This window comes from Helianthus annuus, chromosome 3 (genome assembly GCF_002127325.2).
Source record: "Helianthus annuus cultivar XRQ/B chromosome 3, HanXRQr2.0-SUNRISE, whole genome shotgun sequence".
Taxonomy (NCBI): domain Eukaryota; kingdom Viridiplantae; phylum Streptophyta; class Magnoliopsida; order Asterales; family Asteraceae; genus Helianthus; species Helianthus annuus.
The window spans coordinates 7,476,189-7,540,815 of NC_035435.2; the positions used below are offsets into that span (position 1 = coordinate 7,476,189).

Sequence of the window (64,627 nt, forward strand, 5' to 3'; positions counted from 1 at the left end):
CGCCATTGTTTCCCAGCGAATGTTGTTTTCAAACCCTTTGATCCTACTGCTCTGAGTGATTTTGTTTCGGACACTTGGGTGGCCTTTCCTGCTACTCCTTTCCTCATCGGGTATTCATATCCTTTTCCGACATTTACCCAATCTTTCTTTTCTCTTACCGGCATCTCATTTATCCAAGCTATGCCGATGATCTGGAGGGTTCTATATACCTTTGAGAGGATCATCGAGCAAGAAGGGATTGATTTGGGGATGTCAGAGTTAGCTGAGCTCTATGATCTCACCACCTTTGGTTCTCACCGGTACTTGTTGAAACGGAAATCTGGGGAGGATCACCCTATCTTCAAAGTTACCAAGAATGATAAAAACTGGAAACGTCGGTTTTTCTTTGTTAAGAGGGATTCCATCCCGGATGGGAAGGATCTGCCCGAGGAATGGGTCACTCATGGTAGGGTAGAGGATCCTTGAAGGATCATTATCAGTCCTGTCTCGTATGATGAGGATCACTGATGTCTTTTCTTTTTTGCAGCTATCTCTGTTGCTCACTTAAAGTTGACCCCTGCTGCCAAAGAAAGAGTGTTAGCCTTCAAGAAGCTTAACCCTGAAGTCAGAAGCTTCCAAATCATTATCCAAGATTCTCAAGAGATATCCTCTGCATCTGCCACAATGTCAAGTAAGTATCCTCATAGAAAATAAGTTTTATGTGAAAGTATTTAATTTAACAAGGGAACTTATCTTGTTTTTGAATGGTGTAGGTGCCGGAAAGTCTGCCAGGTCCGTTAAGTCTGCCTCCAAGTTTGGGATCAGTGACCTTGCTAACGTCACTTCCTCAAAGAAGAAAGCTCCCGCTGCTAGCCCTTCAGTCTCAGCTCCTAAAGCGTCCATTCGGGGCAAAGGAAAAAAGAGGAAAGCTTCTGATGAACTCCAAGGATTCCCTCTCCTTCGCCAGCAGTTTCTTGATTACGTGAATGAGGTAAGGATCACTGCCCCTGTAGGTTATCCGCCTATCATATTTTATGTATCCTGCTTTTCTTGAGGATCACCTGAGTCTGAGCTTGTCTTTATTCTCTTGTTTGCAGAAACTTGCTGAGATCGAAACTTATCTTGGCAATGTTGAGGACCAGGAGAGCCAGATTGCTGATCTTCAACAAATGGGCGTGCTTAAGGATCTCAAGATAGGAGATCTTGAGAAGGAGCTCCGGGTCATGAAGGCTGAGGCTGCTCAGAGGTTGATTGATATGGATAACGAGAAGCAGGAGATCACCCAAGATGCTAAGGTCTCCGCGGCAATTGCTATGTATAAGATCCAACTTCAGATGGCCGAGGAAGCTCAGGATCCTACCTTTGACAAAGGCTCGTGGGATGTTGAAGGTTGGAAGGCAAGGCTGGCAGACCTGGAGGACGAGGATGAGGCTGAGGAGATCCCCATGCTGGAAGGTGGTGATGCTGGCAAGGATCAGGGTGAAGTGAGTGGAGCTGGTGGTGATGGTGCAGCGAAGGTTTGAGCTGCAAGATTGGGCAATGATGGAAACTTCTAGACATAGCCGGAGCCCAATTTTTTTTTGTTTAGTGGTTGTGATGTTTTTAAAACAATGATGGTCTGTATTTGAACAATAGTTTAGGGTTGAGGATCCTGGATCCTTTGAACAATAGGTAGGATTACAAAAGGTGGAGGGATCCTCTGTTTGGGGGATGAAGCCTTTGTGATCCTGCCGCTTCTACTTTCCTGCAAAAATGCTAAGACCGCATAGACAATGGACACCCTTTGCCAACCCATGTGGACGGGCCACGTTTTGCTGGTAGAAATGTGGGTTGGCAATTTTGACAACTTTTTTGAAAGGGTTAATGATCCTTTGGTTTAATAATATAACTCTAATCTTTCTGGCTTATCTTGTGTCGTTATCCTTTTTGATTTTCAATTGTTTTGACACATGTTTGTTTGAAAAGTTTGAGCAAATTATGTTTAAGAAATTTAGGATATGATCCTGGATCAAATATCCTATAATCGAAAGTTTCCAAGATAGTTTATTTTAAGGATCATAGGTTCAGTTGTCAAGGTCTAAAGGTTATTCAAATGAATAATGAAATTAAAAGTAGTTGAGGATCATACCTGAGGATCCAAGTTTGGATCCTAGCCTTTAATTGGAACAACCGTAGGTAAAACTTTAATGGATAATAAGGATTAAGGATCCTTAATCGTTTAACTTCGAAAACCTGAAAAAATGGAATATAACTTGGGACTAAGCCAATATAAAAGATAAGTCAGTAACTGGGGACAAGCCCAAAGGATAACTGAGAATGATCCCGGAGGATCACTGGGGACAAGCCCAAAGGATAACTGAGAATGATCCCGGAGGATCACTGGGGACAAGCCCAAAGGATAACTGGGGACAAGCCCAAAGGATAACTGGGGACAAGCCCAAAGGATCGTATGTAAACTGGAGTATGGCCCTTTCTGGCAACTATCCAAACTTAGTGACATGAAAATGTCAAAACCTTAGCTAACGTGAAAACGTTAGAAACCTTAGGAACGGATGTATGGTGCGTCCACCATTATACGTAGGACCCCAAGTATAGCCAGTACGATGAGGTCGCCAGCCCCGAAAATGGGTACTGATCCCAAAGACATGAACTATATCAGGATCATCGTGCGCTGCTGGCGGAAACTGGGGATAATCCCAAGGATAACTGGGGTTGGACCCGAGGATCTGTGATGCTTTTGAAGATCTTTGATGATATGCTGAAGATACCTGAACTATCATAACTCAAATGGTTTGTGAGTAGAGGATGAAGGATACATGATCCTTATCCTTAGGCAAAAAGTAAGAAAATGCAATAGTTTTAGGATAAGTATGTTACCTGAGTAAGGATCACCGATATCTCCAGGATCCTTCAAGGATATTTCAATGTAAGGATCACATGCAGGAAGGATCATGTTCACATGAAATATTTCTTTAAGTGAACAGCATTCCAGGCTCTTGGTAACAAGTTTCCTTCCATGGTTAGCAACCTGTATGCCCCCTTTCCTGCTTCAGCTTCAATCAAGTAGGGACCTTCCCATTTTGGTGCTAGCTTCCCGTCAGCAGGATTGATGGTGTTTTGAAATGCTTTTCTCAACACCATATCTCCGACTTGGAACTTCCTTATCCTGACATTCTTGTTGTAGGCACCAGCCATCCTTTGTTGGTAGCTTGCCATCCTTATCCTAGCTAGATCCCTGTTTTCCTCAATAGTATCCAAATCCTGAGCTAGGATTGTAGCATTTTCTTCAGGATCACGAGCACTTGTTCTAGCAGTTGGGATCACCATTTCTGTTGGGATCACTGCTTCTGCCCCAAATACTAAAGAGAAAGGTGTTTGACCAGTGGCGTTTTTGGGAGTTGTCCTATCAGCCCATAGCACATAAGGCAATTCTTCTGCCCATTTCCCTTTCTTGGATCCTAGCTTTTTCTTCAGATTGTTGATGATGATCTTATTGGATGATTCTGCTTGACCATTGGCTTGTGGATGAACTGGTGTTGATGTTATCATCTTGATTCCCCAACTGTCACAAAAGTTAGTGGTTCTCCTTCCAATGAATTGAGAACCATTATCACATATAATTTCAGAGGGGATGCCAAATCTGGTTATAATGTTTCTTTTAATGAAGGATATGACTTCCTTTTCTCTGACTTGAGCGAAGGCTTCAGCTTCTATCCACTTGGAAAAATAGTCAGTCATGGCAAGCATAAATACTTTTCCACCAGGTGCTTTAGGGAGCTTGCCAACTATATCCATTCCCCATCTCATGAATGGCCAAGAGGATGGTATGGGGTGTAGTAATTCAGCTGGTTGGTGAAGGATATTGCTATGTCTTTGGCAAGGATCACATTTCTTAGCATACTCTACAGCATCCCTTTTCATGGTTGGCCAGTAGTATCCTGTTCTAAGGATCCTTGAGAATAATGCCCTGCCCCCAGTGTGGTTTCCACAATCTCCTTCGTGGAAGTCTCTCAATACTTCTTCGATTTCAGGATCTTCAATACATCTTAAATATGGTCCTGCAAGGGATCGTTTATATAGCATATTATTTAGGATTGTAAATTGAGATACCTTGATCCTGAAAGCTCTAGGATTTTCTCCCATTGGGATCTCTCCGTTTTGCAAGTATTTCATGATTGGTGGGATCCATGATCCTGAATAAGATCGAGCTTCTTCACTAGGGATTACTGCAGTATCCTCTTCTATTTCCATGGCTACTTGGTTTTCAATAGCAGGAGCCAGGATGTGGATGATAGGGATACTTATATTTTCTGGAATTTTTAAGGATGATCCTAGGTTGGCCAATGCATCAGCTTCCGTGTTATCCTCCCTTGGTGCCTGTGTTAAGCTAAAAGAAACAAAAGAGAGTGCCAATTTTTTGACTATCTCTAAATATTTGGTTAGTTTTTCACCTTTAACAGCATAGGATCCATTAAAGTGATTGGTGATCAATAATGAATCTACATATACTTCGAGATACTTTACCCCCATATCCTTAGCAATTTGTAAGCCAGCAATTAAGGCTTCATACTCAGCCTCATTGTTAGTTGCCTGGAACTCACAAGCTATGGAGTGGGGTATTATGTCCCCCTGTGGCGATTTTAGTAGGATCCCTAGCCCTGTGCCTTTGATATTTGAGGATCCGTCGGTGTGTAGTATCCAAGGATCCTTGGTCTCATCCAGCTGCTGGACCTCCAATTCTGCTTCCTTTTGTAGATCACTACTGAAATCAGCCACAAAGTCCGCTAGTGCTTGAGATTTAATGGCTGTTCTTGGTTCGTATCTTATATCATGGGCACTAAGCTTCACTGCCCACTTAGCCATTCTCCCTGACATATCCGGTTTCCTGAGGACATTCTTAATTGGAAAATTAGTTTTAACAATAATAGTATGAGTTTCAAAATAATGCCTTAACTTCGTGGATGCCACGGTGAGCGCCAAACTGTTTTGGTCAAAAATCACACAAGGATAATGTAACCAAACTTTATGTAAATGGATGAGTTTTTCGAGGTGTGAGTACCTGGATTCGGCATCAAGTAAACTTTTACTTACATAGTAGATAGGATATTGTGTACCTTCGTGATCCTTAACAAGGACAGCACTTACAGCGGTTGAGGATACCGCCAGATATAAGGATAACACATCTCCTTTTTCCGGTTTTGCTAATGCTGGTGCTGAGGACATATACTCTTTTAGGGCTTGTAAAGCATTTTCATGCTTCTCAGTCCATTCGAACTTCTTATTCTTCCTTAGGATATCGTAGAATTCTTTGCACTTTTCTGAGGATTTCGATATGAACCTGTTCAAAGCTGCTATCCTGCCTGTTAGTCTTTGAACATCCTTGGCATTGGCAGGAGACTTGATATTTATTAATGCTTTGATTTGTTCCGGGCTTGCTTCAATGCCCCTCTGGGTTACCATGTATCCTAAGAACTTTCCTGCCTTAACACCAAAATGGCATTTTGAAGGATTAAGTTTCATGTTGTAACTATCAAGGATATCGAATGCTTCTTCCAAGTCCCTTAGGTGATCCTCAGCTTTCTTTGACTTGACCACCATATCATCTATGTACACCTCCATAGTTTTTCCAATTTGATCTTTGAACATCATATTTACCAGCCTTTGATATGTTGCACCTGCATTTCTTAGTCCAAAAGGCATGGCAATATAACAATATAAACCGGTTGGGGTCATAAAGGCTGTATCCTCTTGGTCAGATGGTTCCATCTGGATTTGTTGGAATCCGGATGATGCATCCATAAAAGTTAACAGTTCATGCCCCGCTGTTGCATCCACCATGGAGTCAATGTGGGGTAATGGGAAAGGATCCTTGGGACATGCCTTATTCAAATCAGTGAAATCGACACATACCCTCCACTTTCCGTTTTTCTTTTGGACAACAACCACATTGGCTAACCATTTAGGATACTTTACCTCTCTGATCATACCTGCTCGAAGTAGTCTCTCTACTTCTTCTTGGATAATGGCATTCCTTTCTGGTGCAAACTTCCTCCTTTTCTGATGGATTGGCTTGATAGACCTGTCAATGCCAAGTTTGTGAGTAATAATATCCTTGGATATACCTGTCATATCTTCATGTTTCCAAGCAAAGGTAGATTTTCTTCTTTTGAGGAAGGATATCATGTCTTCTTTCATCTTGCCAAGGATCCCTGATCCGATATAGATTTTTGATTCAGGATCACTAGGGTCCAAGAGGATTTCTTCTACATCTTGCTCCCTTGCCTCCAAGACATTCCTCGGAGGATACTGTAATTGCTATTGCTCCCTTGGCTTCGAGGTTGGCTTCATGGATGAGGTATAGCAATCCTTAGCCTCTTGCTGATCGCTGTCGATCTTGATTATCCCCCATGGGCTAGGGAGCTTTACACATTGATGGTAGGTAGATGGAACTGCTTTCATGTCATGTATCCAAGGCCTGCCAAGGATAACGTTGCAACAAGATAAACAGTCAATAACACAAAATTTTTGATAATTATGTAATCCTTCCACGTAGATTGGGAGTTTGATGTCCCCCAGAGTTTTCTTCGTTTCTCCACTGAATCCTACAAGCACGGAGGATCTTGGTGTGATGTCTGATACTGGGATTCCCATCTTCTTCAAGACATCAAGCTGGATTATGTTCACTGAGCTCCCTCCATCGATAAGGATCCTGCGGACAAAATGGTTAGAAATAAAGAGAGTAATAACTAAACTATCATGATGAGGATCCTGGATGTTGATGCGATCATCCTCATCAAAGGTTATCGTTTTCCCTTCTGAAGCACTTGATGTTCTAATAGGCCTTTCTCCATTGTCCATTTTTGATTCTTTTGCATGTCTTTTGGCCGCTGAAAAGGATGTACCACAAATGTCTGATCCTCCGGATATGAAGTTGATCACTTGTGCATTTGCCGGAGGTGCTGGGGCTTTTTCGGGGATCCTTTCAGGATCCTGGGTCCTTTGCTTTTTTCTCCCCAGCAATTCTTTTAGATGTCCCTTGCTTAGCAGGTATCCAATTTCCTTTCTTAAGGCTATGCAATCTTCAGTTAGATGCCCGAAATCCTCATGGTATGCACACCATTTGGACTTGTCTTTAGTCCCGGATGGTTTGTCATTCTTCCTGGGCCACCTAGCCTTTTCACCTAGATTCTGCATTGCAAGGATTAGTTCATGATTATCAACGGAAAAACAATATTCTGAGATTGGAGGATATTCTTCATCATCCTCCTCTTGGTCGACAGCATGCACATTCTCGTTTCTATGATAGGATTTGAACTTGTTGTTTTTGAAGGAGGATCCTTGCTTATCTGGTTTTGAGGATCCCACTTGTCTCTCCTGGATCCTCTTGTCATCCTCTAGCCGGATAAACCTGAGTGCTCGTGTTCTTACTTCATCTAAATTCCTGCAAGGTGTCATAACAAGATCATCATAGAATAATGAATCCTTAAGAAGTCCCATTTTGAAGGCTTCAACAGCTGTAGCCATATCCAAGTTGGGAATATCCAAGGATTCTTTACTAAATTTAGTTACATAATCCCTTAATGTTTCATTATTATTTTGAGTTATCCTGTACAAATCACTAGTTAATTTTTCAAATTTTCTACTACAAGAAAATTGGTTATTGAATAAATTAACTAAATTAGCAAATGAAGTAATAGAGTAAGGGGGAAGACTTAGCAGCCATTTGAGGGCTGATCCAGTAAGAGTAGATCCAAATCCTTTACATAGGCATGCTTCCTTCAATTTTTCCGGGATTGGATTGATCTCCATCCTTTCCCTGTATTGTGCTATATGCTCCTCTGGATCCGTTGTGCCGTCATACAACTTCATGGTAGGGATATGGAACCTTTTGGGTACCTCTGCATCACAGATTGGTGGTGCAAAGCGAGATACCTTGTGGCTCCCATCTGCAATCTCTGGGATAGGCTTGACTACCCCTGGAACACTTGAGATCATGTCCTTTAGTTTCTGTAGTTCCCTGACCATAACATGATTGGTACCTGTATCCTGCATGAATCCAAGGTTAGTAGTAGGATAATTATTTAAAGTGTTACCTCCCATTGGGTTCTGGTTAGGGAATCCATATTGCTGGGATTCTGGAACAACGGAGGGACCAGTGGAAGCAATAGTCTGCATTGGAATGAAGTCCCCTTGATGGACATCTAGACTCCCTGTTTGCAAACTTTTTAGGGATCCTGGCATCTGTAAGGATCCTGGTATCTGGGATGATCCTGGGACGAAGGAGAATCCTTGAACCTGGGATGATCCTGGAACAAAGGAGGATCCTTGGCTCTGGAATGATCCTGGAATAAAGTAGGATCCTTGAAACTGCTGTGCCCCCGGATAGGCTCCCGGATTCATGAAGGATCCCATATACTGAGGATAGGATCCTGCTGGCTGAAAATACGAGCCCGATGTCTGAGTCATTGCTGCTGACTTGAGGTGTAATCCTCTCGTCTCCCCTGTGATCTGTACGTCTGGGATCCCTGATGGTTGAGAGGTGACCATTGGAGTCTCAAAACTCAAAGATTTTGGCATCAGTGGGGAATGATCCTCTGCCGCTTTCTTTTGTCTTTTGAGATCTCCAATCTCCCTGAGGATCCTGTCATTAGTTTCATCCTGCCGCTGCATACGATCCTTCATCTGCAAAATTAAAGCAAACACATCACTAGTACTGGGAATAGAAGAATTCATAGCAGAAGAAGATGGAGGTTTAGAGAAAGAAGGGGTTGGTCTCTTCTCAGCATTTCTCTGGGATCCTGCCGGTGGAGGAGGTAGAGTGGTTTGTGCTGAGGTGACTGCAGACATCGCCGTGGAGGTGTTCTTCAATGGTGAAGCCATGTAACTCTTTGAAATGATTTCGAACAAAAGATTTTCTTTATGAATGAAGCACCAATTGCCCCACGGTGGTCGCCAAACTGTTTTGGTCAAAAATCACACAAGGATAATGTAACCAAACTATATGTAAACGGGGTATGATGCTTGGTTAGCTATGAAAGTAAAGGATCACTTCTGTGATGAATATGCAAAGACACAACGATTTATACGAGGAAAAAGCCCTTGATCAATGTATGATCTCCGGCATAAAAAACCTCGGGTGATGGCAACTACCGATCACCAACTTCAATATAATAAAAATGTAGTTACAACTTCGGATGATAATGAGCTGAGTACAAGGATCACTGAGTGTCTAAGTGTTGAGAGTTGTGTCGTATGTTGTGTGTGTTCTTCCGAATGAGGAAGATGGGTATTTATACATGTGTAGGTAACTTATTTTAGGTAGATAGACCACTAATCAGCTCATTACCCCTTTAGAAATAAAGATAATCTAGCCTAAATTGCTGCCCTTAGATCAAGCCATGTTTCCATATCCGGCACAACGTTCATCTTCAATTCAGCTCTTGCCATATTTGTAAAAGCGCGTCCCTGGATCATGATATGTAGGGCATATCCTGCTAGATATTCCTGCAAAATAATATTGTAGTAATCGAAAATGACCGTTAGTATAAGGATCACCATATCGTCCCATGATCCTGATCCTGAAGTCTGGCTGAGGATCACTATCTGCCAAAGAAACAAGGATCACTTGTCAGGATCACGTATAAGGATCATTTATAGTAAAATCCAGCCCCAACAATCCCCCAGCCATAGATCAAACCACGATCCGTGTGCATTCACATCGGATCGAGACAACTTGACGTTGGATCAAAAAACTTAACGGAAGAAGATATAACCGCTACGGCGTTAGCATCTTCCGTCATCTTTTCAATAACAGGTTTTCCCTCCCAAACTCCCGGTTATAAATACGAGAACTGTTCAGGTATAAACTCAGATCACACTCACTTCTCAAATACTTTCTCTTCTCCATTACCAACACTTATTCTCACACCGGAGTCGGGTCAAGGAGAGAACCCTCTTCTCCCCTTGGCGAGGCTAACGGTGCTCTTTTTTGCAGAATCACCGGAGAAGAAGTTCGGCAGCAACTGAATCAACCGAGAGAGAGCTAACCCTTTTATGCGGATTCAAACCCCCTAGATATTTCGGTTCCGGCCATTTATCTAGTGTTTCTTCAATACCCTTCATTTAAATGAGGGAAACGACAAAAAGGGAAGAGGTTAACAAAATTTTCTAACCCAGTTTGACATTTGGATGAAAATGACAACAAAAATGAAACCTAAGGGACGCTGATACAAAAGGTTTCATTTTTTTATTGGAGTTACAGAAGTAGGCTAACTCAGGGACCATGTTGGCATTTTACTCTAATTTAAATTAGTTGAGTATCTTATGCCAAAAATTAAAAACTTAAAAGAGAAATTAACAAAAGATTTTATAATTAAAATGTAAATATTTTCTATACAATTGTATTTTTTTGTTGTAAAAACGTACATTTAAAGTATTCATATACGAAAAAAATATAAAGTTAAAGAAAATCAGGTTAAACAGATTGTATTCCTGTTAACCCATAAACATTCGTGCCATGTAAGGTTATGTTAATATGTTTAATACGATTTTCAAATTCAGTAAATGATCGTGTTAGACCCCAATATCCGGAGATGTAGTCGTTGAGATGCAGAGGTCTATGGGTTGCAAGAAGCAAAAAGCGAGCCATATGAGATTTGAGGTTGACACTAGGCGAAGGCCTTCCAAAAAGGGCACTTGGGCTTTATTTTCTGTTCAAGGCTTTTTTGTGTGTTGGGCTTCCATTTTCTTTTGTGGGTTTAGGGGCCAGGAGAAGGAGAAAAAAGTATACCATGGTATTGTGATTATGGTTTGTTGGAGCATATGGAAGGGTAGGAACGGTCTTTTTTTCGGGAAAACAAGTAAAGATTGAAGACTTATTCAGCGATATCAAGTCGATAGGGTACCTTTGGTTTAAGAATAGGTCGAAAAGTAAGCAGATTTCTTGGGATAATTGGTGTAAATTTACAATTATGTAAACATGGTTGTGTGCGCATCTCGGTTTTTGGATAGATGTGGTTTTAATGAAGTTTTTCGTTAAAAAAGGTAGTATTAATGTAGTAGACAGCATTACTAAGTTATATGCCGTGCAAAATGCAGCCGTTAATTGCTTTCTGTTTACAAGATATTCTCGACGCATATAAGAGTCTTGGAGGCTCGGCTAAGAAAAGGAAAGCATTTCATGCGGTTTGTTTAGTGACGTTGTGGAGCATTTGGAATCGGAGGAACGAACAAATGTTTGCTGGTAATACAAAGACAGTCTCGGCGGTGGTGGAGGAGATTAAGCTGAAAACCTTTGGTTGGGTGAAACACCGCTCGAAGGAAATGTCGATGACTTGGGAGCAATGGAGAAATTTTGATGTATTTTGATTTTATGTTCCCTTAGATTGTTTGCTTTGGCTGTATGTGGCTTTTATTGGTGGATGCTTTTGGTGTATGTAATTTTGGAGTTAGCCACTGGCTAAATGGAATAAAAAGTTTATGTTGGCCGTTCAAAAAAAAAAAAAGAAAAGAAAAAAAAAGGTTATATTATATATTTTAGCAGGACGAGTTTTAATTTTTTTTAATTTTAAATATTAGGTTTTTTAATGGCAACGTTTGTTCTACTTTATTCATCAATAGTTCTAAATTATTCACCCTTAGTTCGATGATATTCATTGGGTTAAAGCCATAAGCTTGGTTGTATTTTGTTTTGACTCTAACTACAATACTGTTGCATTAGATATAACAGGGGAAAACACTTGATAATCTTGGTTCATATAAGTAAATGTAAAGAATACTTTAAACTGAAACAAGCCAGATTTCTCCACACAATGCAGCGGGAATTTGACTGGTATTGGTTGGACTCATGACGGTCTTTGTATAGTACCGACACTTGGTTTAAAATCATGATTATGCGTACAATAATGCGTTTTACATTAAAAACCATAAAAAACAAATACCGGTACTGGTTTCGTTAATAATAACACCCAGTGGCGGAACTAGCCTAAAAAGTTAGGGGTATCCTAATTTGTTTTTTAGGATCAGGGGTATCCTTTATATAACAGAAACGGAGTTGAGGGTTATTTTTACACTACGGAAATAGAGTTAAAGGGTATTTTTACACTATGGAGATTAGGTTGAGAGGTAGCCCGTGCTACCCCTAATAATACTATAAGTCCGCCTCTGATAACACCGGTACCCGATGTTGATAAAACAAACCATAAAAACGAATACCGCTACCGGCTCCGACAATAACGATACCGGTACCAATGTCGGTATCGATTCCGTTTATCACGGTACTATTTTGTATAAAACTCTTTTTCAACAAAATTTATATAGGAAAGTCAAGAAAAAACATACGAAGCACAGTCGTGTATTCAGGTTTTCAAAACAAGATAAAGAACACAAGTAATTGGAGAAAAACTCAAATTAAATAAAAGCTTAATAGTTTAAAAGTGTATATCATGTTAACCATAAGGGGTGCCATTAGAACATAAAATCTTTTTAAATATTGACATAAAAAGTTTATGTTACCATTTATCAGAGTCTAAGTAGGCTGTTCATTTTTATCCAAAACCTGAAATCCGACCCGAATTCAAAGCCATTCGAAATTCCAAACCCAAATTAGCCTATAACCGAATAACCCGAACACGAGAAACCCAAACCCGAACTTTAAATGGTTCGGTTATCGGGTCACTTTTTCCTGGCAAAAAACCCGACCCGAAAAACCCGAAACATGAAACCCAAAAAAAACCCCGAACATTTATTGTTTTTTTCTTATAGAATTGTTTAGATTTGGAGTCTTTAATAGATGGAACTATAAGTTTTGAGACTCTCTTAACATCTTAATCGCAACCGCTAGTTGTTACATAAATCTGTTACAAGTTGGCATTCTTGAGTTCTTGAACAGGAATCATCGTGGTGGTTAGTGGTGGGGGTTCTAGAGAGAAGCTAGAGAAGGAAGAGAGAGAAGGGTGTGAAAAAATTATAAGTCATTTTTTCTTTATAACGAAGGATGAGAAAAGACTGAAACGCCTCTCATGTGAGGGGCACGTAACCAAGTTTTAACAGAGAAAATGAATGATGTTTCGGGTGGGGAGTGAACTAGAGATAGGTTATATAGATAAGCGAGTAAAATAGCTATTTTTAAAGGATTGAAGGAAAACCTTTAAAACAACCAAAGTACATGAAGCAAAACGAAAGTTTACTCAAATATAAATATACATAAAAGGATAAAGATTTTCTCCTAAATGTCAAAAAAAAAGAAAAACTGAATTTACTAGATTTACAACAAGTAGGATGTTTCATACATACATTCATTCTTTCTTATCATCAGAATCTGCAATTAAAATCTCCCAAATCTCTGCAAAAACATCAAAAATCACCTTATGATGTTCTTCAGAATTCAATGAAACAAAACACTCAACCAACTTTTCAAGTTCTTCAACTCCAAATATCTCATTCTCCACAATCATATCCACCATGGAAGCCTTAAAATCTTCATACGGATCATCCGAATCCTTCGCAACCACAACCACATTTTCACGAATCGATTCGTCGAAATCTAAAGAATTCGATCGCCGCGAAAACAGAGTAGTCTTTGACTTTTGATCATCTTCATCGCTACTCCACCAATTGTAGTAATGATTATCTGTAATTGATGAGAAACTTGCACTGTTTCTTCTTCTCCGGTGATGGGTTTTCTTTTTTCGGTCGATTTTCGATGGGTTTTCGGGAACAGGGGAAACAGAGTGTGAGCTCCGGCGAACGTAATTCGCCGGAAAAGGGGTGTTTCCGAGGCTGGAAAGATGGTGTTTTTGTTTTTTCGGTCGATTTGAAGTGGATGATGGTTGTGGTTGAGGTATAGGAGAGAAAAGGTCGATGAGACGACGGTTGTTCCGGTGGTTGGAGACGTCGGAGATGGTGTTTGGCCGGCAGGAATTGAAGGTGGATTGCAAGAGTTTAGAGATTTGTGATTTGAAGCGTTTTTTCATTTTTGAGGAGTTTGTAAAGATGGAGAAACTGGATGTGTGATTTGAATTATGTAGTTTTTAAACTTTTAAATACATATATATTTTTTTTAATAATAAAAATATAAAAAGAAATAGAGCTTTTATTTGGGTACTGAAAAACGGAGAAAAGCGGTACCGGTATCGAATACACCGGTTCGGTACAGATATTTACAGGTGTTTTACCCATAAGTACCGGTACCGGTACCGGTACCGAGAATATGAGAAAATGGGTACCGATACCGAATATACCGGATCGATTCAGTACCGGTACGGACAGTGGCGGAACTAGCCCAAAAATTCAGGGGTATCCCATTTTTTTTACCGTACATTCATGATAGTAACTTATTTCAAACTGTAAAATGAAACCATAAAAGAACACATATTTACTTTGCGTAACTTAAAAACATAATAAATTATGGTTACCATTAAAAAACGAAACTTAAAAGTTAAAACAAAAATTCATAAATCTTGAAAATTGATATATTAACTGTACATTTATAAAGTGAAAAAAATATATTTAAATTAAAGTTGAGGTTGTAGTGAAAAAAATGCATTAAAATTAACGCTGGGCTTTTAGCAAGGGTTTTGTTTTCAAAGAAAGCCCATATAGCCTTTGTTTAAATATATTAACAAAACCCTATCTTCTTCTCTTCCTATTAACAAACCCCTATTTTCTTCTTCTATGTTCTTTCTCCCAGGAGCTGAACAACTTCTCAGGAATCGCAGCGCCACTACTAGCCGTCGTTTCTCTACCATAATTTATTTAGGGGTATCCTGATATTTGTTTAAAGGTATCCTATACATAAAACGACAAAAAACACACTTCGGAATGCACTACCGGTAAAAAGTTGAGCTGTAGCCCATGCTACGGCTCGTTGCTAGCCAGGTCCGCCCCTGGGTACGGTACCGGTTCAGTACCGGTACACGGTACCAAATACTCATCCCTATTTGTGATATGTCTCCGCTGGGTAACAATTAACGGTATTAAAAGAGTTAATTACGGTTTTCGTCCCTGAGGTTTGCAAAAAATAACGGTTTCAGTCCATTAGTTTAAAAATTGCTATTTCAGTCCATTAGTTTCATTTTCGTAACCATTTCAGTCCACTTTTCAAACGACGTTTGTTTTATGTTTTTAACGGAAGCACGTGCTTCTCACGTGATGGGCACTTTCGTCATTTCCAAGCCAATTCTCACAGACCAGTTGTATTAAACACCACCTACCATTCATTCAAACCCTCCAAACCCTGACCCCCAATTCAAAACCTTTTCACCCCTCTTTTTCCCAATCCATTAATCGAAGATTCAAGATCATCAACCACAAGAGGTTCGTAACAAGAGTTAGTCGTTTTCACAATGGATTGGGCATTTCAACTTTGGAATGAACGCTTGGCAGGCGACGATTTTGACCCAGATTCAGCATACAGTAAGTTACTAACTTAGTTAGTTTTTTAATGCATCTTTTAGTGAGTATTTTGTGTGATTATTGTCTGCGTTGTTGTTAAAGAAAAGAAAATCACCCAATTTTGTGTTTTATTGACTATTAGGGGGTTATCCAGGAGTGTTCAGCATGATGTTCAATCATAAGGGAGTTTTTACGAAACCACCTGGAAGAAGCTATATCAAGGGTCAGGTGAGCTACATTGACATGGTGGATTCGTTTGAGTTTGGGTACAATCAGGTGAATGCCATGTTAGGAACCCTAGGTTATGATGATGATGATGTACTGTTTCTGTATTATAAGATACCTGATAAGGATCTTGATAATGGTTTAGTTGCTGTAACAAATGATGCTGATACAGAGGGTATACTTAAATATGTTGAGGACCATAAGGTGATTGAAATATATGTAGAACATGGTCAAAAGACAGTAGACAATGGTGATGTTTTGAACGAGGAAAACAATGAAAATGTAGCAGTAGATAGTGGTATTTTAAGGAGCTTCGAAGATATTTTAGATGCTGTTTGGTCTCCTGGTAAGAGGGGACATGAAAGTCAGCTTTCTCAGGTTAGTCAGGTTACTCAGCTAAGCCAGGCTACTCAGGGTGCAAACAATGAAACTGGTGCAAACAATGAAACTGGTGAAGACACAATTGTTGTTAACGAAACATGTGCCGATCATAGTGATTCAGACTCTTATGAATTTATAGACAAGGATAATATCTTTGAAGACCCAGAAGTAGACATGGAAGAGGTTACAGCTAGAAGACCTGAAGATGATCATGCTGCTAATAATCATCCTGTTCAACAGCAAAATACATTAGAAGATGAGGAGCAGCATACTGAAGATTCTGACTCAGAAGACTCTGATTTCATTGTAGACTTAAAAAATATCATAGATGAAGATGAAGTTGACATGGATGACTTCAGAGCTGCAGTAGACACTGATGTGGTGAGGAACCAATTGAAAACCTTAGTGAAGATGAGAGTCCATTTGAACTTGATGACTTCGATAGCCTAAGTGATGAGGAGAACGACCCACCTATAAAAAGGGCTTTAAAAAAGTTAAGGAAGAAGAAGAGGCTAGCCAGAGATCCTGTTGTGGAACCATTTTATGTTGGACAACAGTTTTCATGTAGAGATGACATTAAGAAACTTGTGAAGAAGCTTGCAGTTGATAGTAAAAGGCAGCTTGAAATTGTTAGGAACGATAAAGTCAGGTTTCGTGTACTTTGTCGTGGTATAAATCCTAGCAATATAGGAGAATCAAATGCTGGTGGGTTGATAGGAAGTAGTTCAAAGGCTGGTGGGTCAATGGGAAGTGGTTCAAAGGCTGGTGGTTCAATGGGTAGTAGCTCAAATGCAGGTGGTTCAAAGGCTAGTAGGTCAAATGCAGGTGGTTCAAAGGGTAGTAGTTCAAATGCAGGTGGTTCAAAGGGTAGTAGTTCAAAGGCTGGTGGTTCAAAGGGTAGTAGTTCAAAGGCTGGTGGTCCCAAGAAAAAGATTCCCAGGAAAAAGAAACCTACCCCCACTTGTCCTTTTATTCTGCATGTTTCCAACCACACTAAACAATGTTGTTGGGTAGTGAAAACATTTAATAATGTTCACAACTGCCTTCAAACTAGGGAAGTTAAATTGTGCACGGTATCTTATATATCCAAAGAAATTCAAGATGGAGTCTCTCTAAATCCAACCATTCCATTAAATGCACTGCAAGAACAGGTCCAGCACAAGTATCAGGTGAGTGTGTCTCGGATGAAGGTGTTTAGGGCTAAGCAGATGGCAACAAAAAGGATTGAAGGAGACTACAAAGCTCAATATGCATTGCTCAGGGACTACTGTGGTGAGTTGGTAAGAGCTAATCCTGGAACATCTGTGAAGATTGAAGTTGAAAGAGAGCCCAACCATAACAGTTCCACCAGACAGTTTAAAAGGATCTACATCTGTTTAGGGCCATTGAAAGAGGGTTTTAAAGCATGTGGCAGGAGGATCTTGGGGTTGGATGGATGCTTCATGAAGGGCCCGTATCCAGGACAGATTCTGACTTCAGTTGGTATTGATTCAAATAATGGTATTTATCCTTTGGCATATGCATTGGTTGAGTCTGAGAACACATCCTCATGGACCTGGTTCTTGAAGTGCCTCGGTGAAGACTTAGATCTGGAAGTCAACTCAAACTTCACTTTTATAAGTGATAGGCAGAAGGTGCATTATTTTACTACTTATGTTACTTATCATATTGCATTATTTTACTACCTATGTTACTTATTATAAGGCACTTTTATGTGATATGTCCAGGGGATTATACCTGCATTAAAGAAAGTATACCCTATGGCTGAACACAGATTCTGCGTTAGACACATCCATGAAAATATGAAGGCTAAGTGGAAGGGAGACTTGTACAAGAATCTGCTATGGGAATGTGCGTCCTCAACAACAATTCCAGAGTTTGAGGGTAACATGAAAATGGTTAGGATCACAAATCCTGCTTTACATGATTGGTTGAAAGAAATCAACCCAAAACATTGGTCCAGAGCATTCTTCAGTGGTATGATTGTATTAATCCTTCAATTAATTTTTTTAAATTATAACATTCTAATAAATACATTGTGTAGGATTAGCAACAAGTGATGTGCTATTGAACAACCTATGTGAGGTGTTCAATAGACAGCTAATTGGTGGAAGGGACAAACCAATTATAACCTGTCTGGAGTACATTATGGAGTATTGTATGAAGAGAATTGTAGTGGTGCTCAAGCAGATTGCAAAGGCAGAAGGCCACTTGACCCCCAAAGCTAGCATCATCTTTGAACAGATCAAAAGTGAAGCTTCAAATTACTCAGTTCTGTGGAATGGGACTAGCAAATACCGAGTCAGAGAGAGAGGTGGTCAAGACCAGTGTGTAGTTGATGTAGATGCTAGGGTTTGTTCTTGCAGGAGGTGGGAATTGATAGGCATGCCATGTAAGCATGCTGTGGCAGTTAACTGGACAATGGCTCAATATGGCATGAATCCAGGCCCTCCAGAGACTTGGGTTTCAGAGGTATACTGGATGGACACTTGGAAGAAGGTTTATAAGAATACAATCAACCCAATCAATGGGGTAAATCTTTGGACACCATCACAAGTTCCAACAACTATGATACCTCCTAAGCATCACTCACAGATTGGAAGGCCTTCCAAAAAGAGAAAGAAAAGTGCTAATGAGGAGATTGTGCCAGTGAAACATGGTAAGATGAGCCAGAGGGGAAACACTGTCACCTGTAACAAGTGCAATGCCAAGGGTCACAACCGAAGGTCCTGCAAGGAGGTGGTGCCACAACCACAGCTTTGATTTGCTGTTGATCTTGTCTTTTGAACTTATTAAGTAGAGTACTCTATTAAGTATTTTGGAATTGTAATATGAACTACTTTATCTGTCTTTTGATGTGTCTTTGAACACTGGATGCTTGAAGTTTCTTTTGGTTGTTTAGTTTATGAAAGAGTACTCGTTTATGAAATGTTACTATTATGTTATTGTTTGTCGTTAAATTGGTCAAACTATTACTGTTTGTTTGTGTATACAGTTTGTTTGTGTATACAGTTTCTGCAGGAGCAAATTGATAAAACTGTTACTGTATGTTTGTTTGTTTGTTTGGTCGTCTTGCATTCGTTCGAAATGTAAAATATTGTTTGGTCGTCTTGCAATTGGCCGAACTGTAAAATATCGTTTGGTCGTCTTGCATTTGGTCGAAATGTAATATCGTTTGGTCGTCTTGCATTTGGTCGAAATGTAATATCGTTTGGTCATCTTGCATTTGGCCGAACTGTAAAATATCGTTTGGTCGTCTAGCATTTGGTCGAAATGAAACTACGGTTTCTTCATTTAGCTACAAAATAAAAGACAACGAAAAACCAACTAATGAAACTAGGGTTTCTTCACCAATATTAGTGCATTCATTACAACAGTTAACACTTTGATTCATTGCAACAAAGTTATCAGCATTACAAGAGTCAACTAATGAAACTAGGGTTTCTTCATTTAGCTACAAAATACAAGACAAAGAAAAACCAACTAGCAAAAATTATAACTTTCAGCCTTCGAATTTTTATTGCATTTCTTCTTGCCACAGCTTCATGGTTGTTAATCGATCTCAGCAGCCCTGGAATGATCGATCTGGATCTGTCACACATTGGGGGATCAACCCAGCAAACAAAACCACAATTGCCTACCTGCAACAAGAAGTTTTGACTTCAAAACGGGAGTTAAAAAGTTCAATCTTATACAAAACCACAATTGGGTACTAGCAAACACTTACAATTCTTGTACAACGTTGAAATCGCCTGCCTGGGTTTGAATCTGTCCATGATGTGCAAATCTCAGTGCTAGCCCCACATGGACAGATTACTGATTGGATTTTTGGCATGCTCAATCGATGAATTGATGATCTTGAATCTTCGATTAAAGGATTGGGGAAAAGAGGGGTGAAAAGGTTTTGAATTGGGGGTCAGGGGTTGGAGGGTTTGGATGAATGAATGGTAGGTGGTGTTTAATACAACTGGTCTGTGAGAATTGGCTTGGAAATGACGAAAGTGCCCATCACGTGAGAAGCACGTGCTTCCGTTAAAAACATAAAACAAACGTCGTTTGAAAAGTGGACTGAAATGGTTACGAAAATGAAACTAATGGACTGAAATAGCAATTTTTAAACTAATGGACTGAAACCGTTATTTTTTGCAAACCTCAGGGACGAAAACCGTAATTAACTCGTATTAAAATGTTAGATAAGCTTTTGCATTTTTATATGGCAACGGTTCAAATCCTATTAGTAATAAAAGTTAAACTGTAAAAAAAGTAAGTGAGAAGAGGAAAACTTGAGAGATGGTGTGTTGATTACCCAAAACCTTTTTAGTTATTTGGCATAATATTATATATATATAATAACTAAATTATAAACCAAAAGTGTTAGCATTAACTGGTAACTTATCGTTCATAAAATTTATGATTAAAATACATTCAGTTACTTTTTTTTTTCCTAATTGATACCTTTTTTTTCTAAAAATTTAGAAAAATGCGAAACACTAAACTATTTTTTGCATATAAATTCAGAAACCATTTTTAAGTCATGTTCATGGTTATTTATTTAATTACTTTTGGAGTCGAGAAGAAGAAGATAAAATAAACTTGAGAATACTAATTTCTTACTAAAATTTGAGAATACTAAAGTTTTCTGTTAGTCTTTAGTCTTTACCATTAAAAAATATAGCTAAGAAACTTGATGTTAATAAAATAATTGATTTTGTAAGAAAAACACATTCAAAACACAAATTAAAGTACTGGCCAGCTGTTATATGTGTGATCGCCATTGTTTACAGTTAATAACAATAAAAATAAAAAGTTAATATTATTTATTAAAATAGTTGTTGAATTAACTTTTTTTGCTGTTTTCATCTAACCTATTTGTCCATATTTCAACAAATTTAAAAAGGTCCATTTTCATGATTTTAAAACTATAATTACACGTATGGTCATTATTATATTAGAATAAAAAGGAAAAAAATATATTTTTTAAACAATATTGATATGAGTCTTTGCATTATGTTTTAATATATGTCTGAGATTTTATAATGATTCAAATTCAAAATAAGTTTAAAGGGCAATATGAATAATTGAGAATTTGTCTTCCGTGGGTTCTTTTTGTTATGGATAATTCTTGGTCCATTTTCATGATTTTAAAACTATAATTATACGTATGGTCATTATTATATTAAAATAAAAAAGAAAAAATATATTTTTAAACAAATATTGATATGAGTCTTTGCATTATGTTTTAATATATGTCTGAGATCTATTATCTATATTAAAACAAAACACTTTGGTGCCACTTGGCATTATTTTAATCCTCTAATTGCCACCTGGCATTTGCTTAAACCATTACTCTTCTTTTTGAGCGGCAATTTGTTTACAAGAGGCTTCTCAAACACGCATTATTCAAAAACCCTAATTATCATCTTCTTCAATTCTCTGGCGATTTCATACTTCTTCAATTGTCTCAAACACAAAAACTCTAATCCAGGTACCTTTATCATCTTCAACTTGCTTTCAGATCTTGAAGTTTTATTCACGATTAATTTCCTTTTCATTCTTTAAGTTTTCATCTTCTTTCCTATTTGAAGTTTTCCTTTTCCCTTTCCAAAACCCTAAGTTCAACCATGGCCGCACACCTCTTTCAGTTTTAAATATCCTCAAAGTTCATCGCTATCGATCTCCTTCTTCAGTTTTATCATCAATCGATCGATCTCCTTCTTCAGTTTTATCATCAATCAAAGTTCATCGCTGTCGATCTCCTTCTTCACATGAATCTTCAGTTTTATCATCAATTTCTGTAAATGATTTTCGAACGAATAGGATTATAAAACGTGGTTATTATCATCATCATCATCCTTTGATTTTGTAAGATTTGTATTCAACCTTCATTTGAATTAGGCCGCTTATTTCATGATTTCTGACGGTTGAGTTTGTTTGATGTTTTTGTAAATTATCATTTAGGTCTTATTGAATTGATGAATTTCTTCTGTTACGTTGATTCCGGATTTAGTTGAGTAATCGATTTCAGTTCATGATTTTGTGGTGTTGTGAATCTGGTTTGCTGATATTGTTGCTTTCAGTTCATTGATTCATTTTTGTTGAAGTTCACATATTGGATTTACGTTCAAATTGTAATTTTAAACTAATCTTGAAGATTTTTAAAAGATGTTTATTCTTTTTCGTTTTCATTTGGGGAGTTTTTTCTATTTCTTTGTTAAAAAGCTTTACTCTGTTTCATTTTAATCTAGGAATTATTTGAATTTATTATTTTCTATTGATCAAGTGGTGGATGTATGCTGGTAGAAAAGTTTCAGTTGTATATACAGTTTACTAATAACTCATTTTTATACTTAAATTATCAAATGGCAGTTTTTTTTTGTTTCAATCATGGACTTTAGGTGTAGCTATATACTTATTGGTGTAGATTACTTCCATAAATTGATGTGAAGATAGGTTGGATAGTTTAATTTTTGGTTTACTTTCATGCACACCAAGTGTTTGTTGTTTTGCTTAACCCACAATTTGATTTTCTAAACTTAGATTACTTACGGTAGTTAAATTTTCGTTTCTTTTATGAACTTCTGATGTAAATATATAGTTATTGGTGTTGATTGCATTGAGAAGACCATGCTCAGTGTCCGTACATATATGTTTAGTCATCGCTGTCTTGAACACTGTGTTTCATTGCTAGAATTGAATTATGTTGCTTTAAAATATTCATAACAAGTTCCTATTGCAGAGATAACTGTTACCATCTTCAACAATGCAGTCAAAATTTTACTTGGTATAGTTTTCCACTGCTAATGCACAAAATCTATTAAATTATTATTAGATTGTGATTATAGATAATACATATTTTAGGATTTAACAAAATTTGTTTATAAAATGTCATTGTTTTTTTTCACAAAAATGTCTTTAATACTCTAGGTCAATTCAAACCCGTAACATAGATTTCAGCTATTTGACCCATTCTGCTACTATACCATTTTTGAAAGAAGTTGTTTACAATCATGATTGATATTGACATTTCCCACTGATTTTGTTTACTTATTGATTAACCAGGCACTAGAAGCTTAACTTGAAACAATAGTTAGGACCTCAACAAGCATTAATACAATTTACTTGAAAAGATAAAAGAACAACCACGTAGAACTTCATCTCAAGTGCATCCAACAAAGCTCATGCATCGAGTAATTAGCAAATGCTTCTCCTGATCATACTTATTACTTGTCATATCTTTTCCTCCTGATCATACTTATTACTTATCATATCTTTTCTATTTGAAGATCACTAATCATCCCTTTCTTTTCAGTTTAGCCCTTACGCCAGGAAAGGCGGGCCGTCAAACTGCAGACCTAATACAAGTAGGCCAAAAGAGGGAAGGATAATATGGTAATAGCTGCCAATGCCATTAAATGTGTTCAAATGTTTGACATCTGTGCTAAGGGTAGATATAACATATGGAGAAGAGAATATGAAGGTCCAAATTTAGATTCTACTATGAAACTTATGTGTGTCCAAATCATAATGGCAAAAGCCTATGTAAGTATTTTGAATGCCAAAAATGAAAGTGGTATCAATGATTCTCTACTTAAAACACTCTAAAAGAAGTCAGCAAGCAATTGAAAGGCTACTTTTGATTGTCAACTTGGGCCAAGGTATTACTCAATACTTTCTCTTTGGTAAAAGTTCAAATAAAATTCTTTTGTACACTTGCAATAGAGTTGACTAGATGGTCGAGTTGGGTTACAGATCCATTTTAATGCTGGTAGTGCTGACCCATAAATTGTACATTGAATCAGTCCATAGGCTTGCAACATATGCGGATTTTGCTATTTTTTGTTTCTTTCTGGTTCTAGAGTTAAGGTTGGATCTTTAAAGATGCGAATTTTGCTCTGCGGCGACGGTGAAATGAGCAAATATTTGCTTTATCCTAACCATAACTTCATATGTGTTTAGAGACCTTGCAACTATATCTTTGGGTGATTTTGGAGCTGACTATATTATATTATCTTCTGGCATTTTTACGACGGTTAATTTGAAGTTAAAAAGTTCAGTTTGGTTTACCTTAAAACTTTTAATGGACATGTGTACCCCTAAGTTGATATTTTTCTTCGTCAATATGCAGGGTGGTGCGAAGAAGTTGGTGATCTCAGCTCCATAAGCCGATTCACTTATGTTTGTCGTAGGAGTAAAGTAAAGACGAGTCTTGATCTCCTGAAGTGATTAGTTTGCCATTAAAAATAGTTTTTTGTTTGCCTTTCACAAATATTCATATCCAGCCCTCCCTCCCCCCCCCCCAATTGAATTAGATGACTTTAGCATGTCATAAGTAGGAAGGTCAAAATGACCGTTGTAGAATCACTTTTGATTCTCCACTTTTTCTTGCAGTAAAGGAACAACTGCAGCTATCACATGTTAAGATGGTTCAAAATTTAGCTTATTTAGAACTAAGCGCCCACTTAATATTCTCAAGGTAGACCAAAATTTGTTTTAAATTATCAAAACACGTTGCTTTCAACTTAAAAGTGTTTTAATCATGTAATGTACTCTTTTGACCTTATTGGGTTTGTACCGGTTAGGGTCGTATATTTTATGTTTGGGACATGTTTCAACCCTTGATCGTTAATGGCCGACGGTAGTTGCGTTGGTGGCCAACTTCTGTGCAGCGACAATATAAGTTCTATTTTACAACTGATGACTACAGGTTACTCATCCCAGCAAAGATAACTGTCGTTAGGAGGTTCAGGATGGTTCAGGTTTAATCAAGAAGCGCTATCTTCTGATGGTACGTTCCATCTTCGGTTTACTTTCAAGTTTTTCACGATTCTTAGTTAAATGATTGGCAACTAACAATTTCAGTTAAATGATATAATAGTTTTACAAACATATGAATGTATTAAACCTCAAAGGTCGTGGTTTCTTTTCTCACACAACCGTATCCATATCTGTAACTTTCATGTACGGTTTTAAACTTTATTCACAACAAGTTTGTTTTCTCTTTCTGTATTATTTAACAGAAATTTAAAAAAATTGAAAAAAAAATCGTTAAGTAAACAACTTTTAAAAGGTACTAATCAACCTATCTCATTACAGGATAAAAACAAGATTACTTGCAGTGTACATGAAAGCGAAGAAAAATGGGCATGTCCATCACATGTAAGACAAAGATATATGGTCTGTTATTTGAAAAAAACATACACAATAAGATGCCAAAACAAACAGGTATCATGTAGTTGTCAACATTGGCTGATGGTACAGAAGTGCAACAACCCTGTTCGACTCTATAAGAACAATACTCAGAAGACCTGGTCATTAAGTAAGCTTACACAGATACAACAATACCACCACCACTTCAAGCCAAGAAATGCAGAACATACTTAAAAAACAAAAAATGGTTGCTGCAGTCGATTCCTATTCGCTTTGTTGAACGGCTTTCTTCTTTTTCTCAGGTACCTTAGGTAGTTGTACCGCTGTATGGTGATTATAGTTAACTTCAACATACAAGAGTTAGGAGACGTTATAAAGTTGGTTGGGAGGTATGCAATCGCAAACTCATCTTTACACGTTACTTGAATCTTGAATTGAGTTGAGCTTTATACTGTTACAAGTAGGTGATCGTTTTTATTTTGTTTTCAGGAGACGTGAAGCACCTTTAAACATACGTTGATGGTGTATGTTTCGTTTTTATCAGATGTCACATGTTTAACAACTTGGGGAATAATATATACGGAGGGAATCGTGAGGTCAGGTTCTACTCGTGTCGTGTCACATAAATTAATTGAGTCTCTGTAGTAGAGTGTTCATAGATGATATGGTTCTCATTATTGTAGGATATTCTACGACGCATGGTTTTATTCTGCAAAGCAGCCGTTGAGGTACAACTTAAAAACTTAATCGTCATTATTGGCTTATCAAATAATTCATACATAAACTCTTGCCAAACTAACGACCCGTTGCCTATAGGTTCCTTGGTACGTGCCATGCGGGGACGTATGCTATGGAGACGGAAATTTGGTTTTCATTGCAAACGATTGGCATACCACATTTTTGCCAGTTTATTTAAAGGCATATTATCATGACAACGGCTTGATGCAATACACAAGATCCGTGCTTGTGATCCATAACACAGCTCACCAGGTTTGTTAACTTTATAATGTTTATTCATAAACGAGTTGAAATTGTTTTTGATTTTTTAAACATGTAATATAATACACGACCCGCTAGACGAATTCACTAATACATGTTTTAACTTTCAGGGGTGTGGTCCGGTTGATGATTTCAGTCACGTGGATCTACCACCACACTATTTGGATCTTTTCAGATTGTATGATCCTGTAGGAGGTGAGCACTTCAACATCTTCGCTGCGGGTCTCAAAACAGCCGATCATGTAGTAACAGTGAGTCAGGGATACACGTGGGAACTAAAGACCAGCGAGGGCGGTTGGGGTCTACACAACATAATTAACCAAAACAATTGGAAACTAAGAGGTATTGTCAACGGAATCGACACAAAAGATTGGAACCCTGAAGTTAAACGCTACCTGTATATATGATCAATTAAAAATAGTATTTATTTTTTTCACATACTAATACTTCAAAATTCTAAGTTTCCAGATTAATTTTATTTTTAAATTAATTATGTATAAACTATGGAGATATAATTTCTGAATTTTAAATTAAAATATCGACATAAAAAGGACCCATATTCAGGGGTCAACCCGTAAACCTGTGCGTTGACACAAACACATCTTAATTAGCTTAATGTGTTCTGTGTGAGTGGGTTTGACTCGAAACTAACCCTGACCGGTTTAGACTAAACCCAAGGCCCGAATTTCAGGTTATTGGTTGTTATTCGGTATTTATAACAAAGGTAGGCAAACAAATTATGATGTGGTTTGTATACATGATTGGAATTTATATTACAGGTCGAGTTTTATGAAGTCTAAATGAAAAGAGAAGACCCATTCATTCCATGGTTTAGCTGCATCTCACAAACTCTTATGTTACTACTGTTGTCTTCTATTTTTAAGGTCAGTTATTAAAGTTTAGTTGGTAATAATACTAAGTGCATATAGTCTAATGTGGCTACCTTTGCATATGTTAGGTTAAGCTACAAAGCATTGGTATAAGGGCGAACGTAATAGCAAAATAGTACTCTTAACACTTGGTGGGGAATAAAGGTAATTTTGAGCCTGGGATCGTCATTGGAGAGCAAGTACAAGGATTGGTTTATATTGTCTTCTAGATCGATTTATGGGATTGTATACACGTCTTTTGAAAAATATTATGTAAATAAGTATTACGTTCTATTTTTTTATTTCGCACTGTATTATTTGTTCAACACCGCGAAATTCGCGGGTATTAGAATTGAATACGGATTTCATTAACTTTTACAATGAAGGATTTAACCATTAAAAATAGTTTAAAGGGACTTGTGCCGTTTTTTTTGATATTACGTAGGGCTTTTTTAACAATTGCCTTTTTAATGAAATGTTGATTTTTTCTTGAAGTTAATCATGTTGTTGTGGAGATAGGTAATCCACTTTTGGACTTCAATACAAGTTTTAATTCGGGGGGGGGGGAGATAGAGATGTTCATGGTTCGGTTCAAAATCATGAAAATCGGTCAACAGTTTGTGATAAGCATGACATATTGGATGAAAAAGTAAGTAAATACACCCTTTTAATAGTTTTAAAACTCAAACTCTTAAGATCTACGTATATTTTTATTGAATGGGATAATTCCACTGGTGAGTTCCTTATCCTTGCATAAATTGTTATATTTTAGCTTCTTTTGTTCGTAATTTATAATACATTAAGCAAGGGTACCACTTTTCCTAGCGTCTAGGTTATGATAATAATTGATTATACTTTTGTATTATTACATATCTTTTTTCATACCCATGGTCAATTGTACGTAGCTTTGTCGAGGGTTACAAGACGAGATGGAATCAAGCTACTAATACTTGACAACGAAGGCAGACTTACAAGACGAGATGGAATCAAGCTATAATACAATTATTTACGTATTAAAGTATAATTTTTTTGTTGTATAGTCACCCGTGTAATACAAAACATGTATACTCATACACACACTTAAATATTAACCTAAAATTCTACATAAATAAACAGTACGTTGACTTATAATTCGCTATCCATTATCTTCCATAAACACAATATTACACAAATTTGCATCATCATGTATCTCGAGATATTAAATTATTTGTCTCATTGTAGTTTACTAATTTATTATTACTTGAACGGTTATTTAATTCAAACGATTAGTTCAATAAATTAAACTTATTCATTTGTGTTTTAGTCCACTCGCGAACCTCGCGAGTTCTTAAACTAGTTTTATAATAATTCAAAATAAGTTTAAAGGGCAATATGAATAATTGAGGATTCATGCATGCAGAATTATGTTCTATTTATTATGTTTCTGTGAAAGGTTTCGGACCTTCGGTGCATGTTTTAAAATGCATTTTAAGGACCATGAAATCAAATCAAATATGATACACAAGAGGAATTTATAACTGATTCAGCTCAAGCTTTTTTTTTTTTTTTTTTTTTTTTTTTTTTTAAGTTTAAAGCGAAATAAACAATGGAAATTTTTAAAAACTTACTTTTTTTAAGAGTGACCATATCTTACATTCTTATGTCTCATGTCTTTGGGGTGACAAGCAGTGGCGGACCCAGAAATTTTTTCATGGTGCGAAACATTTTTAAAAATTTTAGGTTCGTAGGTATATAAGTAAAAAAATCGGTTCGAATCGGGTCGGGTCGAGTCATGTAAAATGAACGAACATCAAACTAAATTTATATAATCATCAAAAACATGTCAAACCTTGTTACAAACATAATTAAAACGTCGACGCCCTACGGGTTTTCATTTTTTGAAATCTATCCAAAATATCATCTAAAACTAATTTCTTAAGCAATTCTTTCTTTATATAACATAAGTTCATCGCTCCATAACATATAATGTTTCAATTTTAACTTTCAACTATTCAAGCCCTAGTAGAGTAATTTTGAGCTTCTGTAGAGTAATTTTGTAAAAGTTCATGTAGAGTAATTTTGGTCGTGTAGGGTAATTATCAAAATTACACTACCCCCCCCCCACACCCCCAAAAACCTAAAAAAACCTAAACCAACCCCTCCCTTCCCCCCCCCCCCCCCCAACTAAAAGCTAAAAACTAAACCATAAAGCTAAACCCTATAACTAAATGTTAACAAAATTACTGTACAAGACATTTTCCAAAATTACTCTATAGAAGTCAAAATTACTCTACTAAAGTAATTTGATAATTACCCAATATTTCCCAAAATTACTCTACAGATGCTCAAAATTACTCTAAAAGACACTTTTTGCTTTTTCCCCAGTAATTTTGAAGTAGTAATTTTGAAGTTGCTAATAATTACCAAAATGACACCGCCACTTTTTGCTTTTTCCCTCAATGCGTACGTTTCGTACGTTAATATTATTTTTATTTGATCCTTTACCATAACTTATAACACATTGCCTACACAAAAATGTTACTTAGAAACAACCAAACTCTCCCTAGATAGCACTTCCGGTTTAACTTTTTATTCCACCTTAGCTTCCAACCTTATGATCCCCTAGTATAGATTTCAAGTCTAAAACTAGTATGGTATAACAATATATCCTAATTTTCTCGAGAATGAGGTGTCACATGTCAAATATTTAAGCTATATTCTATTCTATGTTAACGGTTTATTAAGAGTAAATTACTATTTTGGTCCCTGAGGTTTGGGTAGTTTTGCCACTTTAGTCCAAATCTTAAACCTTTTGCATCTGAGTTTCTGTGGTTTCAGTTTTGTTGCCATTTTGGTCCAAAATAGCAAACTTTTATAGAATTTTCTGTTAACCAATCCTTTTTCTTGTCTTTTAGTAAATTCAAATGAAGGATAAAATGGACATTTTAAATATGATTTTGTTTTAAATTAAAAACAAAAAAGTGAAACCAGCCCCTTTATAACATGAGAAACCCTAATTCCATGTTTCCTCATCTTCAACCTTCATTAGCTTGCACCACCTCACATCCCTACCCCTACCGAACCATCACAGTCTCCAACCCCCCTGCACCACCGCTGCCCTACCAAACCACCACCGCTGCCCTACCAAACCACCACCGCTGCCCTACCAAACCACCACCGCCGCACCACTATTAAACCACACTTTCACCCACATAACCACCACCATCTCCAATCTCCTGCACCACTGCCCTACCAAACCACCGACGCCACACCACCATTGAACCACCCTCATCCCACCGAACAACCACCATCTCCAACCCCCTACACCATTGTTGCCCTACCAAAACACTACAACTGTTGATGTTTCATTCTCTCAAACCCACATCAATGACCATCAAGCACCACCACACTTTCATTACCGTCGTCACCATCCCTATCCGCTCAACGATCTTCCGGTTGTGTCGATTCAGATATGAATGAAGCAACAAGAATTGATGAGCAAATAGTAAATCTTGAAAGAAAAGTCGATTCAGATCTGAGAGGAACAATAAGAACTGAGGAGCAATAAAAAGAAGGTGAATAAATGCCCAAATGGTAAATCTTGAAAGATAAAAGTTTAGAACTGAATGAGCAATAAGAACTCAGGACACATTTGTCCTCCTTGATTGCACCCCCTTTAATTTACGTTTCTATATGAATCTCATAATAATGTTTGTGTTGATAAAGAAACCTTCATGTATAAATTGGGAGATGTCGAGAAAGACTGATATTTTAGAATTAACTAGAATGATAAATGTTTGGGTTTTTTTAATTTAAAACAAATTCACATTTAAAATGTCCATTTTACTCTTCATTTGAATTTACTAAAAGACAAAAAAAGGATTGGTTAACAGAAAATTCTAACAAAGTTTGCTATTTGGATCAAAATGGCAACAAAACTGAAACCACAGGGACCCAGATACAAAAGGTTTGAGATTTGGACTAAAGGGACAAAACTGCCCAAACCTCAAGGACCAAAATAGCAGTTTACTCGTTTATTAATTGATGAGAGCTATATATTTTCAAATTTCACAAATTTTATATATAATTTAACATGAATACTACTATTTACGCGTTAATGAGTTGGTGGTGAAGTGGTAAGGGAGAGACCTGGTGTTCCAAGTGATCCAGGTTCGATTGCTGTCTCCACCATTTAGTTTCGGCGACACCTAGTGATGATGGTAGACTAGATGAGTAGGCGGCGATCACTAATTCAATCCTTAAACCGAGTGAGTTTTATCTTACCGCATTGTTATGCCTTCGACTCTATTTGAAAGATTCGTTGAAATTAAAAAAATTACTATTTATATGACTATTCAAATGAGAATCTCCAAATTACTAGAAACCAATTGACTAATATTTGACATGTATGCCTCTTCCTTTTCCTCCTAATGAATCCGCCAACTGTTTTTTTCTTATTCATAACTAGGGATAAAAAAAAATATGATTTTCTTTAATTTATTTTATTTAATGGTTCTTGTATAATATTATATTATAGGTAAAATTCTTGTACAAATAATCTTAACATACTAAACATACAAATTGAAGGAAAACTCAAAAAGACAAGGTCGCATTTTTGTAATTATCAATAACTATCAAAGTTACTCTACAAATATACCTAAAAAAAACCTAACCCCTCCTCCCCCCCCCCCAAAAAAAAAAAAAAAAAAACCTAAACCCCCCACCCTCCACCCCCAAAAACCTAAAAAAAAACCTAACCCCCCCCCCAACCCAAGCTAAAATGCTAAAAACTAAACCCCCAAAAAACCTAAAAAATCTAAAAAAATAAAAAAAACACACAAATAATTTTATTTTATTTTATTTTATTTTTTTAACATTTTTTATTAAAAAATCGCTACTTTTAGTAGCAGCAGCAAAAAAAAATGTTTTTTTTTTTGCTAACGAAATGTAGCGATTTTTTAATAAAAATGTTAATTTTTTTTTTTTTGTGTGTTTTTTAGGTATTTTTGGTTGAGTTCACATTTGTATAGTAACTTTGATAGTTGGTGGTAATTACAAAAATGCCACATTGTCTTTTTGAGTTTTTCTTCAATTTGTATGTTTAGTATGTTAAGATTATTTGTAGAGTTAATTGCCCGGATGGTCCCTGTGGTTTCACATTTTTTCATGTTTAGTCTCCAACTTTTGAAAATAGCAGGTATGCTCCCTATGGTTTGTTATTTTGTTACTTGGATCGTCCCCTAAGTAGATGTGAGTTAGTTTGGAAATAGCATGTATGCTCCCTATGGTTTGTCATTTTGTTACTCGGATAGTCCCCAGAGTAAATGTTAGGGGACTATCCGAGTAACAAAATGATAAACATAGGGAGCATACCTGCTATTTCCAAAAGGTGGGGACTAAACATGAAAAAACATGAAACCACAGGGACCATCCGGGCAATTAACTCTTATTTGTATTTGATCTTTTGCCATTATATCATATCATATTTAAAGTGTTAGAGTTAATTACTGTTTTCGTCCCTATCGTTTATCAAAAATCACTATTTCAGTCCATTAGTTTAAAAATTGCGATTTCAGTCCCTGTGGTTTCACTTTCGTAACCATTTCAGTTCACCTCGTAACCATTTGAATTGAAATTGTTACGAAAGTGAAACCACAGGGACTGAAATGGTTACGAAAGTGAAACCACAGGGACTGAAATTGCAAATTTTAAACTAATGGACTGAGATAGTGATTTTTGACAAACCACAAGAACGAAAACAGTAATTAACTCTAAAGTGTTATGTTAAATGTACCCACTTTCACAAACTTGGAGAAGAGACCAACCATTAAAAACATATTTTCCTCTCACATGAAAGGGTATATTGATAAAAAGGGGAAGGGGTTAAGTTGGGACACTATTAAAAAGTGTAACAAAAGTACTGCTTATCTCAAACTCAAAGATTTTGTCCATAAGTTGGTGTCTTGTGAACTTTGGCTCAATTTCTGATGGTTGGGTTCATGAAATCATATAGTTATCATATGAAAAAAAAAAAGAGAGCATCTTTCAAAGTGCTAAATATTCTAACACACACACAACCACCTTCCCACATAATTCCTTAATTCCACACCATTGCATTTGTCTCGTTTTTATAATACGTATATGAATGAAAAAATTCGATAATTGTTTTACAACATTTTCATCATTTATTTAACGTTAGATATACTAACTTACGTCTCATGACCATCATGAAGAAGGTAAATCACGTATCCAGAGTAAATTTGGTCGTGTCAGGGTTGGATTCCCAGACCTCCACATCAGATTCCCGCTTCCTTACCAGTGGACTAGTGGAGCACTGTCGTAGGGACTAACTTAAGTGCTTAATGGAGAAAAACTTTAACTTGCTTTACAAGTTTTCTAGCCGCTCGTAACTTTGACAAGTTTAATTTGAATTATACTCTATATCAAAGAAAGAAAAGTTTCATAGTGTCATGTTGTTAAAATGCATCTAACCAATATTCTTTTTATTTTAGAGCGTTTTTAGTTTTAACTTATATTTAGCCATGTTTTTTTAGTTATAACTTATATTTGCACATGTTTTTTTAGTTTTAAACTAGATTTTTGAATCGTGCCGCGCGTTGCGGCGGCATCGTTGTTTTTCGACTTTGTTACATGTATTACGATTAGGACATTAACGTGTGATGCCTGCGCGTAATGTGACTCGTTTTTTGCTTTGTCACACACATTACGTTCGTGACATTAACATGATTAGGCATAGATAAAGAAGAGTGTAAGTCTCGTACGGTGTTGTGTGAAGTCGTAAAAGTAATATAAACAAAAGAATTGAAATGTTGGAGAAAATGATGTGTGAAATTATTAAGTGAAAAAAATAGAGGGTTAAAGTAGTGAATTATCAAAAGTTAAAGCAAAGGTGGCATATACCAAAATATGTGGGTTGAATTTGTGACATATCTAAAACTTAGGGTGAAATACAAAAATGCATGGTCCACCGACCATGCATTTTAAGATATAGATAATTAGTTATTACTTATAGGATTAGGATCAAATACAAAAGATCCTAATTGTAAGAAGTATTTATAGAGTGACAAGTGTCCAATAACCTAAAAAAAACCACTACACAAAAAAACCCACTACAAAAAAAAAAAAAAAAACCTTAAACATCCACCACCACCACCAAAAACCTAACCCCCCCCCCCACATCACCCACCCTAAATTTTTTTTTTTTTTTTTTTTTTTTTTTTGCCGAGGGGGTGGGGGGTGAGGTGTGGGTGTGGGTGTTTAGTTTTTTTTTAGATTTTTTTAGGTTTTTTTTGGGGGGTGGGGGGGGGGTTAGGTTTTTGGGGGGTGGGGGTGGGGGGGTTTAGGTTTTTTGGGGGTTTTTTTTGTGAGGTATAGTTTTTTTTTTTTTTTTTTTTTTTTTCCGGGGGGGGGGGGGTGGGTGTTTAGGTTTTTAGTGGTGATGTAGTGGGTTTAGTTTTAGGTTATTAGACACTTGTCACTCTATAAATCCTTCTTACAAACTTGACCTCTTACTTATAAGTCTAAAAGAATATAAAGATTGTTTTTGAATCAATATTCAACTAAGTTTTGTTTTAATTTCTAAATTGGTTAGTGAATTTAAAAAATTTAAAATAGAAGCCTTGGGAGTTTTTTGATATTCTACACCAATATTAACAAATAATATATTCTTTCAAGATTTGTGTATCGGTTTATGCATCTATACTTATAAAATATTTTTGGTATTTTTCTTAAATTCTGTAAATTACAAAAAAATCATGGTTAAGCATATTTCAGTTTGTTCAATTACCTAAGTGAAATGTGTTTGCACGTAAGTTGCATTAAACAAAACATTTAGAAAATCTAGTAACTTAGTACGCACAAATAAAATATGTTGCAGACATCACTACTGTTATAAAATGCGTTGCTATTTTATTTCATGGTCTTTTTTTTTTAATTTCATGGTCTCTTATTTAATAAAACTAGGTATTTGTCTGCGCCGCGTTGTGACGCATGTCAAACAACTCTAAAAATTAACTGAAAATGAACCCTTCAAAGTTAACATCATATATTACATATACACACATAATTCAGTGATGAAGTACACGTATCCAAAGAAATTTAAAGTCCAAATCTAAAACCTTACAAATGACTCACTATTTATACAACATCCATGAGCATATTCTAAGGCCATCCGTAGTCATAAAGCCCCTTGTGGGGCGTTATGCGACACGTGTCGTGCCACGTCACACAAGGGCTTTATGGGGCGTTATAACACTAGAGCCCGTAGTCATAAAGCCCCTACCCATCATTACCTATTTAATAATTTTCAACTTTATTAATTAATATAAAAAAAAATTGCTTGTTTCTGATTGGTGGAATTTTGGAAAGGAACAAGAGTAGCGGCGCCATCACCATCGCGCCTCCTCCATTTTTTCCAGCCATGGCGCCCTCCGTGGCGGTGTGCCGGCGCTATGCAGGCGCGAAGAGGCATACCGCCCCTCACATGCCGCCCCATAACACATACTCTAAGAAAATTAAATTAAGATCTTTGAGGTGTATTTGAGATGTATATGCAGGCAGTGGCGGACCCATATGGTGCGGGTCGGGGTCTACGGACCCCAATGTTTTTAAAAAAAAAATAGTAGAACCGATATGTTAAATTTTTCAAGGACACTATAAAATAAATTAGTTGGACCCAATAGTATTAAAAGCAAACATGGCATGGTGGCAAATCTCCTTGTGTTGCAACAAGTAGGTCTCAAGTTGAAGTCTTACATATCTTGGCTTTTAGTTTATTTTTTTCATCAAAATTAAACTAGTGTTTTAAAACATCACAACCACCCATTGATCCTCTAATTTGCTTTTTTTAAATAATAAATTTAATGTCTCCTAAAGATTTGATTTCACATTTGATTACCAAATAAGACTTTCAACATAATGTGGCGTTAAAAAAAAGCTTAAACAAAATTTTGAAGTTATGTGAAGTAGTTGTGTTGTTTAGGTAGCTATTGGTTTCAAGCAACTTATTAATCACCACAATTAGATAACTTGATTCTTAAAAATGGCTCTTAATAATGTAGTGGTTTCATGTCCACTAAATGCTTCTACATTATTTCCTAGCCGTGACCCGACCCGACTACAATGACCGACCCGAAAATTTTAATGTTTGGTTCTGAAAATTTCTAACACAAAAAATGGACCCCAATAAAAAAAAAATCCTGGGTCCGCCACTGTATGCAGGTGTTGATTTTATTGATATTGGGTTTCATTTCCAGATGTATTTAACCTGCAAGTTGAGGGATAAGCTACGTCAATGGGGAAGTCTTTAATTTATAAAACAAATACAAACAACAAAACAAACCTGGCTTCAAACCTCCAAAACAGATATGCTATAGTATGTAAAACATTATAAGTTTGAACTTTACAGAACATCGAATTATGAGATGCAATACATAATACTAATTAATGTGACCCGTGCCTCAAGTGAGAATGTAATTAACGGTACCTGGTCAGGAAAGTAAATGTGATGTGTCCTATAAATTGACGAAATATCAATAAATCAAATAACCTACCATAAGAACTGCACCATCATCAACCCAGTGATTCTCATTGGGTGCAATTTGAGCTGATGTAGTAAGCACGGATTTCCAGGTCTTTTGTCAAGTCGTACGATTTGCTTGATAACCACTGCAGTAACTCAGGAAATGCCTGTTTTGACCGCACAAAAAAAGTTACCCCTATTAAAAGAACTAAAAAGTTACTCATTTTGACCCATCACCCTTCCTGACCCACCCATTTTGCCACCTCCATTGAGCATAACGAAAAAAAATCCATCATCTTGAAATCATTAAAAACGATTTCTTTTTAAATATATGACTCATATAAGGAATAGTGCTTTCATGCTAGTTACGCGTAGGCGTGAGCATATTTAGGGTCGGACCAAGAAAACCCGAAAACCGAACCGATAACATAATAAAACCGACCCGAACCGATACATATTGGGTACTGGTTCGGTTCTTATTTTATACTGGAATTGGGTTCGAGTTGGTTCCGGTTCTTTGAACATAAAAACCCGAGAAATACTATGTTGGACCAATTTACACACCCATATACATATTGGGTTAGGCCCATCGACCATTTTGACCTAATTAAACAGTTATGGCTAATGATTAACCAACAATCCGCATGTTATGGCTAATGATTAACCAACAATCTACATTGAATTGTTCATAACCATTGATTAGCTTACCATCTTAATTGAATCTCCAACTAATATACTAAATTGTGATTATCTATGATCTAATTGAAATAAACTTCACATGGTTACATGATTAATATACCAAATTGTGATTAGCTATGATTTAATCAAAGTAAACAAAGTAACATGGTTTTGTACCAAATTTATGGAAATTGTTAGTTTATACACAATACACATACCTTCTGAGTTCTAATATAATCCACCCATTGTGAAGTGTGAAATCTTGATTATAGATTGAAATGTAATGAATCTCGTATAATAATTTGATATGTATAATTGAAATGGAAGCATAAATCAATCTAAACCATATGTAAATTGGTACATGGGAAAGCAAACATAAGTATGGTTAAACAAACATTTTCATCCCAAACCCTGTTCCTCCTATAACTGCTTGAAGGTAACAAATTTATGGAATTAAGAATCCTAGAACGCAAAATTAATGAAAAAATTTTGAAAAGTAAGAACCTTAGATCACAAACGACTCACCTGGTTGTTATGAAGACATGTAGTCTCGTCGGCCGTCTTGCCTTCGTCGGATCTCAAGGATACAACTGTCACTTTCGATTGACTCCTCACGCCACGGGAACGTTGGCTGTCTACTGCATCAAACACCACAACCATCCTCTGTTTTCATCATTTTGGTTAACCGAGCACACCGCCATCCCCGACCTCTTCTAATCTATGCCGTCGACGAAGTGCGTAACCAGGGTGGCACGTCGCTGGGGGCATCGTCTTGAAGCCACATCGGCTGTGGGATATGGTAACAGACCGGAACCCTAGCTCCAGCTTCCGCCGCCACCTACGGTCGACCTCGTACACCACCTGGACCATAGGAATAAAACCACCGCCGGTGCGCCACCGTGAATCCACCGTAACGATTGGTGGCCGGCACCTATCTCTCTCTCTTTACCGTTTCCCAGTCTCTCTTCGTTGGAGATGGCACAGCAGTAATGAACGTTCCTTTTTGTCAGGTGAGGATGAAGATGAGTGTTGTAGGTGAAATACCAAAACTAACCTTCTACTGTTCAAATCCTTGATTTATTAATATATAGGATAATGCGTTGCTATTTTATTCCATGGTCTTTTATTTACTATTTAACAATTTAAAATGGGTTATTGGATATAGATAATTTCAACTTTCACCTTTTGGTTGGCAAGACTCTCAACTAATGAATTATCTCTCACCACTCCCAAACAAACCCAACCCTAACGTTGTTAGTATTCTGGCTAACGTGACATTTTAAAATGACGTGGCATGCATTTGTGGATGATGACTGATGTAGTTGTCATGGGCTAATTAAAAACAAGTATTTTTCCTTAAATACTTATACGAGTACGCGTAACTAAGGTCATATCCACAGAGAATTTATGGTCAGTGTATACAGAGTTAACTAGAGAATTACTATTATCTAAATTGGCGGTTTGTTTGTTTGTTTGAGAAAAAAACATAATTTGTCACGAAAAGTGTTATCGGAATGAGAAGAAGTAACTTCCACTCGGAATCCTGATTACCAGTTTAACACAAAAACCCGTTTACTGATTCAAACAACACTTAAACATGGCCTTGGAATTAATGATTTTGGTTAATTATTAGGGACAATTTTTAATAACTATAACAACCTAATAATCCGCTAAATTATACAAATTACCCACCAATATATCAACCCGCTAACAATGCAAGAAATTGCCAGTGCGCTTGATAAACGACAAATAATTCAAAATAATAAACGTTTACCAAGAAATCAACACAAAGGGTTAAAAGTACCAGTTACAAGAATTAGAAACAAAGTTTGATATATAAATCCTAGCAATCATTCATATGGGGGAAGTCACGAAGAGTTAGCATCGCATGGTCGTCATCGCAACTTCAAATCTTGATTCGGTATGAGATTGCATTAAGAAACTTGAAGTTTGGGATGTCAGGACTCTAAAAATCTCCTATGGGGAGCACTAGAATCGTCCAAAACGGTTGTATGCTAAATGGGAATGCCCATGTTCCCATGCGATTTTAGGTTACAAAACATAAATTCCGTGTTACTCCATGTCGCGCCACGCGACAGACACCTAATACCCCTTCGTGGCGCGAAGGGGACCTGTTTGACTTTTGTTGACTTTGGCTCTGTCGCGCCACGCGACAGCTCCCTATTACTCCTTCACGTGGCGCGAAGGAGACCTGTTTCCATAACCGGTGCTACAACTTTTGTGTTGACCCGACGAGCCTGTTTTCTTGCTTGGATGTTCCTTTTACCTTGTTTAGCCCCTGTTAAGCCTGAAAAAGCCGGCTCATCATAAGTACAACAAACTGATACAAAACGACGCGTTTAAACGACTAAAATGTGTACAAAGATATACAATTTACAATGTGTGTTCACAAGCACATCAATGACGTGGAATAAATAACACACACACATATATAATATACAATCTTTTCCTTCTTCCTACACACCTCCACCACCACTACCGCCACAGCCACTACTACCACTACAAGAACCAACCACCGCCCCCGACACCACAACCACCACAACCTTACCTCTACTATCCTCAAAAACCCTAGCCTCTAACCACCAACCACCACCACCACCACCTCCACCACCACCCCAACATTACCTTTACCATTCTAGAAACCCTAGCCTCCAATCACCACACCACCTTCATACACCAAATCCACCTACTGAATCTGCAACCTCTAATCTCCATACCATCAAACCCCAACTTGAAAACTTTGTTTAGCCACTAACCGTCGTACACCATCACTCCACCACCGTTCAAACTCCATTTCCCACACCCGATCAATCCATATCTGATAAAAAAAGGCCACCCCACCCACCACCTCTCCTAGTTCTCGTTTTTCTCGAGGGAAGTGTGTTACCGTACTACCACCATCACCAATGATGTACTATTTGTTTGGATGAACAATTGTGATAAATGATTTCTTTGGATTTTGGCGTTCTTTGGATGGTGGCGGTTGTGATGAACGGTTTCTTTGGATTTAGGATTTTGATGGTGGAACTGGTGGAGGAATGGTGGTGAGTAGGTGTTGTTGAAAGGAGGTAGATGGTGGTGGAGGTGGGGTTTAATGGTGCAGGTGGGAGTGAGGGAAAATGGGTTTTTAAGGGTTTTTTTAATTAATGTTAAATCCATGTAAGCATGCCACACCATTTAAAAATGCCACGTCGGCCTGAATAGTAACGGCGTTGGGGTTGGGTTAATTTGGGAGTGGTAGGGGAAAATAAGTTGAAAGTTGAGGGTGGTCGGAGACAATTCGTTAGTTGGAAGTGTAGTCGACCAAAAGGTGAACGTTTGAGTTATTTAAATCTAATAACCCTTTAAAAATCTCAGTTTTTTGTATGTTTACATATTTCTATTATGGGTTAAGCAAGTTGAGCTATTAAATTGGTTGTGCTTGCGTACACACACCCGAACATTGTACGCAAACTCGAAAATCGTGTCACACATAGTTTAAATTATAACTTATAAGTTATGACATAAAGTAAGCTGGTTGATATTTAAACTAAGCTTTGGTATAAAAAAGTACCTACATAGTTTAAATAGTTTAAGTTATTACCAAAAACACATTTAAAAGTTAGAAAAGAAATAAATGAGTTAAATGGGTGAACCTACGAATCCAACGGGTTGATATGAGCACAACCCATTTAAGTAAGTGTGTTTATGATGTTTAACTCGTCAAAACTAACCCAAACTTATTTTGACTTTATCCAAACTCAGTGGATTTCAAGTTCGGTTAGTGATGTGTCTGAAATTCACACACACATATGAGCAACTATGCCTCTTAAGTGTACTTTTAAAAATTCTTCAAATGAGACATCACACAAAAATATTAAACAAAACAAAAAAAGAACCGACGCCTGAGAGATTCGAACTCTCGCGGGGAAACCCCATGTACTTAGCAGGCACACGCCTTAACCACTCGGCCAAAGCGTCTTTGTTGAAATCTTATCGATACTACAAATTTTTATATGAACTTGTGATATTTAAATTAAGAGTTATTAGGTGAAACTTTGGCACTAATTGTTCTGGATGTATAAGATATGAATATATTTGGCCATTTCTTTTAAATGGTTCGAGATTATTTTGGTCAAAATATGTTTTAACGTGAATCAAAATGGTTTTATGTAGTATGATATGTTTTGACCTGAATCAAGTATGACATTTTACAACGCTTGACTAAACCTTTGTTTTGCCAAATTTTAAATCAAGAAATGCAACACGCTCTAGGTTTTTTGTGTCATTTAACAGTACAGTTGATTATATTATCCAATAATTACATAATTGCTTCGGAGCATAGCCTAAAAAACTATGCTTTACAGCGATTTAATATAATATATTTACTTGACTTATTTTGAATTCTAATGACAGATTTATCGAACCACACATGTAAACACACAAACACAACAAGACAGAAACTAAAGTAACAACTTATAAGTTTAAAGCATACATGTCAACTTCTTCTTCAAAACAATTCCAACCACATCATTGCATCCACCATTTTCTTAATTCAATGATAATTACAAGCAAATTGTTAATCAAATCGAAATTCACATTATATTCATCTCAATTCAATCTACTACACTTTTTTACATATATACAAATTAAACACATCAAAACTAATCCTTAAAATACAAATAATATAAAAGGCTCAAAACCATACCAAGTTGTGATCACTAGAAAGAACTGATCATCCATGGAAATGGAAACAATAATCGTTACGACAGTTTGATTTCATTCTGGTTTCACATTCAATTCTAGCCAATAACGAATGCTTGAATCGTCATCGTCATTCGCCAAGGCTTGTAGATGTTAAGGAAAGAAGGCTTTAATTACTCGGGGGTTAAATGATTAGCTTCAAACAAATTGTAACAAACTGATATTTTTTTTGAACGGCTTAAATTATACTAAACTCGTCTTTTTTTGAACGGCTAAAAAGCTATATGTACAATATTCTAATCCTTATATTAAGACTATTTTATATGTCACCCTTCTTATTTATAAGATGTAAACTGACAAAAGTACTCTAGTTTCTACATCAAGGCATTGTTTTTGATATATCAACACAAGAGTATTTTTGACTTTTACAAAAGTTCACGACCATCTTTTGTCATTAGACATGTTCTTGGGCCGAATTATATACAAACAAAAGTGGATACACACAGGCCATAAAGTAGTTTCAATATATGGGACTGGAAAAAGTTCAGAATACGAGTTGTCCCACATGTTTGTGTCATGTTTTAAGTTGTTATGTGAACGTCAACGACTGTTTATGTTTCTCCTTGAGCACCCTTCCACCCCATGACATCCGATATTGTTGTTGAAGTAGATGTTTGATCGGATTCCTCGTCGTTTGACTCTGATGAATTTTGCGCCACTTCATCTGCATAGAGTACATCCTCGATTCGGTTCATCACCGTGTTTGCTAAACTTTCTAATACTCTTGAATAGCTCTCCAAGACCGCGTGACCAACATCCTAAATATTGTAGAAAAAAAATTAAGTTTTGTATAGCTCAAAGGTTGTAAAATGTACAAGTGAGTCATGTTGGATACCGGGTTAAAATGGGTTAAGTTAAAACATGCAAGGGTAGTACAAGTTAGGTTGACTTGAAATACTTTTATGTCTAAATACTTTACCTTTATAATAAACAATTAGTGTGTTTTGATGAAAGAAACAAAAACTGGAAAAAAAATCTAGATGATTATATTTTAAAAAATCACATTATTATTTAAAATAATACTATATATATACACACACACATATATATTTTGAACGGCAAAGCAGCTGGTATCCAGCTTCTGCACAAGTTCGAATCTTTTCCAGTGGTGTTCGTCCATATTTACAGAATTTGCTCTTAATAATAAACTTGGGACCACCCCAAAAGAAAACCACTTAGTGGAAAACCCGTTGACCAACTGGGCTATACCATATATATAATCAGATTACGCACTAGTTATTTATGGAAATATCGTAAAGTATGTGGTAATAATATTGCAAAACAAATAGTTTTGGGCATGTTGGGTTAGATAGGGTTAACCTTAAAACTTTTATCCCAAATGTTTAAAATATCTTTAAGAATAACTTGAAAGTTACTTATTAATTTTTTATTGTTGTAAATTTGGGAGAATAGTTTGCAGGTTAACCTAATTGACCCAATAAGTCTAAAATTATTTATTTAACCCAAATCATCTTTTACCGTTACCTAAGCCTCCCATAACGTAACTTCCACAAAGGGGAAGAGATTTAGACAGGTGTTACAAGCTAATACTTGTATCCCGTCTAATTCTCCTCAATGCTAATAAATCTGTACTCGTTAACTAAAAGAAAATTGGTTTATTTGTGCTCTTACTTTATTGGACTCGATCTTGCTCATTTCTAATGACGATTGAGGAAGTCCCGGGAACCGCTGTTTGAGGAGTAACAAAATAGTTTCCGCCCTCTCTTCAAAAAGCTCTCTTCTTTCCATTTTTGCAGATGAACCCCAAGAAGATCTTGACTCTTTTTGGGTCATTTTGCGTTTCCATATAATCATTGAAGCTTCCACTTTGTTTTTCAAGTCGAGTACTTTGTGTTCGGATGAAAAGTCCATGGATGCCAGGAATTGGCCCGAGTCAAAAAACTCGACTGTAATGCTCTTATAAATTGTCTCTCCTAGGCTATCCCGCGCATTCTGATTGGAAATACTGAATTTGTTTGAGTAAATTGATCAATCTTGCACAATATTGTGATGATAACAATGTAGTTTCATTCAGGTTGGGTACATGGAAAACTAATTTAATTTATATGTATTGTTATTATATGTGTTAGGCCTCTAAGCTTAAATTTATGATGTAACAAAGTTATAAAAGTTGTTTACATAGGTACATTTTGAAGTGTAACACGAACAATAACAATATATAAATTGAAAATATTTTCGTCAAGAAAAGGTTTTTGAAGTTGGGCGTGTCAACGGGAGAAGTCTCTCTATCCTCTGACATAGAGAAAATGTTTGGGCCGATTCTGATCCTATTCTACCCCCCCCCCTCTCCCGAGATTTTACTGAGTACGTTTGTTTGCTAAAATTGAATCATTTATAATAAGAAAAATAGCCCGATTTTGCAGAATGGGTTAGGCTGGTAATAGGTTCATGTTAAAATGGGTTAGCTGACCAACCACCCTTTTTATATCACTTTTAAGAAAATTTATTTAGGAAGTAATATATGTAAAGTATGAATTTAAAATTATTTTTTAAACTAATGATACAAGTGTTTCAAGTAAATCAATTGAGAAGGTTGTTCACACATGGGGATACTTTTGGGGCACTTTTATAGAAATAACTTTTAACTAATTTTTTTAGTTTAAAGTTTAACACATGGTTCGGTTTTAAAAGCTTGAATCCATTTGGCATATCAAAATGAGGAGTACCAAATCTATCAACTTATGAACGGGACGGGCCACTTTAGGTTATGTTTTATATTTAACGTGTCAAATAGGTAAAACAGAAAAAAAATTTATTCTCAAGAGGAAACGGGTCAAGTGGATTAAACTGGTTGATAACATAGATTTTTAACGGGCACAACCTAAAAAACGTGGCCCGAGTACCAAAATATTACACGTTTTTGTCTGACCTGTCCATGCCTATTCTGCCACCTCTAATCCGGTGTACAACCCATGAAGCCATCTGCTGTAAAATTAAAGCTTACTTCCGAAACATTTGTCGAACGCAGCTCGGCTTTCTTGGGTTGTACACGCCGCAATTATAGTTGTACTCTTAGCATTACAAGTTGTACCTTTGGGAGAGTCTCCAAGTAAGTCTCTGGGATCTGCATTTCTGCAAGCACTTCAGCATTAATAGCCATAGAAGCTTTCAAAACTTGATTTGCACAATCTTTTTGTTTTTGCATCCATTTTCTAGAATCTTCCGATAGCCCGCCCGGTGGAACCTTAACGGTCGGTAACCACCATTTATCGTTTCTTTGGACTCCTTTTTCGGACTCATTGGCGTCTTTCGACACATACCAGAATTCTTTTTGATCTTTGAAATTGTCTAGACAATCCTGAAACATATATCCATAAGGGGGTGTTTGGGATCGCGTGTTAAATTTTTTATCTACTTATCGTTTTAATATAACGATGAGTAGTTTTGAGCATGTTTAGGATTACTTATTAAAACGGCTTATCTGATTATTTACAAGTAAAATAAGCAGATTTGAATGATTGGTTTGGTTAATGAATAATGATTTGTACTTAGAAAATCAACATTTCATGGTTCACATTTAAAAAAAAATTATTTAGGTTGGTATTGAACCTTAATTGTTGACGTGTCAAAGCATATAAATAGAGGTGGCAGGGTGGATGGGTTGAATGGTATCAAAGATAGGTTCGGTGTTGAAATATGTCATTCAGTCTGTTTGGTCGGGTCAACTCAAAACACTTTTTGTTGGTCTTTTGTTTATATAAATAACTTAAGGGTCAGTTGTTATTGAATATATTATTATAGTGATACTCTAAATAGGACATTGTCTATCAGGTCGGGTTGACTCTCAAACACTTTTTGTCCGTTTTTATGTGTTTTTTTTTTTTATAAATTACTAATTAAGGGTCAGTTGTGATCAGAAAAACGATATTATTACTGTGGTTGTCTAATTCTTTGAATATTATGATTTAGAAGTTGTACGTATTATAGATAAAATTTAGACGGCTGTCAACCTGTTTGACCTGTTCGGCCCAATTGACAAATAAATCCATTGGGTTGAAATTGCAAGCTCTTTGAAAACAAAAGTTTGAACCCTAAAATATTGATTTGAACTTATAAAGCATATGAGCTTCTATGCAATTTTCTTTTACTATATTAATTTTTTTTATATTAATTAATAATGTATTTATAAAATGGACATTAGGAATCATACAGTGAGCATCTTGTCAAGCTTCTTTAATGCAGGGATGTTCATGATCAAATCTTTTCTTTGTTTTGTCACCATAATCTGCATATCTGAATTATATATTAGGAACCCAAGCCACACAATACCCACAAAGATTATATTAGGAACCCATAAATCATGGGTCCCAAAATGGTCAATATGATTATTAAAAAAAAAAAAAAAAAAAAAAAAAACCCTCGAAATCTCATTTAAACCAAGGCCACAAAATGATGGGCTCAACATATTGTTTCTTGTTGGGCTTATTAATCTATTTCCCAAGACGAATAAGCCCATAACAGTCTGTTCAATGAGCCCATCATTTTAAAAGTAGCGTCAAAGGGGCATACTTTTAACCTAATCGCATTGGTATGAAAAGCTTTTTTAGTATGTTGACCACTTTGGGCACCAAATCCTAACACAAAGTTAAATGACCTCCATATTTGATCCATCTCGGGCCGTGTGTTGGACGGGGACAAACTCTGAGATATAATTCGTTACGGATAAGACCCAATCGACTTCTTTTCTCCACCTCTTTTTCGAGTCTTCTTTCATCGGGGCTAGCTTATGTTGTTCTCCAAACACCGAAGCTGCAAATTCGCTTAAAATATAAAAAAAAATCTTGGGTTTTAAAGAATTAAACAATATTTCATTTTTAAAACTAATTAACTTACCTGCAAGATTTGTGATGACATTTGATAAAGCCAAAGCTGATGAAACACCCTTTCCTCCTCCTGACATATCCTCTCCTAAAAGCAACTTAGAAAATTTTTCTTTCATTTGTTCCATATCTACAAAACCCGAAATCTTGTTAGAAAAAGATCGATTTTTTTTTCGTTAAACATAAAGTTGATCCAAAAAACCATACACCTTAATAAAAAAAAATGTCTATAAAAACTTACCTCTTTTAAGCTTTTCTTTGACACTTTTCGGCTTTTCTTTGGTGTTTTCGGGCTTTTCTGTGTTTTCGGGCTTTTCTTGTTTCGGACTGTCATCTGAACCCGATATGTCATCTGTTTGTATAACATCTGTGGATTGTTCTTCTTGCATTGTATCCTCCTCAAGGATTTGATCCGAGGTTTGTTCTTCGTCCGCCATTTTCGCCTAAAGATTTCAATGGTTTCTGATAGGAAATAAATGATGCATGATTTGGATTTACATGAGCCTAATCTTTTGAAAAGTTAGAAACATGAAAGTATTGAATGAATGAGAAAACAATTAAAAAAAAAAAACACTTCTATTAAAGAAAATGGTAGAAAAGTGGGAAATTTCTGGGGAAAAATAGGAAAAAATATAGAACATTATGGGATATTGGATGAATGACATGAAGGAGATGAAGAATCTTGTTTTTGATCGGTTGTTGTGTTGATTTTGTCACAGTTTCTTGTTGTTTGTGGTCTTTCTCATTTTAGAAACTAGTTCTCATAATTTTGGGTGCATGTTTTCATGAAACAAATATTTGTGTTTCTAGAAATGGATGGTTTTTTTTTTTTTTATTTAATAATAAGCAAAGAGCATGGACTTTAATGTTATAAGTGTAGTTTTAAACCATTTAAACTATGTTAAATGTCTCAAATTCGAAATCAATCTAATGATTGAATGATTGTCTGTTGGTTCAGTTCTGTTTATACATGAAGGAAAACAATAAAACATACCTGTTATAGCAGACAGTGCGTTGGAGAATCCAGTAATGGAGTTCGACATGCTTGTCATCGTGATCTGGTTCCTCCTTAGGGTGCTGACTAATGATGGGGACTTAGAAAACCGAATAGGGATATCGGCTAGGAGAGGAGGTCGAAAATTATGATGTTATGGCTAATGGGGTGTGTGTAATTGTGTAACTGAGTAACCCCTTAACCTCCACATAATTCTCCTTATATAAGCACCCAGGAGGAAAACTAATTAGTTAATAAGGGTAATATGGTCCATCAACAATTACCAACTAATTATTTAATAGGTTATAATATATTTTGATCTCTATAATGTAAATGATTATGATGGCTATAGATTAAATATCAATATGTAATATATTTAATCTTACATTCTCCCACTTAGTCGAGTAATCATTTACTATGAGTATTAGATAAGCCTGATCAGGAGTTAACACTCATTTTAGCCTTAAACAAATACTATAGCAGAAAAATACAGCCGTTGAATCATTATGCGACTCAGGACCCCCATTAATCATACTATAGCCTTAATTTAAAACCTAATCGTCATGATCAAAATACGCGTAAGCCCTTTGTTTGACTTGTAACTTTATTTGTCTATATGCCATTATACCGGTTGAACATATTCTAATAGACACACAAAATCAAACTGAGGAAATTTCATTAATCATAAACATAAGCTAGTACAATATGCTCAAATAAGGTCTTTACTAAATCCCATATTCTGAACATGTTCTTCATAAACCTTAGGAGGGAGACCTTTAGTCATCGGATCCGCAAGCATATCCTTAGTACTAATATACTCGATACAAAGATTATTTTCCTCAACTCATTCACGTACAAATAGATATTTCGTATCGAGATATAAACCAGCTCCAGTCGAACTGTTACTGTTCGAGAAACTAACGGCAGCTGAATTATCACAGTAAAGCTTCAATGATCTAGAAATGGAATTAACGATTTTGAGTCCAGTGATCAGATTTCTAAGCAACATTCCATGACAGGTTGCATTATAAACAGCAATGTACTCTGCCATCATTGTGGAAGTTATGGTCAACTGTTGTTTATGACTCTTCCATGAGATAGGGCCGCCTGCTAACATGAAGATATAGCCCGAAGTGGATTTCTTATCATCTTTGCATTTGGCAAAGTCAGAATCAGAATAGCCCACCACTTCTAAATGATCACTTCTTCTATAAGTCAGTTTATAGTCTTTCGTCCCTTGCAGATATCGAAGTACCTTATTAGCTGCTTTCCAGTGATCTAGGCCAGGATTAGTCTGATAACGGCCTAGCATTCCAGCAATATAAGCGATATCTGGACGAGTACAGACTTGAGCATACATCAAGCTCCCGACTACTGACGCGTAAGGTATCTGGCTCATTTGCTCCTTCTCAACCTCTGTTGTCGGACACTGGAATGAACCGAAAACATCTCCTTTAACTACTGGAGCGACGGAGGGTTTGCACTGTTGCATGTTGTAACGTGTAAGGACACGATCTATGTAAGCCCTTTGGGACAATCCTAAGATCCCTTTGTGTCTATCTCGGTGAATTTCGATGCCAATGACGTAAGAAGCATCTCCGAGATCCTTCATGTCGAAGTTATGCGAAAGTAACCGCTTCGACTCATGCAACATGTCTAAACTATTACTTGCCAATAGAATATCATCTACGTAAAGGACAAGTATAGTAAAGTTACTCCCACTCATCTTGAGGTAGGTGCATTGATCCACTTGATTCTTCATAAAAACTTGCCTCTTCATGACTTCATCAAACTTGAGGTACCACTGACGTGATGCTTGTTTCAACCCGTAAATGGATTTCTTCAACTTACAGACTAGATGCTCCTGACCCTCAGGTTTAAAGCCTTCGGGTTGTTTCATGTAAACATCTTCGTACAAATCTCCGTTAAGGAAAGCGGTTTTAACGTCCATCTGATGCAGCTCTAAATCGAAATAAGCTACTAGGGCAATGACGATCCTTAATGAATCTTTACGAGAGACAGGTGAAAACGTCTCTTGATAATCAATTCCCTCTTTCTGAGTGTAGCCCTTTGCAACCAATCTCGCTTTGTAGCGTTCAACGTTCCCATTCGGATCCAGTTTTGTTTTGAACACCCATTTGCATCCTACGGGTTTGACTCCGTTTGGTAATTCTACCAAATCCCAAATGTCATTTTTCTTCATGGATTCAAGCTCATCAATCATTGCTTTATTCCATTCAGAAGACTGATCACTGCTAATGGCTTCATTGTAAGAGATAGGATCATTGAGCTTTCCGGGATCCATTTCAGTCAGGTAGGTAACATAATCATCCCAATTAGTAGGCCTTCTTTGCCAACATGACCTCCTGAGTGGATTATCGGGTACAGTGTTATCTTGGTTATGAGCGTTTGATGTGCCTTCGTCATGAGGTATAATGGGTTCTGATTGTAGAGGTGAAGTTGGAGTTAGTGCAGTAGCTTCAGGTGCAGTAGTTGCATTGGGTACAAGAGGAGTAATCGGAGTAATGGTAAGCGACGAGTCTCTCCCCCCCGCGTCTTGTACTTCTTGCAATTCTTCGTAAGGGTTGGTACTGCTCCCACTGACCTTGAAATCCTCCAGGAACGCGACACGCTTGGTTTCAACAATACGGGTGACATGGGAAGGACAATAGAAACGATAACCCTTAGAGTTCTCAGGATACCCGATAAAGAAACAGGTAACTGTTTTAGGGTCAAGTTTCCTTAGGAAAGGATTGTAAAGTTTTGCTTCAGCAATGCAGCCCCATACTTTCATATATTTAAGACTCGGTTTCCTTCCTGTCCAAAGTTTATAAGGAGTTTTAGGGACAGACTTAGAAGGAACTCTATTGAGTATATGAACAGCTGCTTTTAACGCTTCAGTCCAGAGGAATAATGGTAAATTAGTGTTGGCTAACATACTGCGCACCATGTTCATAAGGGTACAGTTTCTTCTTTCAGCGACACCGTTCTGCTGAGGTGTACCAGGCATGGTGTATTGGTTCACAATCCCCTGGCCCTTACAAAACTCATAAAATGGACCAGGAGCTTGACCCACATCAGTATGTCTTCCATAATACTCACCGCCTCTATCTGATCTCACAACTTTAATCTGACGATCTAATTGCTTTTCAACTTCAGCCTTATAATCTTTAAAAGTTGTAAGAGATTCAGATTTCTCCTTAATAAGATACAAGTACATGTAACGAGAATAATCGTCAATGAAAGTGATAAATGAAGTATGTCCTATTATGCCAGCGATTTGGTAGGGACCACTAATGTCAGTGTGAATGAGTTCTAATAAATTAGAACTCCTAGTGGCACCTTTCTTATTCGCTAATGTCATTTTACCTTTAAGACATTTGACACATGTTCCAAAATCAGAGAAATCGAGAGGAGGTAAGACTTCATCCTTTACGAGACGATTTAATCGTTCTTTTGAAATGTGGCCTAAACGCTGATGCCACAACATGGATGAAGTCTCTAAGTCTCGTTTCTCTTCCATCTTTGTGAGTGATTCATTAATGTTATATGACAACAAAGATTTGGAAAAGTTATCTTCTAGTTCTAATCTATAGAGACCACCATCCAGAACACCAGTACCATAAAGAACAGAATCATAGAGGATAGAGAGTTTGCGATGACCATGGGAAACAATAAAACCGTCCATGTCTAACTTTGGTCCTGATACAAGGTTCCGAGTTACCTCAGGAACATATAAGGTATCATAAAGTTTAATACATAAACCAGTTTTCATAACTAATTGTAATGTTCTAATGGCCTTCACTTCTAATTCTCGATCATCCCCAACCTTAAGCGTTCTTTGGTTTCTTTCCAGCTTCCGGATTGAAAGGAATCCCTGAGTAGAATTGGTAACATGAACCATAGAACCAGAATCAAACCACCAAGAATTAGCAGGAACACTTAAATTATAGGACTCAAGTATCATAAAATAATCGTTACCTTTTTTTAGCCAACCACTCCTTAAAGTCAGGGCATTCCTTTTGCATATGTCCTGTCTTTTTATAGAACTTGCAGCGGATACTGCCTAAGGAGTTCTTAGACCTGGAAGGTGCACTTGTATTATGATTAGGATTAGGCCTTTGGACTTTTGAAGCATCCTTCCTCTGATAATTGTTCTTCCTTTTCTTAGAATTGGAGGTAGTGAAGTTTGCAACATCAGTATGGCGATCCATCCTCATATGCTCTTCCTCCTGTACGCACATAGCGACCAGTTCACTCATTGTCCATTTGTCCTTCTGAGTGTTGTAATTGATCTTGAATGCTTCAAAGGACGAAGGAAGCGAAGTAATGATGAAATGAACAAGAAAACCATCACTGATTTCCATTTCCAGCCCCTTCAGCTTATTTGCCATGTCATTCATCATCATGATGTGCTCGCGAATGCCGCTCCTCCCATCATACTTAGTTGTCACCAGCTTGAGAATAAGGGTACTAGCGTGTGCTTTAGACGTCCCCTTGAACTGCGCCTCCACAGAAGCCAAGTAGGTTTTAGCATCTTCAGAATCAGGAATAGCCCCCCTGATAGCATTGCTTATGGACTGCTTCATAAACATGAGACACATGCGGTTACACCTAGTCCACTTTTCATGAAGTATCTGCTCAGCAGCAGTACTCTGAGTGGTAAGGTCCGCTGGCTTATTCTCCCTTAGAGCATAATCAAAATCCAGCAGCCCAAGCGTAAGCATGAGAGCATCCTTCCATGCAGCAAAGTTATCACCAGTCAAAGATGGAATCCCCTGATTTGGTGCTGATAGTGGAAATAAGATGAGCAAGTTATGGTACTAAGGAAGAAGTCCTAATGTGATCTAAGGGCACGTTAAACTAAGGCAGGCATAAATAATGACCATTTTACATTATGAAGCTGTGATATTGTCTATTACTAACTTCAAAATAATAGACTTAGTTAAAAATTCTACTTAAACGAAGACAAAACAGCTTTGGCCAGAAGTGTAATCATTTAAGCATACGTGCAAAGTGGTTGTAACAAATCAGCTTTGGCCAGAAATTGAAACAATCACTTTAGTTATGCACTTGTTAAGCATGCCATCTATGAAAGAATTAAATCAGCTTTGGCCAGATATTAAAACATTCATGCTTATGATGCACACTTAACATAGCTTTCGTAATACTTGAATGATAAGTAGATGTATCAAGTCAGCTTTGGCCAGAAATGATATATCAGGAGCTCATTCAAGTTAAGCTATTTTGGTTTTGCAAAACATTATCTGATTCTGATTAATTAACTAAATAATTACAAAACCAATTATTTAATAGCAAAGTACCCGTTAGCGCGGATCGAACTCCGCGGTGAGTTCGCTGGAGGGTCTCGACTGAGTTATGAGATCTCGAGTCATGATGAGGTCTCGAGTCGCAACCACGGTCTCGAGTTGTGACGTTATGGTCTCGAGTCGAGACCTTTGTCTCGAGTTATGACGTTATGGTCTCGAGTTGCAGAAGGTTTACGGACCTGATGATTTCGAGTCGAGACCTTATGGTCTCGAGTCGAGACCTTATGGTCTCGAGTCGTAATCTGATGATCTCGAAGCTCCCTGTTACAGCTGTTTATTGTGATAACATAACTGAAAATTCAAAATCTAAGGGATTATGAGATATTATTTCCTGTTTTAAGATGATCTAATTTTATCAACATATTTCGAAAAATTGTAACTGTTTATCTAATAACAGTTTTCTAAAATCTTTAGAGGACAAAATCAGATCAAAAACAGGAAAAACACTTAATAATCCGAATCATATTCCAAAACATAATAGAATTTTCGAATTTTCCCAAGAACATGATGAACCCTAAAAAACATAAAACATAAATTCTGGAACCCGAAACCTGAATATTAATAATTTTTTTAAACAGATTTCGGCTAAAACATAAACCAGTTAATTTCGAATGAACATATGATTAATCTTTTCCGAAAACAATGATCTCGAGTGGACATGACCGACTCGAAACCGGCTGTTAGATTCATAAGGTTTCAAAAAATTCCGTTTTCCAAGTTTCAATCCCAGAATTATGGATACGAAAACAGAACTGACTAATCAACATATGCTCTGATACCACATGTTGGTTCAGTTCTGTTTATACATGAAGGAAAACAATAAAACATACCTGTTATAGCAGATAGTGCGTTGGAGAATCCAGTAATGGAGTTCGACATGCTTGTCATCGTGATCTGGTTCCTCCTTAGGGTGCTGACTAATGATGGGGACTTAGAAAACCGAAAAGGGATATCGGCTAGGAGAGGAGGTCGAAAATTATGATGTTATGGCTAATGGGGTGTGTGTAATTGTGTAACTGAGTAACCCCTTAACCTCCACATAATTCTCCTTATATAAGCACCCAGGAGGAAACCTAATTAGTTAATAAGGGTAATATGGTCCATCAACAATTACCAACTAATTATTTAATAGGTTATAATATATTTTGATCTCTATAATGTAAATGATTATGATGGGTATAGATTAAATATCAATACGTAATATATTTAATCTTACATTGTCATTAACCCCCTTGAAGACCACGTGTCAACACGATATTCCCGAGGTTCCCAAAGTTTTTCGATAATCACATTTGTGTGTATATATATCACTACTAGAAAACTAAGCAATTGCGACCAAATATTGCGACCAAAATAAGATGGACGCAAAATTAGCAACTGGTTTGTGACTAAAATCAAAATAGTCGCACAATGAAAGACCAACCTAGATTTGGTCGCAAAACGTTCGCAAGTTTTGTGACCTCGTATTCACAGTTGCAAATTAGTTGAATAGTGTCGGAAAACGGTCGCAAATACGAGAAAAGGAAAAGTTGCAACCGCGTAAAGAGGTCGCAAATACAAGATATATATAAAAAAGAAAAAGTTGCGACCGTCTAAAGCGGTCGCAAATACGAGATTCTAAATGTACATAATTGTATTCAACCTATTAAGTTTTTGTGGGAAAAATTAACATAAATATTCCAATTTCAATACACGCACTTTAAAAAATCGAAAGACGACAAACTGGGTTGACCTGCTATTCTCTTTTATTATTTTGCTTTTATTTCATAAACAACCAAATATAATAAACATAGTTATAGAAAATATATTTTTTTTGAACGGCAAAACACTTTATATATATATATATAAAGAACCAGCAAGAAGCTGAGAAAACAAATTACAAAACTGAAACAACAAACGCGAACGGAAACTAAACAATTACATTGAATCCAAAATATCAAAAACTAGCCAGTTCCCCCATTTCAACGACTTGAGCTTCGACCGATTAGAGATCCAAATGAAGGCGTCTTCTTTAATCGTATCCACAGTTAATGAAATCGGGACAAACTTATAGTCAAAAGCTTTCGAGTTTCGAGTATACCAGATCCTCGACACCGTGGCCAAAGCAATGTTTTAGATAGATTTCTTCCATGACGCGTCCCCCGGCTGATTGTTGATATAGTCTATAATATCGACAAGGCTGTGAATGTTGGCAGGGTAATAAACCTGCATCCAGGCGAAAATATTCCACCATATACACTTTGCCCATAGGCAAGTAACAAAGATATGCGAAGGGTCTTCATCACTCAAGCCGCAACGAGGGCAAGAGGCGTCAGAAAGCTGGATACCACTGTGCAAAAGCCCCATTCTAGACGCTATTTTACCAAGAAGGGCTCACCACAGGAGGACGTTGGCCTTCAGAGGGGCCTAGGAATTCCAGGTGTAAGCAATCGCTCGGTGAATCCCTCGTTACAAGCCTCCTCTATATCAAGTGTAACTTGCTTGACAGAGAATGATCCATTAGGGTCATTATGCCACTTCCGTCGAACCCCGTATTGAACCAGCTTATCTTTAATAAGGATACCATCTTTTGCTAGATCCGTTTCCACCGAGATGATATCCTTCCAAACCCCTGGAATCGTCTTCTTATGAGGGATGAAAGGATGAGGATTAATCAGATCATTAGTGTGATGAATAGCATGGAGCCCACAACTGGTTCGGATACTCTTTAAACCTCCACAACCACTTTGATAACATCGCTTTATTAAACCCGTTAATACCACCGAGACCCATTCCTCCCGCTTTCTTTGACTTAATCAGGAAGTCCCAGTGTAACCACCTCATCTTGTGACGTGTAGCCGATTTACCCCAAATAAAATCTCTCCTTATCTTCTCTAATTTATTTAAGATACATTTCGGGGCAGCAAACAACGAAAGATAATAGGACGGAAGGCTACCTAGGACCGACTTAGCGAGAGTCATACGTCCGGCGAAGGAGAGATATCTGGCTTTCCACTTGGACAATTTGGATGAGAACTTATCAATCACCGGTTGCCAAAACTTCGCCCTTTTCATATTGACCCCAACAGGCATCCCCAAATAAGTAAATGGAAGGGCCCCTATATCGCATTTAGCCAAAGCCGCAAAGTCAGCCACTTCGTCAACTGAAGTCCCAATTCCATAGATCTTGCTTTTTTGGCGATTCACTTTAAGACCAGAGACTAGGTTGAGCCACCTTAGCAAACGATTCAGGGCCAAAATGTTGTTTTCTGACCAATCACCAATAAAAACCACATCGTCAGCAAAACACAAGTGAGAAATTAACGGCCCATTATTAGGGAGCTTGCAACCCTGAAAAGGCCCCAGTCGCATGTTCTTTTCATAAACAAACTTATAATCTCCATAGCGATGACAAACAGGAAGGGAAAAAGGGGGTTGCCTTGCCTAAGACCTCTCTTGAATTTAAATTCTTTAGTGGGCGACCCATTGACAAGAATAGAACACCATGCGGATTGAAGACAACCCTTAATCCAAGAGACCCACGTCGTCGGAAATGCCATTTTATCCATCATGCGTAATAAAAATTTCCAGTTGATTGTATCATACGCTTTTTGAAAGTCCACTTTAAAAACAAGGAGCTTCCTTTTAGACTTTTTAGCCCAAGCAACAATTTCGTTAAGCATAAGCGGACTATCTATGATGTTCCGCCCTCCCACAAAGGCCGTTTGAGTCGGATCGGTATTCTCATTCATAATAGGCTTGATTCTGTTTGCCAAAACTTTAGCAAGAATTTTGTAAAGCGAACCCACAAGTAAAATCGACCGGAAATTTGTTAGCTCCTTGATGATTGTCGTAAGGGTCAATCAAAAACCTAAATAAAGTACGTAGATAGCGTAAATAGGGTATCGTATCCACGGGGAATTTATGGTTAGTGTTTAGCTAAATTATTTAATTAACTACTACTAATCTAAAATTGGGGGTTTTGATTAATTTGAAAGAGACTAAAAAAAACTAATTACAAGAAAAGATATCAGATTTGTAAAACGTAACTTCCTTTAAACTTCAGGTTCTAGGTTTCACAAAATTCAGTTTACTCAGTTAGTTGGCCATCACATAGACATGATGTTGGAAAGTTGGTTAATTTAATACGATAATCAAAAATAGGTCTTTGTCATCAGATCTTTTATATTTTGATTAACCCTATTTACTAGTGTGAGTCAACCTACTCCATGTCACCCAACAAGTTACTAAGTTTTGTCATCAACCGAACAAGTTGTAAAGCAAGAACTCAAAACAATGCAAATAGTTCAAATAAACCAACACATCAATGTATTAATACAACATTGTCAAGGTCAAAAATACATCCAGACGACCTGAATATAAACTGAATAAAGTAAAAACCTAATATGAACCGTCCGCCTAGAGAAAACCACGAGGAGCCTAGCCGCTCAGTGCTTTAGTTGTCATCCCGAATCGTTCAGACCTCTAAGAGTAGCTTGAAAGTTGGAATAATAATACAATTCCTCCCTTTGATATATGTTGACGGCTCCCCTGATCGATAATAATGGAGTGATATATTAATGAACTAGGTTATGGCCCCGTGTGTTACACGGGTTGATTAATGAAAACGATATGATTTATCATTTGTAAATACTTATTATTTTTAATCTACTCTTGATAGTTTTGATTGAACATACATGACAAATTCATAAGTTGTCATTAATAACATTGAATTTTATGGGACAAACCTCTAATAACATTGAATTTCATGAGATAAACCTCCTAAAATTATAAAATAAAAAACAAAGTCATCAAAATTCATACCAACAAAACTTGGGAAAAGTTGAATTAAAGAAAGGAACAGAACCCTAACGTTGTTAGTCTTCGATCGCCGGAAAAACATTTTTAGCCGGAAAAAGGTTCACACAGTTCCGATCTAAGGTTATAAAAATGTTTGGGGCGAAAATGTTGAGTTTTCTGGCCAAAAACTTGAGTTTTTCGGCGATGAAAGAATTTATGGCAACCTCAATAATTGGGGCTTTTAATAGAAAAAGGTTCCCAAAATAAGTAATAAGGTTACAAAGAGGTTTGGGAAAAAATTGAGTTTTCCAACCAAAAAGGAGTTTTTCGGCCAAAAACGCTTTTTTCCGGCGACCGAAAACTAACGGCGTTAGGGTTCTGTTATTTAGGGTCCATTGGAGGCCAATATGTTAATAGTTGGGACTATCAGTGGTTATTTTTTAAGTTGGGACTGTTGGCGGCCAATGACGACTAATAGTTGTTATTATTGAAATCCAATATTCCCTAAAGAAACGTGCAACTATTTTGATTTTTTTACTCACTTTTACTACTTTGTGTGCGTTACTTATTGAAAAGAAAAGTCTTGGTATCAATACATGCATCTCAACCCAATGGAAAATGTCCCCATTTTATTTCTTTTATCATATAACCTCGTGTATTGTATGGGTTCAATAAATGTAGTTTTATATACTAAATAATAAAAAAAGTTATATCTTTAAAAACCACTATGTATTATACAGGTTTAATAAATATAATTTTGTATATTAAATAATAAAAAAGTTATATCATTAAAAAATCCCCTGTGTATTGTATATGTTGAATAAATATAATTTTATATATCAAATAATAAAAATGTTTTATCTTTAAAAACAACGTGTATTACAAGGACTGAATATATGTAATTTTGTATAGCAAATAATAATAGAAAAATGTATCTTTAAAAAGCCTCGTGTATTACACGAGTTGAATAAATGTAATTTTATATATTAAATAATAAAAAAGTTATATCTTTAAGAATCACGTGTATTGTATGGGTTGAATAAATGAATTTTATATATCAAAAAATAAAAAAGTCACATCTTTAAAAACCCGGTGTCTTGCACGGTTTGAATAAATGTAATTTCATATATTAAATAAAAAAAATTATATTTAAAAAAAAACTCCGTGTATTGCACGGGTTGAATAAATTTAATTTTATATGCCAAATAATAAAATGCATAAATATAAATGGAAAACAAAACAGTAAAAGATAAAATAAAATTCATAGATTAAAATAATATATTCTTTATTCGAATCTTATTAACAAATATTATCTATATCTATTTGTTTAGGATATATTCTTTATTTGAATCTTATTAACAAATATTATCTATATCTATTTGTTTAGAGTAAAAAATAAAAAGATAAAATTTATGAATTAAAATAATATATTTTTATTTAAATCTTATTAACAAATATTATCTATATTTATTTATTTAGGCGGGAAAAAATTATTAAGATCACCTCATAGAGCGCCATGTGTCCCCCATATGATTTACTTTATTATATGTATAGATTAAAGGCTCCCAAAGATACTAGTCGATGGCTGCCCAACTTTTTGTGGATCCAGCAGCCCAAAATCGATGCTGGTGGCTGCCAATTGTCAAGCTCAATTAATGAAGTCTGCTCCAATAGTTGTTCGTGGCCCAAGTCCTCTTTGCTGCCAAACAATTCGTGAATGATGAAGTATGATTATGGGCCCAAGAAGTCAATGGAAACTGCTCCTTAACACGTGATGGTGGCTCCAAAATTCGAGATAATGGGCTGCCCCATATTCGATCCTCCTCTTGTAATTTGACGGCTGCCACTTCTTAATTTGTGTGAAGATGATATTAATAAAATTGATCCCCCACCACTCAATTGTATACGGCTCCTTTTTAAGAATTGTGAATTGGATCTTTGAATAACAATATTTAGCCGACTTCCACATATTCTCGTTTGATCGCTTCCGCGGGTAGCGGAGTAAAACAGCAACTGCCGCGTGTTGTGGGACGTTTCTCATCTCGTGTTAGCTTGTCAACTCCGTTTTTAACCTCGTTTCCATCGTTAATTTCATATCACCTGTTTAAGCACAAAAACATAAACACATTATAAGTATAAAAATCTTTACGACTTAATATATTTAACACGCTAAGAACCGACACAAACTATATACAAAACGCCTTATTTCGACCCGACATCACTCTTGGGGATCTTTTATTTTCGGAACTAAGGCAATAAAAGAAGAGTTACAACCACCACTTAATGTACCATTCTGAAAAAAATCATTAAAGAAGGCCAGTATGAGGGGTTTGAATTTGTCTCAGTACACCTTAAAAAATTTCAAGGAAAACCCATCAGGACCCGGTGCTTTCCCGCCATCACAACTTTTTATCGCCATCAAGATTTCCTTTTCCGAGAACCTCTCGCAAAGACTAGCTTTGAACTGATCAGGAACAGTCGGGAGACCAATACTGTAGAAGTCCGGTCTTCTTCGAATAGGCTCCGAAAACTAAATTTTGAACCACTTCTTAATTTCTTCTTTTAAAATCGGAGGATCAGTAATGAATCTACCTTCAAAATACAACCCGTTGATCCTATTTCTCGAAGCATTAATCGCGACAATCTTATGAAACTACGCACTGTTTTTGTCCCCGAATCTCGTCCAATTGACTCTAGCCTTTTGTTGGATGTCCGAAACAAGAACAGACTTAAGTTTATCCACTTTAGCTCGAAGCTCAGCTCTTCTGCTCAATAATATCTATCTACTCTTCCAGCAAATTAATATCCCTAAGACGATCAGACGAAACCTGTTTCCTCCAAGACTTTATGTTTGCCTTAATGGTTTTAAGAGTATTGAGCAGAATCACATCCTTATATACCCCAACACCCCCCAATCCGACCATCTCAGACACCGAGTTAATAGCATTAACCACAATATCGGACAATTTTTTGCCGCCAATCCAAGAATTAAAAAACTTAAACGGGATGGGGCCAAAATCTGAAGTCAAACAAGACAGAGAGATCGGACAATGGTCTGAGAAACCCCTCTTATGAACTTCGGCAAGAGTATTTGGCCAGGAGCTTAGAAACTGATCGTTCACTAAGAACCTATCAAGTTTACTAAGCTTCACATCTTTGTGACCAGATATGAAAGTAAATTTACCTCCACACATCGAGTATTCCATAAGGCCAACACTCGAAATAAAACCATTAAAAGCTTCTGAGGATCCCCGATCAAACCTAGAGTTCACTCGTTCATCTTCAGACCTAACTTCGTTGAAATCACCCAAAAGAATCCAAGCTCCATCAAATTGGTTTATAAGAGATGTCAAATCTGACCACAACGATCTTCTACAATTCGGGTCATTTGGAGCGTGCAGATTAATCACATTAAATTTGACATTCACACCCAGCAACTGACCTGAAACAGAAAGGAATTTAGGGTTTTTAATGACCTGATCCGCCAAGAAGATGTCTAGATTCCATATAGAAACCAAGCCCCCGGATCTTCCGACAGAATCCACCGTATCGATGCACATCGGAGAAGAATCCCAGAAACGTCGAAGAACCAGCTCTGAAAGACCCGATTGGTGAGATTCTTGAATCCCAATAAACTCCGCTCTAACTTTTCTCTTTAGGTTACGAATCCACAGACCTTTCTGAGGGTCCGACACCCCATTTAAATTGACGGAGATAAAATTCATAGGTTCCTGTTTGCTTCCAATTCCCCACAGATCAACTTCTTCACATGGTTGTCAAACCCTTCAACATCAATCCCCAAATTAGCCCTGAAATCTATGGTGCATGCCGCTTCTTCATTCACAATTACACGGAACTATTCTTCTCCCGTCGCTGGTTCCGGATCAACTTCACGAACATCGTCACACGAGACATGGATATTTGCCCTACTTTCTTCATTCTCCATTCTGAATATTTCCTCTAAATTGAAAGGGTCAGAATCATTATCGATGTCCAGATTCTGATTAAGATCAGGGATGTTAGAGAATTGGGCCTTATCCTTGGGCTTTTTAAAATGAGATGGGCGCATAGTGATGTAACTGGGCCTGCTGCCATCACAATGAGGCCCACCTTGATCAACATCAGGGTCCAAACTGTGATCTGACCCCACATCTTCTCTCTCCTCATGATTACGAGAATGCGGCGATTTGTGGGTCCCTATGTGCTGTGTGCTGCCAGAATTATTGGGAGAAGAAGGGACTTCTTTATTTACCATGCACGATATTGGAGAACCAACCGACTGCCCATTCGATTTCCCACCTGACAGAGGAGGAGACCCTTCGAATTCAGACGACCAAACCGGAGTAGCAGAAACTGACTCCGATTCTGGCGAGCTAAGAAAATCCGGGACCCATTGCCCCGGGATTTCCTCAACCCAAACATTAATAATATGGTCATTCCAGGATAACGTAACCTCCGATGAGAATCTCCTACCAGAATTAACCAAAATAGCCATTCTATCTTCCGCCATATTCCCATCCGAAGCCTCCACCTTGGACTGCACCAGTAATCTCCTGCACCTTTCTCCGATTTTATTAAACACTTGACGATCCCATAGGGATAAAAAACTCCCGTGACTTTGATCCAGGAAACTCTTTCGAATAACGGAGGAATCCCATCCCAAATGTATAACCTCGAAAACCACTTTCCCATTGTTCAACTTTGTTGTTATGGAATTCTTCAGCATCCTCCGCGATATTAAAGCACAAAAGCACTTTAAGACCTCCCAAATATCTAAGTTCCAATGCATCATCTATAATGCCCGAAAGGAGGGTTTTAAGATCGTTGAGGATAACAATATCCTTTGTTTCACCGATAAGAGATCTATATTGCCATTTTTTCTTCGTATCCGTTATCATGGGTGGGAGACCAATCATAATTCCGGAATTCACCTGATTGTTGGGACATACTACTGAGCTGAACGTTTTTCTTAGGCACCTGATTATCCAAGATAGGCCCCTGAGCTTTCCCGTTATTCGTAACATGTATCGGAGGATTAAGTCTAGAGAAGACCGAAGCTCTTTCTTCCACCTTGTTTGGCTCAATCTTAGCACCAAACCTATCAAATTTAGCCAAGCTCACCTCAATAACAGCACCGTCAATTCGAACTTCTTTAAGCAAATCAATCCAGTCGTTCGGATATTTCACATTGGAAAGTTTGAGAAAACCAAACTTATTCCCGGCCCGATCCTTCTTGAAAGGAACAAACACATCCTCCAGGTTATCCAAATGATCGAAAGCTTATCTTAACATGGCCCGATTGCACGAAACAGGGAGGTTGGAGATGAAAAAGGACGTAGTGTTACGAAGCCTATACTCCCTGTTAACAAACACCTTTTCCTGTCTTGCCTCCTTCTTGCTTAAAACTGTGTACCACCTGTCATCCTTCTGGTAGTGATTACCTTTGATCTTGTTTTGCTCCAACTCCTTTCTTTTACATAAATCATGCAACGAAACATAGTCTTGGCGAAAGACTTGACCTCTATGGCCTCCACGACCCATCGAGAACTAGCGCTTTAAAAGGTTAACAAGATTCGAAAACAGTCTAGCTGAACTATAAGGATAGACACGACCGATATCAGACTTGCTAAGCAATCAAGGGCTGGGATAGGCGAGGAGGGAAACAGAGAAAAGAACGACACTACAGAGCCTTAAGCCAGCGAAACCGACGACGCTCAAAGCTATGCTAACAATCTCATTATGATCGATAGGAAGAGGATTCGCCGGATCAATCACATGCTATTATACAATGTTTGAGCAAGGTGCGGCGATGGCAAAAAGACTATTCAGATTCTAGAGAGCATTTTTTTGAAAAAAATTCCAACCAGGATGAAAGGTCTTAATTCAACAGTTATAGAAAATATTAGCTGCCTCTGATTCAGTTATTTTGTACAACCTGTTGTAAAGCAATTATAATCTGGAATATGTTTAATTGGTTAGAAATCGGGCTGAGCTTTCTTATCTTGAGCTATATATTAAAATGTTTTTATTGACCATTTTACCCTTTTCAAATTCTGTCCATAATCATGCTTTATAATTTGATACGATTAACTCGAGTAGTAATTGCGTGGTATACTGATCGAGGGTGGATGTATAAAAAGACCGATAGTAATGGATTTCTTAATTCTGAATACTGTGACAATGTGGAATTGTTTTTGGACTTTGCATTTTCTAAAAAAGAAGTGGTTGATACGAGAATAAGAGAACAGGGCAGCAATAAGGTATGTTGACACATGTCAATATCTTTTTACGTTAGCAAAGGAATCTGAAACTATAGTTGATCCATTTATGTATCTTACTTGTTTTAAACAGGAAGTATCTTCTTCGAACTCATTGTGCCTGATTGTAAACCGAGGTTTGTGACGGGTTAAACTTACAAGTTGAATATTTATCAAGTTTTCATTCTAGCATTAAATGTAAGGGTGTTCAGTTGTTCACGCTAGAATGAAAACTTAGATTAATATTTAACTTATAAGTTTAACCCGTCACAAACCTCGGTTTACAATCAGGCACAATGAAGTCCGAAGAAGATACTTCCTGTTTAAAACAAGGTAACATACGTAGATGGATCAACTATGGTTCCAGAGTCCATGCACCAAGTATCTCTAATAAGGTTTGTTTTCTGTTAGGCCAGGGGGTGTGGCATAATGCTACCCCGCCACATCATACATTTTAGCGCCCCGGAGCAC

The 64,627-nt window shown here is 36.9% G+C and overlaps 4 protein-coding genes and 2 non-coding genes across 6 annotated transcripts; 2 read left to right on the plus strand and 4 right to left on the minus strand.

The window, feature by feature from the left end:
- Positions 1–13,211: 13,211 nt before the first annotated feature.
- On the minus strand, positions 13,212–13,998 carry LOC110927519 (transcription repressor OFP8-like). The gene has a single exon (XM_022171100.2). It carries the CDS (start codon positions 13,950–13,952, stop codon positions 13,275–13,277), a length of 678 nt encoding a protein of 225 aa, XP_022026792.1. The 5' UTR covers positions 13,953–13,998; the 3' UTR covers positions 13,212–13,274.
- A 3,000-nt stretch (positions 13,999–16,998) lies between these two features.
- LOC118490122 lies at positions 16,999–18,866 on the plus strand. The gene is made up of 3 exons (XM_035987358.1): positions 16,999–17,612; positions 17,706–17,955; positions 18,023–18,866. Exons 1-3 carry the CDS (start codon positions 17,163–17,165, stop codon positions 18,739–18,741), a joined length of 1,419 nt encoding a protein of 472 aa, XP_035843251.1. The 5' UTR covers positions 16,999–17,162; the 3' UTR covers positions 18,742–18,866.
- A 2,407-nt stretch (positions 18,867–21,273) lies between these two features.
- LOC110928583 lies at positions 21,274–27,365 on the plus strand. Its single transcript, XR_004888198.1, has 11 exons — positions 21,274–21,463; positions 23,293–23,633; positions 24,104–24,763; positions 25,072–25,294; positions 25,428–25,514; positions 25,615–25,721; positions 25,809–25,853; positions 25,942–26,115; positions 26,235–26,466; positions 26,904–27,008; positions 27,083–27,365. It is a non-coding gene; the product is annotated as an uncharacterized LOC110928583 (transcript).
- A 13,725-nt stretch (positions 27,366–41,090) lies between these two features.
- TRNAS-GCU lies at positions 41,091–41,172 on the minus strand. The gene has a single exon. It is a non-coding gene; the product is annotated as a tRNA-Ser (tRNA).
- Positions 41,173–42,506: 1,334 nt separating this feature from the next.
- Positions 42,507–46,924, minus strand: LOC110931173 (rop guanine nucleotide exchange factor 12). The gene is made up of 6 exons (XM_022174580.2): positions 46,810–46,924; positions 46,571–46,725; positions 46,127–46,201; positions 45,008–45,274; positions 43,588–43,908; positions 42,507–42,713 (listed from the first exon to the last, which is right to left on the minus strand). The coding sequence occupies exons 1-6, from the start codon at positions 46,922–46,924 to the stop codon at positions 42,507–42,509; spliced, it is 1,140 nt and encodes a 379-aa protein (XP_022030272.2).
- Positions 46,925–60,682: 13,758 nt separating this feature from the next.
- On the minus strand, positions 60,683–61,624 carry LOC110931174. Its single transcript, XM_022174581.1, has one exon. It carries the CDS (start codon positions 61,622–61,624, stop codon positions 60,683–60,685), a length of 942 nt encoding a protein of 313 aa, XP_022030273.1.
- Positions 61,625–64,627: the final 3,003 nt, after the last annotated feature.

Bases quoted from the DNA above. Each gene is read 5' to 3' on its own strand.
- LOC110927519 (XM_022171100.2), bottom strand. From the start codon at position 13,952: ATGAAAAAACGCTTCAAATCACAAATCTCTAAACTCTTGCAATCCACC.
- LOC118490122 (XM_035987358.1), top strand. From the start codon at position 17,163: ATGAAGGTGTTTAGGGCTAAGCAGATGGCAACAAAAAGGATTGAAGGA. The intron at 17,613-17,705 runs GTGCATTATTTT...TGATATGTCCAG, and splicing joins TTATAAGTGATAGGCAGAAG to GGGATTATACCTGCATTAAA. The intron at 17,956-18,022 runs GTATGATTGTAT...TACATTGTGTAG, and splicing joins GTCCAGAGCATTCTTCAGTG to GATTAGCAACAAGTGATGTG.
- LOC110931173 (XM_022174580.2), bottom strand. From the start codon at position 46,924: ATGGAACAAATGAAAGAAAAATTTTCTAAGTTGCTTTTAGGAGAGGAT. The intron at 45,275-46,126 runs GTATGATTCCTA...TATATGTTTCAG, and splicing joins AGCTTGACAAGATGCTCACT to GATTGTCTAGACAATTTCAA. The intron at 42,714-43,587 runs GTAAGAGCACAA...TACAATATTTAG, and splicing joins GCAAGATCGAGTCCAATAAA to GATGTTGGTCACGCGGTCTT.
- LOC110931174 (XM_022174581.1), bottom strand. From the start codon at position 61,624: ATGAATTTTATCTCCGTCAATTTAAATGGGGTGTCGGACCCTCAGAAA.